Here is a 52146-nt window from a genome sequence, read left to right as displayed (position 1 = left end):
TGAAAACTAAAAACAACCGCCTGATCCATGACTTTAAACCCTTCGTTCTTCCACCTAAGCAGCTTTCTAAAATGCTGCGGCACACCACCTGTTTCCGTATCTAGTTCCGATTAACACGCTGCCGACCCAAGCAGAACCAGTGTTGGGTTAGCACTGATTCAAACTTAATTCGTATCCTACCGCATCCTCAGCAACACTTTACAAAACTGAAATTTTAAGCTAGCGCTAGCATGTGTACCTGTCCGTTGCTCTGATGCCCCATACGAAGATCCTTTCCTTTCTTGTGGAGCTCCACACAGCAGCCGTTTCTCTTAGCATCCCTCTGCCATTCTTCAGGTCCCAGTTTTGGCGCCAAACTGTTGCAGCCCGCCCGTAGTCCACAACACGAATGGTTCAACTGAGAATGGCAGTTCGAGCTGAAAAGAGAGGAAGCTAGACGGGGCGGAAGAAAGAATGGGGCCAAGACGATTCCATGTTCAAGGCCCACCTTTACTAATTTCAACATTCAGTTATAAAGGAAGGGGGAGGGATCCCAATTTCCCGCCAAGTAACTCGGGATCCAGTAGCAGGACTAACACGTGTGTGTGCCTCCAAGCAGCAAAGCCGACAGGGTCCAGCAGTGGGCGCGGCAGAACTAATGAGCAGGAAACTCCACCCTTGAGCAAGCAGGTTCAAGCAGGTGGGGGAAGGTAGACCACACTCTTCACCTAGATTTAGCTCTTGGTAACACTGTTTCCATCATGTGCCCCACCTACCCTATCCATATTCCTGTGAAATCATTGTGCCTAGGCATGCACAGTTATGCAGACTTCCCCCTGAACCAGATGACAAATCATTGTAAATATGCCCCTCTACCTCCCAGAACTTCAGTGTATAGTTATGAAGAGCAAAGACATGCTTTTACAATCTTTGTATGATAACCAAGCTGTACACTCGGGCTAGATGCCTACCACATAAGGCAGCGTGTCCTCTGGTCGGTCCTCCCAGGAAGCACACAGCGATGCTTTTGTCCTTCACAGGTCATGCTAGTGCTTGTCAGAGTTTCTTCTCTAGGGAATTGTTTTCCCTTTGTCATTGTTGTGTAGCCTGTGGGAGACATTTGGGGAGAGTATACAAACCCTAGGCCTCATTACATTTTTTACTGCTAGCTCAGGCATGCTGTCATTGTGTATTTCTGGGGATAGATCCTTTCTCTTGTCTTTCCTGCCTTGACTTCTGAGTCCCCAGATACTGAGGGGGACCTGCCTGGTGAGTTTGCAGTGCTCATATGAATGTGTGTCACTTCTTGCTCCTCCTTTAGAGGGGCAGATGAGCTTGTTCTGTGCTCCCTTGTGGGAGTCTCTGACTCCCACCAAGCTACTTTTTCTTTTTTTTTTTCTTTTTTTTTNTATATATTTTTTATTACATCTTTTCTTCAATTACATTTCCAGTGCTATCCCAAAAGTCCCCCATACCCTCCCCACTACTTCCCTACCCACCCATTCCCAGTTTTTTGGCCCTGGTGTTCCCTGTACTGGGGCAGATAAAGTTTGCAAGTCCAATGGGCCTCTCTTTCCAGTGATGGCCGACTAGGCCATCTTTTGATACATATGCAGCTAGAGTCAAGAGCTCTGGGGTACTGGTTAGTTCATAATGTTATTCCATCTATAGGGTTGCAAATCCCTTTAGCTCCTTGGGTACTTTCTCTAGCTCCTCCACTGGGGGCCCTGTGATCCATCCAATACCTGAATGTGAGCATCCACTTCTGTGTTTGCCAGGCCCCGGCATAGTCTCACAAGAGACAGCTGACTCTTTTGTCTCTAGGCTACTCTCTGTGCTCAGGAACAGGACATGCACCTAGTGGTGACAGAGTATTGAGGAGCCTCTATGGAGGAGTATCAGAGCCTCCATCTCCTGCAGTCTGTGGTCACTCCCTGGACAAGTGAATCTCCAGAGCTCCCCCGGGATGTGAGAGGTGAGTGCTAGGGAATGAGTTTAATGAGGACCCTGGAAGGAGGCTGCTGAGAGACCAGGGTTGTCTCTGCCCTCAGGGTCTTCTTTCTTGTTTTGTTTTTTGTTTTGTTTTGTTTTGTTTTGTTTTGTTTTGTTTTGTTTTTGCATACCAAGTAATTAAGGTATTTATCCCGCCTCTTCTCTCTCTGTGTGTGTGTGTGTGTGTGTGTGTGTGTGTGTGTGTGTGTGTGTGTGTTTAAAATATGTAAGTGCTGAAGGGATGGCTCAGAGGGTAAACATGCTTGCCTCTCAGCCTGACAATCTAAGGAGGATCCCTAGGACCCACAAGATAGAAGAGAACCAACCTTTGCAAGTTGTTCTATGGCCTCTCTGTGCATGCCTGTATGCGTGTACACACACACACACACGTAAAAAATAAAACTGTTTAAAAACTTAAGCTATTTTTAAGATCTACTTAACAAATTTTGAATATGAAATTAGTGACACATGCCCATAGTCCCAGCTACTCAGGAGCTGGGAAAGATTGCTTGAGCCCAGGGTTTCTTTCTTTCTTGGTTGTTTTTTGTTTGTTTCTTTGTTTTGTTTTGTTTTTGTTGCTTGTTGTTGTTTGTTTGTTTGTTTGTTTTAAAGCAAATCACCTGTACATTAAAATTTCTGTCTACATTTGTTCATCGTGTGTGTGTGTGTGTGTGTGTGTGTGTGTGTGTGTGTGTGTGTGAGAGAGACAGAGACAGAGACAGAGACAGAGAGACAGAGACAGAGAGAGACAGAGAGAGAGCGCGAGCCTGCACACAAGTCACAACTCACTATTACTGTTGTTATTGTTTTGGTTGGGAGGGTGGGTTTTGTTTATTTGCTTGCTTTGTTTTTTGAGTCAGGGTCTCACTATGTGGCCATGACTGGCTTGGAACTCATGATGTAGACCAAGAAGGACTTAAACCAGAGATTCACCTACCTCTCGAGTGCTGGAATTAAAGATATACACTACCATGTTCGTGTGCTCACAGGAGCCATGGCCTGAGTGTGAAGATCAGAAGAAAACTTTCAGGATGCAAATTTCTCCTTCCACTATTTGAGTTCTGGGAATCCAATTCAGGTCCATGGGTTTGGCAGCACTGAGCCATCTTCCTGGCCCCTCTGTTATGTATTTTTTTAATACTCTGCTGGGAATCAAACCCATAGGCTTTATATATGCTAGACAGCACTCTACCAACTGAGCTATCTCCCCACCTTTGTGGGGGTAGGGGATCCAGTGAGATAGGGTCTCATGTAGCCCATGCCAGTCTCATGCTCACTATGTAGTTCAAGAATGACCTTGAACTCTTCCTTCTTCCGCCACTACCTCCTAAGTGCTGGGTTTGTGTCTACATACCACAAACACTAACCAGAACCCAGGACTTCAGGACCAGCCTGGGCAACATAGTGAGACATTGTCTCTATATAGTAATAATAATGTATGATATTCAAGCATACAATTTATTATTCATATTAGCTACCATGCTAGTCATTAAATATCTATTACTTACTCTTTTTATAAGTTTATGGTTTTGACCAACAGCAAACAGCAAATTCTGTGGTTTTGTCCATTCCCATATCTAAGCAATTGTTAAAAATTATACAAAATTACAAAACTGAATTCATTTGTATATACTTGAGGTGGGGCGTTTGTATACATGCCTTGGCAAGTGTGGATAGGTCAAAGGGAAGATTATGGGAGTCAGTTCTCACCTTCCATCATGTACATCCCAGGGATCAAAATCAGGTCCTGATACTTAGTACCAAGTTCTTCTAACCACTGAGCCATCTTGCCAACCCATATTTAGAACATGTTCTTACTCAACAACTAAAACTAATAGTTAGGAAAACCAAAATTTAGTTTAAATGGTTTGCCCAACACCAACAGATTGAGGGCTAGTTCAAAAATGTAGGTTCTGTGTACTCCATGTTTGGGTTATACCACGAGAACAGGTCTTGTGTGAGAACTGACCAAAGGCAGCATGCAGCAGCAGCAGCTTCTTCCTCCCTTCTCTCTTACCGGTGGTTTTAACTCATATCACATATGTGAGTAAAGTACACTACCAAGTCTCTCACTCCTGCTCAGTCTTGTGGGTGAGCAACAGCTGAGCTTCAGACTCATAGAAATGTTGCAGTGCTTTTAGCTCAGTCCATAAAATCTGTTTCTTGGAAGAGTGGATCCATACAGAGGGAACTTGAGGGAACTTCCCAAGGCAATTTTGTCTCAGGAAGGACTCTTGTCTTCTCTTTTTATAGGATGTGCTCCTCGAGGAGTAGCCTGTCTCCAGGAAGACAGTTCCAAAGACAGTGCTGTGGTGCCTGAGTCTAGCTCAGCTAGGTTCCAGGTGAGTTGCCATCCAGGTTTATGGAAACTTAGTGGTGATCCTCCCTTCCCTTGTTGCCTTTTTCTTGGCCCACTCTCTCAGTCCAAAAGCCTTTAAGGAGGTGCCTTCACGTTCACTTTGTCTCAGACTATCACAGACTGTGTATGTTCATCATGCAGAGAGCCTATGATGGTGGCTTCAGTTTTATTTTGTGCCATGTTTTGGAGGCACATTCAGATCTCAAGGTATCAGGGTAAAGAGGGTGGTATAAGACTGTCTATTCAGCCAGGCTTGGTAGTACACATCTATAATTTCTGCACTTGGGAAGCAGAGGAAGGAGGGTCACTTCGAATTCTAGAGCAGCATGTTTTACATGGTCATATCCTGTCTCAGAGATACAGAAACAGAAAGAGGCACAAACGGAGAGAGAGATGCATAGGACAGAGTGGTTCTTTCCCATGTAAGTCTTTTTCTCCATTTGTTCTCTCAAGGCACTGTCTTTATGATATTGCCTTCTCTGCTTTTCCATGACTTCCTGTTAATCACATCAGACCTCAGACCTCACGTTGTTATCAACATTTTATCTGTCTGTAAATGCAACCTATTTAAACATACTTTAAATAAAAACCCAATTGCTGTAAATGTAGTATAACATGGATACAAAGAAAACATATATATATATATATATATATATATATATACATATGTGTATGTACATACATATATATAGTATTTATTACAAGCTATAAAAGTCTTCAATATGATTATATATGAGGAAATGACAAAGAAAGTAGTTAGATGTTTGCACCAATGTATAATCAATGACTGAAAATTAAGAAGGAATAATATAGGAGTCCAAGAAAGTCAGAGGGTAGAGGTGTGTGTGCACAGAAGATGAAAGCTAATATTAAATCAAATTATAAAAGACCAAACAGACCAAAATTTAACTGAAGCTGAGCAAACATATGAGTTAAATTTTGTTCCCTCAAAAGGTATGGTAAGTCCTAATTGTAGGTACCCATGAAGATGGCCTGACTTGACAGTTATCTCTTTGGAGATGTAATGAGGTTAAGAGGATGTCCATACAGTGTTGAATGAGCCTAAACCCATTCTTTATGTGGAGGCCAGTGAAGGCAGAGATACACAGGGATACACTGATGGCACCTGATGATTCCTTGACTTTGACTTTAGGCTTCTAGGCTCCAGGACAGTGAGGGAATACATTTTGTTTGTTTGTTTGTTTTTGTTTTGTTTTTTGTTTTTGTTTTTGAGGCAGGATTTTTCTGTATAGCCCCTGGCTGCCCTAGAACTCACTCTGTAGACCAAACTGGCCTCAAACTCAGAAATCCGCCTGCCTCTGCTTCCCAAGTGCTGGGACTAAAGGTGTGCGCCACCACTGCCTGACATACATATTTTTTGTTTTGTTTTGTTTTGTTTTGTTTTGTTTTGTTTTGTTTGTTTGTTTTTTCAAGACAGGGTTTTTCTGTGTATCCCTGGTTGTCCTGGAACTCACTTTGTAGACCAGGCTGGCCTCGAACTCAGATATCCACCTGCCTCTGCCTCCCAAGTGCTGGGATTAAAGGTGTGTGCCACCACGCCCGGCTCTTCTTTTTTTTTTTTTTTTTTAAACTATCAAGTTTGGCCCTGTTAGAAGAGACTAGAGAAACCAATATAGCTTTCTAGGCAATCATGTTGATAAAGGGGAGGGAGATAATCGTAAAAAGAGGTATTACCACTTAAACAGGCTTTAATAAAAGGAAGGCTTTCCAATACCAAATAGGGTTGAAAAACATACATAAAAGTAGCATTATACAGACTAAGCAGGTTATATTTAAGGATGCATCAGTATCTAGATATATACATATATGCATGTGACAACAATTAATGAAAAACTAGTCCATGAATTTAAATGAGAGAAAGGAGGGATATATGAGACAATTTGGAGGAAGGAAAGGGACAGGGGATATGGTATGATTATAACATCTCAAAAGATCAGAGAAATAATTTCTAAAAAAAATAAGAGAGGAGCCTTATAGTATCAGAATAGTCTGTGTGCCCATTGGGATTGGGTAGTGACAAGGTAAACAGAAATGATCCAATCTTGAGAGCCACTAGACCTTTTGTTAGAGCCTACATCCAGTCTGGGAAGGACTGGATACTGTATCCTTTCCAGGCAATGGGAAAAGAGTGTAAATAAGAACATGAAACAAAAGTTAAGAGATTAATGAAAATATATGTGGTAGACTTTTGGAGACATTATCAAATAAAGACAAAGAACTATAAGCAACCACCAAAATAATTATTATAGCATATAATTTTTAAATATATAGATATGCAATATTTTAAATAATTTTCATTAATGAAATTTTTACAAGATCTCTACATTTACAGAGATCCAAATCTACTAAAAAGACCCTCAAAACTCCTTGTTACATCTTCGATGTTACATCCTCAACCACGGCAGGAAACGATACTGAACAGAACAGGTGAGTGAGTCCATGTTTGTAACAATGTCTTTATTCTGTGCAAGCTTTCTTCTAGGTAACATTCTTAAGTTGTTTTCCTTGCTTTGGTATTATTTCATAACAATCTCAGACATCTTATTATAGGCGCAGTAGACCTGTGTATTGGTGCAGTGTTAGTCTACCAGGGCACTCCAATGCCCTGTACCATGTGGGACAGCGTTGCTGTTGTGTGGTCATTGTCAGGTCATAGTCAGGTGTCCAGTGGCAGTGGATTGTGCTGGTGCTGAACATAAGTAGTACATCCCCAGAGTGACTGGCACCACAGGTTTACAGTGTTCAACATCTTTAATACCATCTGTTTTAGTCCCTGATTTTCTACATCTGGAACCACAGGTAGCAGGAAGAGAGAGATTCTGGAACTGGTTTGGGCTTTTGAAATTCTAAAGGTCACTCCAGTATCAAAAGATGGCCTAGTCGGCCATCACTAGAAAGAGAGGCCCATTGGACATGCAAACTTTATATGCCCCAGTACAGGGGAACGCCAGGGCCAAAAAACTGGGAATGGGTGGGTAGGGAAGTGGGGGGGAGGGTATGGGGGACTTTTGGGAAAGCATTGGAAATGTAATTGAGGAATAGATGTAATAAAAAAATATTAAAAAAATAAATAAATAAAGGTCATTCCAGTGACACACTTCCTCCAACAAGGCCACACAACAGGGACACATCTCCTAAGTAATGTCAATCTCTGATGACCAACCATTCAAATCTAAGAGCCTATCGGAGCTTCAAACCAACACATTCTCTCCCTGGCCCCTATAGACTTGTAGCCATAACATAATACAAAAACTCTAACTTCAAAAATCTACCCAGTCTATAATAGTCTCAATATTGTTTAAAAGTCAGAAGTTCAAACTTTCTTCTGAGACTCAAGACAATCTCTTATCTGTAACCCCTAGAAAACCAAAATTGAAAGTCAGATCATATACTTCCAACACACAATGGCACAGAATACACACCATTCCAACAGAGAGGAAAGGGAGCACAGTGAGGAAACACTGGACCAAAGCAGGACTGAAACCCAGCAGGGCCAACTCCCCACTGCATCTCCATGTCTGATGTCAAAGTGCTCCTTACATCTCCAACTCCTTTCAGCTTTGTTGACTACAACACCTTTCTCTCTCTCTCTCTCTCTCTCTCTCTCTCTCTCTCTCTCTCTCTCTCTCTCCCGCCCCTCTCTCTCTCTCTGGCTTGTTCCACACCTACTCTGAAGCTTTTCTTGACAGGTGTCCCTCAGCTCTGGCATCTCCAACATTTTGGGGTCTCTAATGAAATCCAGGCTTCACCTTCAGTTTCATACAATGGCCTTTGTGGGCATCAGTAGAAGGACACCCCTGACAAACACCTGGCCTCAACAGTTTTCCTTAGCCACAGAGGAAGATTTCCAAACCCTTTCTTGTATCCTTACTCTAACAGCAGAACCACGCGCTGAAGCTACCAAGTTCTTCTGCTTGCTGGGGCTGCAACCTGACCCCCTTGTTCAAATACCTGCATTTTGCTTCCCATGGTTTCCTGCTTACGCTTTTCTTTACTTCCTTTTCACCATTGGATGCTTTGCTGGGTGGGGTCTTGCCCTGAGGTCACCACTCCCTTTATTCCATATAGGATCAGGCTTTTCTTTAAACTTATTACCTCCTTGAGTACTGGGGTTAGCTCCATTACACTTTCTTTTCTCCTCAGAGTATGCATTCCGTTTGCTCCTTTTCATTACAGATCTGCACAAGAGTGATTGCTAATGACCATGCATCAGTCAACACTAGGCTGTCTTGAAATCTCTCTGCCAATGCCTCAGGCAGATTTTTTTTTTTTTTTTTTTGGACATGAGCAGAAAGCAGCCACATTCAAAATATTACAAGAAATATCAGTTACTTACTATTTTCTTCTCTGAAACTTCTTGAGCCGAATCATCATAACTTAAATTGCTCTTAGCACTACTGTCTTCCATGTTCCCAGTAATATGGCCCATTAAGCTAAGACAGAGCTAAGTTCCACTATAGGACAGGGTGTGGCCACTCACAGGAGCATGGGAATCTGCCATTTTGACTGCTGGGTATATGTCAGTCAGATGCCTGAAACCATGATTCATAGCACTGATTAGAATAAAAATGTTTTATTGTTTCATGTAGCAAACCTATGAGGTAGCTACAGTTTGTAAACCTGCTATGATTTCTGAGCTCCGGCCTATGGCAGACCCACGGTCCTCTTCCAGTCCCACATCCTAACCCTCTCTTTCACTTACCTTACTCTTCCCCATTTCTTACTCCCAGAGCCTGACCTCACCATATTGGTCTTAATGCACCACAGGTCTTGGAGTTTAGATCTCAGCATTAAAAGGTTTCATTGTCCTGATGGAAGTCATAGTATCATAAGTATTGCGCCAGGTGTGGTGACTCACACTTATTCCTAGGACTCAGAAGGCTGGGGCAAGAAAATAGGATTGCCTTATTTCAAACTCAGCCTAGGTGACAAAGTACCAGGCCCAGCTGGGCTACAGAGTGAGACTATGTGTCAAAAAAAATTTTTTTTTATTATTTAAAAAGCAACAGGGGCAGGAAAGATGATTCTGTAGTTAAGAGTTCTTGCTGCTCTTTCAAAGGATGCAAGTCCAGTTCCCAGCACCCACTGTGGGTGGCTTACAACTCCTTGTAACTCCAGCTCCAGGGGTTCTCTTATATCTGGCCTCCTTTGGCACCTGAGTTCTCATATACATTACACACACACACACACACACACACACACACACACACACACACGCACGCGCAATTCTAAAAATAAAATAAAAATCTTAACAACAGAAAGCCAGCAAGATGGTTCAGCAGCAGTTAAGAGTACTTGCCAGTCAGCTCTGAGTTTGTTTCATCCTGTGGTCCCATGATGGAAGGAGACACCCAACTCCCAAAAGTTGTCTTTAGACCACCATGCGTTCACCAGGCATTCATGTGCTTCCTCCTCCAGAGCACAGAATAACAAATGAAATGTCGAGCTGACTCAGTAGCAGGTAGAGTACAGCACTGAAGCCTGAGGGTTTGAGTTCAGTCTCCAGAACCCACGGGGAAGTGAAGGTAAAATGAGTTTGCTAAGTTATCTTTGACTTCCACACGAGCAGAATGGAACACTCACACAATAATAATAAATAACTTTAATTGTGTTGTAATTGTATAAGAATACTGAAATAATACTTTTCATCTTAATGTTACCTTGCTTCCTTGTAGATCCCACACAAACTAGTCCAACTGCAATAAATTTGAGTTTCTTATTTGTTTCTCCCCAAAGAAATTTATCTACCAGATGAATGTAAAGCTAAGGGGTGCTCAGTCCTTCCTTGCTCAGAAATCCTGAGAGTTGTGAGAGGACCCGGTAAATGATCAACTGACACAAGAGCACATCCAAGAGAGGACAAGGACACAAATGGGACAGATAGTTCTGCAAATCTCAAGATTGGCTGACAGAGCTAGCCTTAATAAGGAGCTTAAACACAGAGCCAACTAGGCTCAGAATAAAAAAGTGCCTCCCTCAGAGGCCTGTACAGCAAGACACAGGCCAAAAGCAGCATAGAAGGAGGGAGGGAGGGAGGGAGGGAGGGAGGGAGGGCAGGCCAGCTTCTCATGGGCATCTCCACCATTAGTTAGGACTTGAGGAGTAAGTGCAAGCTGGGGAGAAGTGAGAATGCTAAGTGCAGCAAGCCTTTCCCAGCGAAACCAGAGTGAAAAGTCCATCTCCTTTGTACTTACCCCGTGTAGAAGAAAGAGATTTGGGGTGTTTTCTTTTGTTTTGTTTGTAGCATATGTTCTTTTTTTCTTTCTCAGAGATTCTCCTTCCCCAACTGAAAAGGCAGTCTCCACTTTGAACACTGTCAGGAACTGCCACCCACCCCATGAGTCCTGGGCCAAGATGCACATTGAGTCCTTGCATTACATTACTCAGAAAGGGAGGGGAAAAGCCAAATCTAGAGTGAGCGAGCTGCTCTGAGGCCTTGCATTTTCTGATGAGTCAGAGACAGAGGAAAACAATGAGCCTGAGGTGCAGCCTGAGAGAAAGAAGATAAAGGCATCCAGCATCCCTGAGAAGAGCTGGACCAAACGAGACAGTAAGCCTAACTTTCCAAGCTGGTCAGCCCTGGATTCTGGACTTTTGAATCTTAAGAGTGAGAAGTTGAACCCAGTAGAGCTCTTTGAATTATTTTTTGATGATGAAACATTCGACTGTCAATGAAACCAATAATTATGCTTCTCAGAAAAATGTCAACCTAGAAGTCACAGTGCAGGAAATGAGGTGTGTGTTTGGTGCTCTGCTCTGCAGGGGATTTGTAAGGCATCCCAGAACAGGGATGTATTGGGAAATCTCTGATTCTGATCAGACCCTGGTTAGAAATGAAATTAGAAGGGATAGATTTGAATTAATTTTCTCATACCTGCATTTTGCAGATAATAGCCACCTCGATCAAAAAGATAAGTTTTTAAATTTGAGGCCTCTCATAAAGCAAATGAAAAAATATCCCCTTGTATGCCCCTCTTGAGGAATACTATTGTTTTGACAAGTCAATGTGTGAATGCTTTGATCGTGACCAATTTCTGAATGGGAAGCCTTGTCAAATTGGCTATAAAATTTGGTGTGGTACAACTAACTACACAAGGCTATCTGGTTTGGTTTGAGCCTTACCAAGAAGACTCGGCTCTGGAAACAGATAAGGAGCTGGACCTTGGGCTAGGTGGAAATCTAATAATGAGTTTTGCTGATGTTCTTCTGGGGAAAGGTCACTATCCCTATCACTTGTGTTTTGATAGCTTCTTTACAAGTGTTAAACTGATGTCAGCTTTGAAGAAGAAGGGAGTGAAGGCTACAGGATCGATTTGTAAAAACAAAACAGAAAAATGTCCACTTCTGAATGTGGAACATATGAAAAAGATGAACAGGGAGTATTTTGATTTCATAGTGGAAGAAAATGAGGAGATATTTTTATGCTGTTGGCATGGTGATGGCTTTAATAGTCTGTGTTCAAATGCTGTAGGCATAGAACCAGTCAGTGAAGCAAGCTGTGTAGCTGATGATAAAGAGTTCCTTCAGGTAACCATCCATTGTGAAATTATATGAGGAATGCAGGAAAGGTGTAGCTAAAAATGGATCAAATTATTTCCAAATACAGGGTGGGATTAAGAAGTAAGAAGCGGCTCTGGGTTTTGGTGAGTTACATGGTCGATGTAGCTATGAACAATGCGTGGCAGTTGCACAGAATCTGTAACCCAGGCTCCCCTTTAGCTCTCCCAGGTTTCCGGAAATGTGTGGCATGTTTTTACTTGGGACATGATGCTAATCTGTCTGATTAGGACACATAAAGTACACAGTAACAAGACACACACACAAATTATAAGTGTAATAAATCTACATTACCAAAGCAAATGTAATGGAGAAGGTACGATTATGTCACTGGTATTATTTACATTAAGGATTGTTACAGCAAACAATGCTTTAAAAAAAACATTCTGTGAGTGTTGGATTTGTGTTGCCTTTATGTCTAGTTTTGGGTCAGATATATGAAATGACTTATTTGTTAAATTATTTTATATATTAAAAGAGCAAAACCTACCATTTCCTCACTTTCAGTTTTGTTTTAGAGATTGACATTTTGAAAATGCAGGCAATATCACACTCTATAGAATGACACTGAATCCATAGTCCAGAATAGATACAAAACAGATATACAACTTAGGCGGGAGGATGTGCTAGCAGGATATAGGTATAAGGGAGTAAATATTTCAGCTGGATCACACTGTATGTATATAGTTGAGACAGGGCCAGACATGAAAATTGCTCTGTGTGTGTGTGTGTGTGTGTGTGTGTGTGTGTGTGTGTGTATGTGTGTGTAGCTGTGCCTTTGAATACTGAAGAAAATGTTATGAGTTGGGAGAAGTCAGAGAGAGGAAAGTAATGAAGCAATCTGTGTAACAGTTATCCTGAGAAGAAAGCAAGTATAAGGTGATTGGACATAAAACCCATGTTAAAGTCTCCTAAGATGCATGAGTCTAGATTGAGGTCATCAGTGGTTACTCATCCAGTGAGAGACATTTGGAGCAAGTGAACTATGACTCCATCATGCTGAAGATTTGTAGGGGTAGATTAAACTAAAGGCAAGGAGGATTCAACATCATTTCTGTGGTTATTATTTAATGATTTATATAAAAATAAGCAAACACATCTCATCAGTTCTAAATTTCCTAGTTTTTTTTCCATTGAAAAAACACTAAAATGATTAGTGTGTTTGTACATAGTGTATATGTATGAGCATGTGCACTACAGCATGCATGTGGAGGTCCGAGGACAACTTTGTGGGATCAGTAGTCTCTGTCAAGCTTGTGGGCCTCTGGACTGAGCTCAGGTCACCAGGCTTGGTGGCCAGCTCCGTTTACTGGATGAGCCACCTTGCTACCCCCACCCTGCTTTCATTTAGTAAGTAGTAAAATCATATGCATATGAGAGAACTGTTTTGATCTTGCATGGTTCTTAGATAAGGTGACAGTGTGGCCTAGGCTGGTCTTGCACCCACAGACTCAAGCAATGCTCTTACGTCAGCCTTCTGAGGACAGAGACTATAGGCACCCACCACAGGCACAGCATGGGAACCCACTCTAATCCGGACTTTGTCTACTTTGTCTAAATCTCTCTAGAGTTTAAAAAAAAAAAAACACTTTAGACCCATGAGAAATAATGTAGATCCTTAAAATATAAGTCTCTGGGTTTGAGGGTATGAAATGAAAGTTCCCTGGAAAAGCCACACCTGTGTTGTCTCCCATTCTCTACATCTCCGTGTCCCCAGTTCTTCACTCCCTTTTTGCTTCAGCTGACTCCAGAATCCTTGAACTTCCTCTCAATCCCCAATTGTCAGTCTGCACCCATCACATTGTTAAGGGAGACCATAGCAATGATTTACTGTGTAAAGATGGGTAATTCTTAACCTCAAAGCATGAAGTCCATGTGTGTCTTATAGAAAAATACCCAACTTTATATTATTTTTTTAAACTCACCCTATCTTTACAAAATGCATACAAATACTTATAGTTGTTCAATATTCAATATAATTAAGAACAACTTTTCTATTCAAATTTATTTCAAGATTTGGTATTTTAAGGGAAATCATTAGAGATGAACCAAAAAATTGAGAATAAGAAAGCTGACTGGAAGATCCAGAGACAGAAGATCCAAAAGACACAAATATCTGGTTTTTCGAGAACAACTCTTCCCAAAGCAAACAAGCAACAAGAACAACAACAACAAAATGGTAAGAATCAAGCCCTGACTCAATTAATGATACTCTGTTATGCTTGCAGACAGAAGCCTAGCATAACTGTCCTCTGAGAGGCTCCACCCAGCAGCTGACCAAAACAAATGCAGAGACCTACAGCCAAATATTAGATGGAGCTCAGGGAGTCTTGCGGAAGAGCTGGGGGAAGGACTGAGGGACTTGGAGGGATTAGGGACTCCACAAGATAACCAACAGAGTCAACTAACCTAGATCCTTGGGGGGACCTCCAGAGTCTGAACCATCAACTAAAGAGCATACATGGGCTGGACCTAGGCCCCAAGGCCCCAATACACACATGGAAGCAAATGTGCAGCTTGGTCTTCAAATGGGTCCTCCAACAACTGGAGTGGGAGGTGGGCTGTCCCTGAGTCTGTTGCCTGCCTGTGGATCCTGTTCCCCTAACTGGGCTGCGTTTGTCTGGCATCAGTGTGAGAGTCTGTACCTACTCCACCAGTGACTTGATGTGCCAGGGAGGGTTAGTACCCAGGCTTGGGCGTGGGGCTCTCCCTTCTCAGAGGAGAAGGGGGATGTAGGAGGGGTGAAATAGGGGTGGGCTGGGGCTGGAATCAGATGTTAAAATGAATAAATTAATTAATGGAAAAATTAGAACATAATAGATCACTTGAAATCTTATTTTCCAAAATGGCTCCATTTAGAGGATTGTCAGGTCCCTCCCCCTCCTCTCTCTTATCTACAGTAAAAATTTTAACCATTTAATCATGGAGTAGTCGTGGTGGCAGTTTTTTACTGAACCCCCTCACATCCAAAGATGACAAGTCTACAGAATTAATCCAATTCAGCAACTGTATGTGTTCTTTAAAAAAAAAAAAAAATCAGTGCTGACTGGAGGCTTTTCCACATTTGTCACACTTACAAAGTCTCTCTCTAATGTGGTTTCTCTGTGATTCATAAGGAGTGTCTGGCTACTAACGCTTTAACTACACTGGGAAGGTTTCTCACCAGGGTGGATGTGAAGATGCCAGGAAAGCCCTGCATTCAAAATATTCAGAAATGAGCATAAATTGTACTATAAGAGTTCAGAAAATTAGATAAATGCCAGTATTCCTCAGGAACTTGTGAAACCGGTTCCCATGTGCCAAAAGGAGTCATTCCCCTTATCTCTGGCAGAAGGGGCACAGGGCTCCCTGTGGTGCCTATCAGCATGACAAAGCCCATGCTGGCCTCCAGGCATCCTCAGTATCACAAGCAGCTGTTAACACAAGTCAGAGTCCAGGCTAGAATCCTGCCCTTCTCACCTCCTCCTCTAGCCTAACCCCATGGAGCTCAGGCTTCTCCTCTCCCGCTACTCATACTTCTAAGAATACTTTATCATACTCTCTCAGTGTTTTCTATCTCTGGTTACTCTCCCTTCTCTCATAGATAGCCCTGGCCATGTCCAGTCTGCTAACTGTGTTCAGTTTAGTTCTTTCTCTGCTCTGGACTCCTCCAGATGCCTCTGGCTATTCTCTCTCTCTCTCTCTCTCTCTCTCTCTCTCTCTCTCTCTCTCTCTCACACACACACACACACACACACACACACACACACCCCTACAGTAAAAATTTTAGCCTTGAATGCCTTTAATCCCAGCACTCGGGAGGCAGAGGCAGGCAGATTTCTGAGTTTGATTGAGGCCAGCCTGGTCTACAAAGTGAGTTCCAGGACAGCCAGGGCTACACAGAGAAACCCTGTGTCGAAAAACAAACAAACAACAAAAAAAAATTTAACCATATCATACAGTAGTCATGTTGGCAGTTTCTTTCTTTCTTTCTTTCTTTTTTTTTAAATACACACCCTTTATTAGAGCTGTGATTTGCAAACATTTTCTCCCTTTCTCTGGCTTGTTTTTTCATTATTATAATGGTAAGTCTGGAAGCATAAAATGTATTGAAATTTGATGAGGTTCAATCTATTAATTTTTTATACTATGGAAAAATCAAGCTTTTTATTGTCATAGCTAACATATGCCCAATCTCTTAACGATTTCCCCCTATATTTTCTTTTATTTTAGCCTGATTCTTTTCTTTCTTTTTTTTTTTTGTATTTTTTATTAGATATTTTCTTTATTTACATTTCAAATGCTATGAAAGTTTCCTATACCCCCCCCCTGCCCTGCTCCCCTACCCACCCAATCCCACTTGGCAGTTTCTTTACTGAACCCCCTCACATCCAAAGACGACAAGTCCACAGACTTAATCTAATTCAGCAACTGTATGTGTTGTCAAAAAAAATCAGTGCTGACTGAAGGCTTTTCCACATTTGTCACACTTACAAAGTCTCTCTCTAATGTGGTTTCTCTGTGATTCATAAGGAGTGTCTGGCTACTAACGCTTTTATTGCACTGACTACACTGGGAAGGTTTCTCACCAGTGTGGCTATGACGATGCCTGGAACGCCTTGCATTCTGAATAAAGGCTTTGCAACACTCATTACACTGGTAGTGCTTCTCTCTGCTATGTATTCGCTGATGCTAGACAAGGTGTGAGCAAAGGCCGAAAGGCTTACCACATGATTTACATCTATATGGCAGGCACTGGAGGCTTTCCCACACTCCTAACTTTGATGCGGTTTCTCTCCAATGTGGCTCCACTGATGTTCATTCAAGCCTGATTTCTGGTTAAAGCCTTCCCACAGTCCTCCTCACAGTCATAATGGCTTCTCCCCAGTGTGGATTCTCTGGTGTTGAATGAGGACTGAGCTCTGAGTGGAGTTCTTCCCACACTCATTGCGCCTGCATCATCTCTCTCCAGCTGGGTGCTGATGCTGCCTTTGCATCCTCTTATGTTTACAAGTTTCTCTGTTCTAGCATCCAGAGGAGCATCTCTTTGGAGTCCAATAGCCCCAAATACTCTGATTCCTTTAAGACTTCTTACTTTACAGATATAGTTTCACCACCTCGAACAATGGCCAGAAAAAAAACAATAAATGGATCCACCTCAGAAAGATGCATCCTTAGAATGCAAAACTTGAAGTTTACATAATGTAAGGATGGGTTAAATAGAGATATCAGAGAAATGTTTACCACATTTCTACAGCTGAATTGGCTGAAGAAAAATCAAGACAAAAAAAGAGAATATATACAAGCAGATATACCCTACAGAATATTCACCCCATGAAAGGCACTATTCTAAGTGGTCCATGCTTGGTAAATCTTCAGATAACTCTTTACCTAAGATACTTAGATTTTTCTATGTCAGAGATGCAAAAGCTTAAGGACAGGAAGGTTGTCTACTTGTCTACTTAGTAGCAGTGTGTAATCCACCCATGTAATGTGGCCTCAGAACCACAGCCTTCAGTAAGCCCTATTGAAAGCCACCAGAATTTAGTTGAATGGACACGTACAATGCTTATCTTGTTCTTGCAATTGGGGGATGCCAAAGGATTCATGTTTGAGCTGTGTCACCTTGGACTGGTTGGCTGCTGACTTCTGCTTGGCCTTCAAAGGCACCACATCTTCTGAGTGCGTGTCAGAATGCCCACACTTCTGATCTAGAGCCTATGGGTTTATAAGAGATCCAGCAGAGCCTGAGTTAATGATTGATGCTAGGGATTATATGCAGCCATATTTTTTTTGAAAAATGAAAAAAAAAACTTTGTAGAAAGATGGTTCAATAGAACCAAAGTCCTATATCCCACCAAGAACAGAAAAGAGAGATCAAAAATGAGCCAACAGGGCGTGGTGATTTTAAATAGGTCAAGTTATTAGCTACATCTCCCTTTAAACAGTGAAATCTAGTGGAGATCAGGTACAGGCCTGAAATATATTACAGAAAGGCTGAGTAAGAACTCAGATTCAAAGCAACCTGGAGAATGTAGTGAGACTTTTGTCTTCAGATAAAACGGGATGCGGATATAGTGCAGCTGACATTCACTTGCTTAGCTTCTACAAGGCTAAGGGTCAGTCCTTGGCACCAGAAAGAACAGGAAGGGGTCGAGAGTTGGGGGAGTCTAATTTCCCTGTCTTTAAGTGCTCATGGCTCATTTCTACCGAAATATGACAGAAGTTATGACACGAAGCTTCTGTATGACAGTAATTTTTAAAAACTTTGTAGCTTTTCCCTCTTGCTTTGTCTCCACTGGAGAAACTAGCTGACATGCCATGATAACAAGCAATCCCATTGCAATATACCTTATTACATATAATTTACCTTAGTAAATTGCTATATGCTGTTTGAGCTAAAAAAAAAAAAAAAAGCTGGTTTGGAGGAGGGCTTAGCTCCTCCACTTCAGGCCCAAGTATGTTTGTCTAGAAGTATCCTTCAAGACCTCTTGTCTGGGGAAGGATAGGCTGCCCCATCCCTGTCCCTGAGGCAAGAGGAAAAGACAACAGATTGCTTAAGAGTTAAGCTACCATGTCCTTGGGAGCCTGGTTTGGTTTCTAGCACACATGTGGGTAGCTCATAACCACATAACTACAGTTCCAGGGGATGGAACCCCTTTCTGACCTCTGTGGACAATTGGCATACACATGGTACACAGAAGTGCAGGCAAAACACGTGTGCACATAAAATAAATCTAAAATAAAAATTTAAGAAACAAATATATGTGATTTTTTTTTTTAGATGCCAGTGGTGGGAAGTCTCACTACAGGAAGAAATTCTGCCTGTGACCTTATTTGTTGACCAGAGGCTCCAACCAGCCACGTGTGACTACACATCTCAGTCTTTTCTTATCTGCTGCGTTCTGCTCTGATGTTCTAGTCATCTGCTTGTGGTTTTCTTCTCTTCTGCTTGCTTATGTTTAATAATCTCGCTCTCATTTTGAAACCAAAAGCATAGCCATGCTGGATCATTCGCCATGCTGAAAATAATTGGAGAAGCTGTCAGAATCTACAAAATGCCATTACTGTTTCTAAGCAGGAAACAGCCCAGTGTAGCTGAGGAAATCAGGAGCTGGGATTTTGCATGGTGGCTCGGGAACAAGCCGAGCTGTTTTTCGTGAGCAGTCAGTGGTCCAACAAGCTTAAAGATTTTAAGCTACACCCTGTAGCTGGGGCTTTGCAAATGGTTACAGGGAGAAATGATATGACCTTTCCAGCCAGATGGGAAACTATTGAGGGACAAAATTGAATAAAACAGTAAAAAGTTCAATTAGAAAAGGAGATTGTCAGCATGTTAGCATTCCCACTAGGCTGTCCCCGATAGTTACCTAGCAACAGTCAGGTAGGCCTGGCATGCTATAAAAGAGACTTAGCTCTGCTATCTCTGCCTCTTTTCCCTCTCTAAGCCCTTTCTCCCTCTCTCTCCTTCCCTGTCCCTGAACACCCCCCCAAGTGTTGCCATGCCTCCTCTCTCCTCCTCTTTCTTGCTCTCTCGCTCACTTGCTCTCGCTCTCTCTCCTTCTCTGTCCCCCTCTCTTTCTCCATCTCTACTCCCTTCTCCACCCCCCTTCCCAGGCCCCTGAATAATCTCTATCCTACACTACACCCGTCTTATGTCTGGTACCTCTGGGGAGAAGGATGACTCAACATGGTCCGGCTGAGGCACCCCCTCCCACCACACCATACCTTGATCTACAAAACATAACCTTGGCCCTTACAAAAAATATCAGAGATGATGTACTTGTAGTCACGTTGCTGAGAAACATGTGTTACAGACACAGGAAAAGGTAGGGGATGGTATCTGCAAGAAAAGTTCATTTTGAAAGTGGCTGTGAGGTGGGGGAGGGGTGCAAGGAGCAAAGACCTGACTGGTAACTCATGGCCCTCACCTAGTCACCTATGGTACGCCTTAAAAACTGTGCAAACAAGTTAAGGAACCGGTGAAGTGTTTACTGGGGCGGGGTGGGATGGGAGTGGCTGATAATTTAAAGGCAAGGATCTGGATCAGGATTAGTAAAGCTGCTCCTCTTGTCAATAAGCAAGTTACCACGACTCTGGTAGTGAATGAGGCAAGTAATCCAACCAGCCAAGGGATTAAAAAAAATACAACTGGGGGATCTGGGCAACTCCAAGCCACACCCCGAGTGACAGCACAATGAGAGCTCTGAATGACACCTATGACATCCTGAGGACTGTGGAAGATTCTTAATGGGAATAAACTGAGTTTCAAGAGGGCTCAGAGGGTGAAGGCAATTGCCATGCAAGCTTGATAATCTGGGTTTGATCCCACTGATGTAGATAGGAACTGGGCATGGAATTGTCCAGAAGTTTACAGGCCGACTAGCATGGAGTACACAAAAAATAGAAGCAACAAGAATGACCATGGCTCAACAAGATGGAAGGTGTGAAATGGCTCCCAAAACATTGCCCTTTACTTACACACACATACCATAGCACGCGTGTTGTGGATGGGCCTGGTGCTGTTTGTATTTTGACAAACAGCTCTCCTGGGAGTGGTTGCAGACACGTACTCAGGTGACTTCTTATGAACCAATCCCCTAATGAATAAAGGAGCCAATCAGTGGACAAGTAGGTGGGGCTTCTGGGTTGGCTGGAGGAAGAGGGGAAGCAGGAGAGAGTTAGGTCCTTTTGGACAGGGTTATTTATCGTGAGGACAGGATGTAGCTACCAGTGTCTCCTGGTCTCAATGGCAGATCCATCAGGATTCGCCACCAGAGGATTTAGAATTAATAAGGCTTATAAGATCATGATTTTAGTTGCTACGCCCAACGATTGAGTTACCGTCTTTTCTGAACTAAGTTTGTGTTACATTTTCCTTCAGGCGGTGGCTCATCCAGGTTCAAGAGAGAAAGGTATGGCAGCAAAGCATAGGTTTGCCTGAAGTGTACCACATAGGCAGTGAGGGTTGGCGTGGTAACAATCCACCAGGGGGAACTTAGCGAGTTGCGTGGAGACGTTTCAGGAGCTCCGAGCCAGAGAGTCTCCATGTAAAACAGGTTGGACATTGCCTGAGAGTGCATGGCTAGCCAGGCCACCCCGGGGCAGAGAGTTGCTGGCACAAGCACAGGAACACGCTGGTTCCTTTTTTAATATTTCCCGAAACGCACATCTTAATTCATAAACACACACATAATACACATGGACAATAATAAATATTTTTTTAAAAACAAAGGATAGAGACGCTAACCAATGATTGCCCAGCCATTTCTGCTGGGTGGTGTGTCTTGGCATTCTCTGATTATCTGCTGCTTATTGTTTTGCTCCCTTGGTTCTGCTTGCTAAGTATTTAATAAACTCATTCATTCAAATGGAAACGTTATCGTGGATCATTCTCTGTGTGGAAGATCTGGGGATGAGTTAGTGTGGCAAAGAACTAAAACTTCCTGCTGATGGACAGAGAGAACCTGAAGTTACCAACAACACACAGCGGGGTTGTTCCAGAAGAATCTGTCACCCTTCTTTACACTATCAGATGGCTAAACTAGTCTTGACTGACATCTTCATTCAAAATCTCATGACATTCTTGTAAGCAGCAGCCAGATTATCAATTCACACAAACTCAAACACTTGTGGTTTTTTTTTTTAAGATTTATTTATTATTTATGTTATGTATATGAAGTACACTTGCTATCTTCAAACACACCAGAAGAGGGCATTGGATTCCATTGCAGATAGTTGTGATCCACCATGTGGTTGTTGGGAATTGAACTCAGGACTTCTGGAAGAGCAGTCAGTGCTCTTAACCTCTGAGCCATCTCTCCAGTCCCAAACACTTGTTTTTATAAGCTATTAACATTCAGGGGGTGATTGTTTACACAGAAACAGGGAGCTCGGGCTTGTAACCAAAGCCAAGCAAACCCTGCCCTTCGTTCAGTATTAAGTGTCTAGAACCCCAATCCTCATCTCACCTCCTTTCTGAAGGGCTTGCAAAGGTCTTCAAGACTAACCACTGCCTCCTTCCTGCTGTCTAGGTGCTGCTGCTACAGCCAGGCCTGCAGCTCCTCAGGTAGGATGGTCAGGAACTGCTCCAGCACTAGCAGCTCCAGGATCTGCTCCTTGCTGTGGGTCTGCAGAGTTCCCACAACTGGCTCAGAGCTTTCCGAGGTTCAGGTGTCTCTTGGTAACAAGAATCCCTAAAATGTCGTGAAGCCTCTTGGCCAGAAAAGCTGTTCACTGGAAAATAGCTTTGTTGGTCCTGGAGAGGACCTTCCTGGATCTTCACACTCTTAAGGACATCCTGTCCCTGTGGTGAAACCATTCCGGGATTAATTTTGAGGGTTCACAGCAGTGAATTGAAAGAAAAAATATGATTAAAGACTCTTTGATTCAATCTTCCTATGGAGCATGAACCTGACAATATAATACTATGTCAATGGCAAATAAAAGTAGTGATAAAATACAGAGAATGGAAACAATGTATAAAATTTATATTAATTAAAAGTGGCCAGGTGCAATGGCACAAGCCTTTAATCCTGGCTTCATTTGGGAAGCAGAGGAAGCTAGATCTCTGAGATTTGGAGGCCAACCTAATCTACATATTGAGTCGCAGGCTAGCCAGAGCTATATAGTGAGAGCCTGTCTGAAAATAAAAATAATTTTTAAGTATAAATAGGTATTACTTGCATATGTTTGGGGAAAGCATATGGTAAAAGGCAGATTAATAGTCTTAAGTCTAGATCCTTCCCTATAGTCTTGTATTTGTAATACCTTCCATCCTTGAGTTGTGACTCTGAGCTCAACCATATGACTTAACTTGGCTTATGTGTTATTGGTAAGCCAGAGACTTGAAAGGCACTTGTGTAACTGTCTTTGGCTTACTTTTTCCCCTATAACATAAGGTTATACTCAGGAATATACCCTTCTTGATCTGAGACGCAAGAAGAGTTAAGTTACCCCACTAATAATGAGACCATCCTAGACCAGCTAAAAATGGAGATGTCGACAGACATATGGGTATGCCTAACTTAAGACCTCTAGGATTATGTGGTCATTCTACAACTGACAGCAAACATACATATATGCCCTGCCCACCACTGGCCAGCTGTGGCCCAAGGCCCAGTGATGTTACACTATTCTGTCAGAGCAACAGAGAACTGAAATACAGGAGTGAGGAGGTGAACAAATGGGGAAAATGAGTATACTTTTGATTGTGTAGTTTGTATACTTGTATACCTGATTATTGTTAAAATTTGGAATAAAATATGTATTCCAAGGAGAGAGTGAGAACACAAAGTGTAATGATTCAAATATCTGGCAATATATAGTAGCTGAAGGTAATGAAGGCTATAAAAAGGACAAAAAGGGAGCTTAAAAAAACCTCACTGGGCCTGAAACATTGAAAACTATGGATTAGAAGCAAGTACTGAATGCAGTGCAGTAGGATTAGTTTAAAATAATGGGATTGCCTGGTGAGAAAAGACAAATGAGGATACAATATCACAGACCACACAAATGACATGAAGAGAAGTCACTCAAGGTTACACATCATGTTGCTAATGATAGCCAGGGGTTCTGGTGGCTTAGCTATGAAACGTAAGTATGGACGAATAAGAAAATGTGTGATACAGGACGTTGAAAAGATTCCTAAGAAGGCCAGCAAATGCCACCAATGCCTCACAACTGAATTAGTACTGAGAAATAGCCAATTCCTGAAAGTCTGGTCTCCACAGGAGCACCAGAGTATGTGCACACAAATGCATAAAGATTCATTAGAATGAAATAAAAAGCTAAAAAGTTTAGACTCTGTTTCATTGAAAATTGCAGTGGGGGAGGAAGGCTTGGGGATCAATTAAGTTCAATTCTTAAGTGCAAAAGAAGTGACCTGCACATTGGGCTGAGGACAGGAAGAACACTGGAGCCTGCTCAAAGCCATAGGCCAAAGGAATGAAAGGACGCTAGAACGTCTCTGGCCATGGGAGGAGAGGAAAGTGACAAAGCAGTAGGCTGGGAAGACATTAAAAACACGGGAGCTTGGATTTTATAAATGATCAGGGAAATTCTAAAGGCTTTTAAAAAAAAAGTGCAAGACTGGATTTGTGTATTGAGAAGTTCTGCTACTGCGTGGAAACAATGAGAACAAAAGTGAGAGTGGAAGCAAGCCGGAAAGAGTTGAGAGAAAGTAAGAACCTAAGCTATAGCAATTCATCCAGAAAGACTTCCACTTAAGTAAAGCGACTAAAAGATACAGTTTTGAAAAACTGATACAACTGAAGGAAGAAACAAATGCAGTGCCCTCATTCAATAGATGTTTCTGGAACTGGGACTAGCTTACGACTCCTGGATACAATTCTAATGCACTGAAGGAAATGTTGTAGCTTAGAAGGTGTTTTCAAGGTCTATTCATGTAAAAACTAGAAAGGTCCTTCCTACATTTAACATCCAGTTTCTATGGATTACCTGTAATCCACAAAGAAACCATTTCATAAGTATTTACTAAGTGCCCACTGTGTGTCAGGCAGCAAAACAACTGCAGTTTAATGTGTTCCCATAGTCTTCCCAGAGTGAACTACAACCATAAAAGTGTAAGAACATTTTCTCATTAGCTTTGTTGTACTTAGCAATAATGGAAAAACAATAATGTCAATCACCTATATTGCAACACAATCCCCAAAGTATACTTGGTCACAATTACAAGGAAATAGAGGAATAACTTAAATACCCTGAAGGAAGACTCAAAGCAAATCTATTAAGATGATAATATACAGACAAGCCAATGGCTCTTCCACAAGCTGATGGAGTGGGAAGAATGGGGATAGGTGTGGAGTTATAAGTGAAAGAGATTTTAAAACTACATGCAAGTGGCCTACAATTGCATCCGAATTGGAATAAATTAATTGTAAAAAGAAATCTGACAGAGGGAATTGGAATGTAAACTAGGTATCAGATAGTATTAGGGAATGCTCCTGCTCCTAATTGTGTCTGCTAATAATATGATGAATGTAGGGAAATGTCCGTAGACATGCATTAAAGTCTGGAGAGCTTGCTCAGTGGTACTTGCAGAAGACTCCATGCTCAGCACCCATGTGGCTGCTTACAAAATGTCTGTAACACTAGTTTCAGTGTACCGTACACTTTCTGGCCTCCGTGGGCACCAGGCAGCACACAGTGCACAGATGAAAAAACTCAAGCACATAAAGAAAAATTAATAATTCTTTCAAAAATATACTGGGGGATGACATGTCATGATACTTGTAGTTTATTTTACAATAAAGAAAATTATATGAAACAAATGCTGCCTCGTGTTTCTGTTTATGAGAAAAGAGTGATAGTATGGCTAAAGATCTAGCTCACTGGTAGAACGGTCTCACTGTTAGAAAAGTGCTTAGCATGTCTCTGGTTTCAATACCCAACATCATAAAATAGAAATAAGGGCTGGAGATCCGGTTTGGCGGTAGAATGCTTGCCTACTCTAAGAAGATGCCCTGGGTTCCACTCTCAGCACAATCAATTAATCATCAAGGACTATAACTGTCTCAGGTATCTCAGGACTGGGTTTGAGCCAGGAAGATCCAGCATCCTCCGGATTTCACCCAGTCTCGGAGCGCAGAATCAGGGTTGGATCGCGCCGCTGCAATTGTTCCCCCACCTCTTTCCAAATAAGGACTTTAAGTCTCCTGGAAAGCGGTGAGTCCTCAAAGCTCGCCGGACTCAACTTCCCAGCTCCCGAGCAGCTGTCAGCTTCAAATACAGGAAGTGCGTCATCGGTCCTGAGGCCAGGCGCCAAATTAAGCCTTCCTTTCCTCTTTCTAAAAGCAGCTTTTCTCAGGGAATTACGAAATAACTGAGCTTCGACGACTCAAGGCTGTCAAGCTTAGGCCCAAATCGCTGCTCCACCGTTGGAGGCTGAGTTTATAGGGGGCGCTGGTAGATGCATGAAAACAAAAACGGTGGGACTGGAAGTGACTGCTAGTTCTCAGCCTGTATTCCTCCTCATGTCAGATCTGTTCCCAACCTTGACTCTAAATTGACAGTGTAAAGAGAGAAGAGAGGCGGCGAAAACGTAAATTTGTTCCTTTTTTGGGCATTGTTTTTGCCTTCCCTCCTAGAGCCTCCTGTATTTCTCTTCTGGAATCATACTATAGAACATGGATTCTCAACCCGTGGGCTGCAACACTTTTGGAGAGCCAACGACCTTTTCACTGGGGTCCCCTATCACATAGCCTGCATATCGGTTATTTACATTACGATTCATCACAGTAGCAAACTTAAAATGATGAAATATCGACAAAATAACTTTATGGTTGGGGGAGAGGGGTCACCACAGCATGAGGAACTTTATTAAAGGGTCCCAGCATTAGGAGGAAGCTCTGGAAGAAGACAAGTATGTGAGCAAGCAATTGCAGTGTGAAATGAATTAAAACAAACTTGTGATTTAGCTAGAATAGTAAATCCTGTGTGTGCCTGGCAGGTGACTTAGCAACTGCCTTGCTGAGAAGTAGGCTCCACCTGGACCCACACAGAAACTAAATCAACGGGAAAACCTGCTATTTCTGCCTTCCTTTTGTATGTCTCTAAAGCAGGTTCCTGCTCAGCTCTGCATACAGGTATGTTAACTATTTAACTGGTTTCTGACTAAAACTTGATGATACTCATCCCCCGTCAAGGTTAAAGCCACAAAGGTGAGAGTAAGAGAAATACTTACGAGCAGCTTTTGCTAACTTCCTATCCCAGATCCTGAAATGGCACCCGGAAGTCCTCCGTTATGATCCTACAACATGGACAGCAGAGGAAGAGGACCCTACAAACAGATAATCCCACGCTTGAGATTGCTAGGATGCTTGAGAGGATGTTAGGATGTTGCCTGATTGACCGGAAACAGTAAGCTGAACAGCCTGCTTAAGAGCTAGAATGACGCAAAGGTGTTTGTACCCATCAGGGCTGTTTTTGATTCAAAAACTATTTTCTCCGATTACAGTACAGTTCTTTTTTTTTTAATTTCCAAGGCAGGGTTTCTCTGTGTAGCCCTGGCTGTCCTGGAACTCTCTTTGTAGACCAGGCTGGCCTCGAACTCAGAAATCCGCCTGCCTCTGCCTCCCGAGTGCTGGGATTAAAGGCGTGCGCCACCACGCCCGGCTTTACAGTGCAGTTCTTTTGTTGGGTCACCAGACAAAGCATTTTCCCTCTGGCCTGTGTGGAAATGGATCCCAGAGTTCACTAAAGCATGTGGTACTTAGAACGTCCTTGCACAAACAGAAACGTTGTGATTGGGAGTGTGCCTTCTGAGCGAGCAGCTGCAGTTGACATGTAGCTTCCTGAAGACATTCTTGAAGTGCTTAAGGCAGATAGACCTGACATTAGCTCAGACCAATGGGCTGTGGCTAACAGGCCTTGCTCAGGGCAGCTAGGACCAAGTAAAACAGCTATTAATAAGTGAGTTAAATAGTCCCAGCTCTCAATATGATTGGAAATATTAAAAGAAGTGGTAACAATAAAGCCCTACCATTAATTTTAATGGTGCTTTAACAGTATTAAAAGTGCTTTAACAATACTTCAAATGCTTAAGCAAATATTATTTGGGAAAGTTGTCTGCCAGATTGTGTTGAGATACTTGATGCATCTAAAAAACTGAGCAATTCTGACTGACTAGAAAGTAGAGTGTGCAGCAAAGAGCACCAACACTTACTTTTCCTGTGTCCCCCAGAGAGGAATCTAGGTAACATGATTAAATTCCCACCCAGAAATGTTATTGTAGCAGCTTTTTGGAAAACAGACTCTAAGGAAGTAAGAATAGGAGCAGGGGGATCAGTAAAAAACTGCAATGAAGTCCTTAATGAAAACAGTGTAAGCGGGGATCAAGGTAGTAACCACAGAACTAGAGAAGAGAGCGGACAACACACGGCAGAAGCTTACGCTGATGTCTTTGTGCCTTTGAAACAGACTGTCATATAGTTCAGACTGACCTCAAACTCACTATTCAGCCCAAGATGGCCTTGAACTCCTGATGCCCCTGCCTCTGCTTCCCAAATTTGGAAATTACAAGTTTATGCTATTAGTTGATTTTTAAATTTTATTAATTATTCAAAGTCTGTTTAATACAGTCTTGTGCTAAAGGTTTGCTCTTGGACTGTATATAATAGTTATGAACACAAGTCTCTCATTCTCATAAATTTTATAATATAAAATAAAATACTATTTTTGAAACCATATCTAAGAAAAACAAATCAAAATTATAAACATAGGTACCAAATGCATATTTAGTCTGGAAAAATCATGACATGTGTTACAAATTTTAAAGCCTTTCAGGCATCACAAGCAAAAATTTAAAAAGTAACAGTTTTTAATTATGTAAATTCCTGATATACATCTACAATAAAATATTGTAGATGTATATACATTATTTCTTGGACCTTATGACCTTGAACTACTTATTTTTATGAATTTCTTCTTGATATCCTAGGCTGACCTCAAACTCAATATGTAGCTAAAGATGACCTTAAATTTCTGCATTATCTCCCAAGTACTGGGATTACAAGCAATATCATCATACGCTGTGGAATTGAGGACTGAAATCAGTGCTCTGCACACATTAAGGATGAACTCTACCAGCGGAACCACATCTTAAGCCTCTGTGTTTATTGGTTAATTTTTTCTAGTAATAGGGAATGGAGAGATGACTCAAGAGCTCAGAGGGTTTGCCACTCTTGCCTAAGCCCTGGGTTTGATTCTCAGCACCTACATAGCAGCTCACAGCCACCTGTAACTCCAGTTCCAGGAGATCCAGTATTCCTTTCTGGCTTTCTCCAGTGCCACACGTTCATATGGTGGACAGATGTTGATGCAGGCAAAATACTCGTACGCGTAAAAAATATAGTGAAAGTAAAAAAGAAGTCTAATTTACAGTGAGCTTTTGCCATTCAGGTGCTCATCATTTTTTCCTAATGAGCTGTTTTCAGTGTGATGTGTGTGTGATCTCAGTACTGCATATGGAAGAGAATGAAAACAGATCCTTATTCTGATCCTGTACAAAAGCCAACCCTGAATGAATCAGACCTTATTGGAAGATCTTTAACGCTGAAACTCTTAGAAGGAAAAGTAGGAGAAAAGCTTCAGAAGCAAGATGACTGTGAGGATGACGCCAGTCTTCCAGGAAATACATGCCAACTGCTAACAAATGCTGTCTAAAGAAATTAAGAACACTGACTGCTTTTCCAGAGGTCCTGAGTTCAAGTCTCTGCATTCACATGGTGGCCCACAACCATCTGTAATGGGATCTGATGCCCTCTTCTGGTGTGTCTGAGGACTGCCATGGTGTGTGTGTGTGTGTGTGTGTGTGTGTGTGTGTAATAAATCTTTTTTTTTTTAAAGGAGGAAAGGAAGAAATTAAAATGTGTCTGTATAGCAAAGGAAATAATTGAGGAGAAAGACAGCCTAGAATGAGAGAAAATCTTCATTAGCTGGACCATATGATCCAGTTATACCACTGCTGAATATTATCCAAATGACTCCAGGTAAACATAACACAGTGGTAATTACATATCAATGTTTATTACATCACTATTCACAATAGCTAAGTTCTTGGACTAAACTAGCCATCCATTCAACAGAGAAAATAGGTTTAAAATGTGATAGATAGATAGATAGAATTTTTCAGCTGTAAAGAAAAAGTTATATCAAGTTATAGGAAATGAATATAATTGGTGATAATCATATTAAGCAAATGAATTCACATTCAGAAAGACAAATATTGCATGCTTTCATTTGTAGTTCCTAGATTTCATATAGATAAATAAGACCACGTGTACTTATGACACAAAAATAGAAGCAATGCTGTCTAGAGTAGTGGCTTTCAGCCTGTGGGTCGTGACTTCTTTGGGACCTCTTTCACCAAGTTCACATATCAGATATACTACATATCAGATATTTATATTATGATTCATAACATCTAAGTTACAGCTATGAAGTAGCAATGAGAATAATTCTGTGGCTGGGATCACCACAACACGATGTCTCTGTGTGTGTGTGAACCACTGGGTTTAGTTGTGTTTGCTTGCATGACCATGAGTGGGCCTGTTTTGTTTTGTGAGGATGGAGCTCACCGTGTAATCCAGAACTCCAAGCTTGGAGCTGGAACTTGAGGTGATTTTCCTTCTCAGCTTCCCACATGCTGGGATCATAGGAATGAGCCAACGTCTCCGGCTTTCAACTGTCTACCCTTAATAAATAAAGCCTTCTGTTTCTGCTGAGGTCTCTTTTATATTGTCTTGCTACTGTAATGATTATCTTTTAAGGTGATGTTTTCTTATTTGTGTTTGTTATAAAAATGTAACTATCAATATCAATTTTGAAATTTTAGTAGCTTTGCTAAATTTGCTAATTATAAGTTGAAGATTAAATTATCTTGGCTTATTCTATAAAGGGCATTCAGAATGGTCCTTAAAGCTGTTATATATTGCCAGGTGTGGTGGCGCACGCCTATAATCCCAGCACTTGGGAGGCAGAGGCAGGCGGATGAGTTAGAGACCAGCCTGGTCTACAAAGTGAGTTCCAGGACAGCCAGGGCTACACAGAGAAACCCTGTCTCGAAAAAACAAACAAACAAACAACCCCCCCCAAAAAAACCCCTGCTATATATTTATAATTAATAGTTTAATTTCCCCTCACTCTTATTTTCCCTTTTCATCCAATTTCTAAACAAACATTTTCTTATGCATTTCCCTAGGGCATTTTTTTGACGATACAGAACATATAATTTTCCTTTTTCTTGACATCACAGAGATTTCAGGAAGGCTATAGAGGAGCTCATTCTTTTGCTATCTTCCCTTAGTTGTCCTTGGAAAAACCAAATTTTGAAAGTCTCTTGGTGCTAGAGTCATCTTTCCTGGATAATGTAGCTACCACCTGTGATCCAAGATGCTTTTCTTTACAACAAATAGAGACCATCACTAAACACCCAGTTGGATACAGAACAACGATTGACAGATCATGGTGGTCCCAACCCCAACAGATATACCCCACATCATGTCTCCTGCATCTATGACTCAGAGGACATGGAGGAAGAGGAGGCAAAAAAAAGTAAGAATTCTAGGATGTCAGCTGTGAAACAGCCTCCAAGAAATGGCTGCATACACAAGACTGAAACAATTGCAGTATCAATAGACAATATCAATATCAATGGAAGCGGGTAAAATTTCACAGAGTGCCACCCCAAACCAAAGAATTACTGGCAACTATTGACTGCTGGGAAATGGAGAATTAGTCTCTCCCTGAGATGAGTCCTCTTATTATCTGTCCAAGGTTTCAAGACCTTGAAAACCTTGAAATCATATACACACAAATAACATAAAAAAAAAAACCTTAGCCAGTAGAATATGTACATATATAGATACAGATACAGATATCTCTATATCTGTAGAGATAGATATATACTTGTTCATGCACATACATATATACAACATATATACATATACATATACACAAACACACACACACACACACACATGAATGTAGCAATAACAAAGAAAAGAGGCTATCAGCTTGAGAGTGAGAGGGTAGGAAAAAGACTGGGGGAGGAAGGGGAGGAAGGAAAGTGATGTAATTCTACTTAAGTTAAAATTTTTTTCTTTTTACGAAGCAACCACAAAGAGGACGGAAAAGACTGGAGGAAGTAAAGGGAGGAGAGAAAATGTTGCATTGCTACTTCAGCTAAGAGAATTTCTTTTTAAAAGTCTTTTTACGAAGCAACCACCAAGAGGAGGGAGAAAGGGGGTGGGGGGGTGGGGCGGAGGAATCATAGAGTGTCGCTGGTGCCTAGAGAAGCCGGAAGTGCTCTGTGCCCCGCCCCCCGGGGTCGGACTTTCGACACTTTTGTGACTGCGGGGTGCTACGAGGTGCTGCGTTCGCGGGTGGGTTTGGGTCCCCTCCTGTTACCGTCCTCCCGCGGGGGCCGGCTGCTTGTGGGCGGTGGGGGTGGGACAAAACATCTTCCTCCGCGGCCTAGTGGCGCCGGGAAGATAAACTCGGTGGCCACTTAGGCCGAGCGCCCGACAGGGCCTCGGGCGCCTCGCCTCAGGCCGGTTCCGGGTGTCTGGTCAGTCTCAGGGCGTTTGGCGATGGGATTCTCGGGTCTTGTACTTAAGCTTTGAAAATGGGAGACGTCACAGTTTTGCTTTTCCTGGAGACAAGGTCAGTTCCAAGGTCTTTATTCTGGGGTCCTGGAAGAGAGCCAGAACTTTGGAATCGGGTTGCCTGGTCGAATCTGGCCTCAGCTCCTTTGTGATTTCTCCCCCAAGTCCCTTAACCTTTCTGTGTTTTGCTATTTTAGGGGATAATGATGTCGCCTAACTTACTGAATTGTTGTGAGGAGTAAATGGCTTCATTTGTGCAAAGGTGCTTAAAATAGTACCAGGCACGGGGTAATCTGCACAGTGTAAAGATAGCTGTTATTATTCCTGTTGCTTTTCCTAACTAGGACAGCACTTTCTCTTCATCGATTAGCCTTGGTACTGGCTGTTGTCTTTTGAATGTTAGTGCTATTTACCAGTTCTCTTTATAATGAATGACTTATGTATTTTAGGAGGGAAAATAGAACATTCTGGAAAAGAGCCTATCCCACAGCAAAGAGTAAAAGTGGTTTGTGTAGTGTCTTGTAGTGGTCAGGCTCACAGAGGTTTAAAATCCTGGGGATGCCTTTTTTTTTTTGGTGGGAGGAGGAGCTTGAGAAACAGGAGGAGCGTCTAACCGTGAAGAAGGATTAGGACCCTGGTGTAAGCAGTCATTGCTGCGGACCTGCCAGCTTTCTGACCCTCAGGGAGATTCCTCTCCAGTGTGAGAACCACAGGGATGGCTGATAGATGGAAGTGATGATAGGTAGATTGGCGATAGATTAGAGATAAGACGATCTGATCCTAAGTTCCCACTAACACCCTTTGTTCTTTTTGCAGGTTTTTAAAGCTAATATTGACCATATACAGTTTGCCATGGTCATTGAGTTGATGCCTCTTGTGGTCTTTGAAAGTCCTTTCATCTTCCTTCTTTTTCTTAAGGAATTTGGATCTTTAACCTCCTGAGGGTATACAGGGATCCCTGTAGCATTCTTTTCTCTATTTGTAACTTAACAAAAAACAAAAACAAAAACAAAACCCTTGTCTTTGGTTTACTTATTTGGCAAACGCTTGTGTTGGTAAACAGTCTTCTGGTCCGGTACCTTTGTACTCTGCCCAGTTGGTGAGACTCCAGATAGGAAAGCTGACAAAACGGGACTGTGTGAAATGATTATTAAGATTGTATCAGTGTTCATTTTTCCAGCCTCAGCTCTACTCTTACCTTCCTTGATCCCAACAAAATGCTTTGGACTGTACTCAGGAAAGAAAGAAGATAAGATTTTGTTTACTATTTAAAATTACATTAGTAAAGATTTGAATGTGAGTCAGAGAGAACTCCAACTCACCTGCAATAGTAGGCCCACCATTCAGCCATAAATCTTGTAATCCTCTTCAGCCATGCTTTTCCTGCCTTTCCCCTGGTCTTCCCCTTTCCTTCATCTGTCCTTACCTGCCTCCCTTTTCCTTCCTTTTCCTGCTTTCCTACCCCTTTCTTCCTTTCATTCTTTTTACAGCTAACTAGAGGCCAAGACAACAGATCCCTTCATCTGCAGGTACAGCAATGTGCTATAAAGTAGGAACTTTAATTTAGACATACTATCATGAACAGAATTGATAGTAATTCCTTAATATTGCATTCATGCTTTCCTGATTGACCCATAAGTGTCTTTTTACAGTTAAAGCATACTATATTTAAACTACATAGTATGTATAGAATTGCTGTCCCTTGTAGTCTATGATAGTCCACCTTCCTTTTGCTTCCTCTTTAAAAGTAACATTTATTTGTGGGAGAACTTGGGTTTTCAATATTCTCACATCAGTTGCTTTATTCTACTGATACTTGGGGGGGGGGCGGGGATCTTCTCTTTAGCTTCTTAGTTCTCAAACTTGGCTGTACTTTGGATCACGCACTAAGTTCTCAGGTACTGAGGCCTGTGACCCACCCCCAGAGGCTACTTCAATTCACCTTGACTGTCCAACTATTAGGAGGCTTTCAAAGCTTCCCAGTGGTTCTCTTACATAGTATAACTTTAATACTTTTAATTTGTTCTTGTGTTTTTTTCCTGTACATGAGTTCATGGACATAGAGGCTTGATTAAATTTAGGTTTACTTATTTGAATAAAATTATATTATTTCAGCTCTCTTGTGGCAGCTAATTAGGAAGTATTTTCTGATTCTTTGTAAGAGTGTCCGTCCCACCCCCTGTGTGATGGTTCACAGCAGGACTGTCCGCTCTTGGGAGCTGAGGCAAGAAGATTGCCGAGAGTAAAAAGAAAAAAACGAATGAGTTGAGGTTACCGAACTCCTGTCACCCGAGTTATCTCATAAATCGTAGGAAATTGGAGTGAGAAATAGAAATTCAGGTGGGCACAGACTTGGAACTGTCTTTTCCCTTAGTAATTCTAGCTTACCTGTTCTGATCTCATTTCACTGAGTAAAGAGGGATGAACTGCCGTCTCAGTGTGCCTACAGAACTTTGCAGTCAGTCCTAGTTTAAAATCTAGTTTGAATCCTGATTCAAAGGAATTGGGTCTTCTGTCCCTTTTAGGTTGCCTACGTCTCACAGCTTCTGGGAAGCTGTGAAAAACTGAGGCATTGACTACTTAAGATGTGACATTTCCAAGGTCATACTTCTGATAGAGATAGGGAAAGAGCATTTGTATGTAAATGTTGTCTTATTACAGCGGCTATGTTCTACCTCGGGTGGGATTCTCAGCCAGCCTTCTCTGTCATGGACTATGCCAACTTTGGCTGCCTTGTGAAGCACATTGGGCAGCTACTGAATGCCCATTTAACACTTACAGCTTTTATGGTTACACAGTGAAAGAAAGGGAGGGTGCTTCCTTTACTCGTTCTGTATGGGTCAGAGAACTCCAGTACATCTGCCCATCCATCTGCTGTCCGTTGTCCAACCATGGAAATAAGCTTGCCTGCCTGTGTACTCTGGAGGCAGCCTTTGTCCTTACCTTCTTACCAGGTAACTCCCTTCTCTGGTTTAAGTTTTCTATAAGCTTTTATCACCAAGATATATCAGCCTGTTTTCCAGTTTTGAAGTTTACATTTTTGTGAGTTGTATGTTTGTGTTCCAATGTTTGTGCATGTGTCTATACTGGTACATGCACACATGTGTGAACATGGAAGCCAGAGATCTGTATTAAATGTCTTCTATTGCTTTCCACCTTTATTTTTATTTAATTATCTATGTTTTTGAGATAGGGTCTCTCACTCTACCTAGAGCTCACCAGTTGGGTAAGAGTTGGCCAACAACTCTAGGGCTCCTCTCATCTCTACATCCCCAGTGCTGGAATGGCAGATGCTTGCCACCCTGTGGTGGTTTGCATGGTTGCTGAGGATCTGAACTCAGGTTCTCAACCGTGTGTCACAGGTACTTTATTGACTAAGCTGTATTCCTAGCCCCTATATTTGGACTCTCCCAATAGTGGATTATAGTTCCCAAGGTGACATTTAGCAACTCTGGAGGTGCTATTGTCATCTAGTGGGCAGAGACCAGGAGTGCTGCTAACTATTCTAATAGCTATCAGGTAGTCCCATCTTTTTTATACCATAGAGGTAACCTCATTTAAAATGTCTGAACTTGAGAAAAATAGCCTTGGAATGAGTTTTAGAAAAAGAAAAAAAAAAAGGCATTTGTGTTTATTTAGTCTTTTCTCTTACACAGTAATTCTGTTTCTGCTATATATTAATATCTGAGAAATAGAAAAACAAGGTGAGGATATTTGTTTTCAAGAAACTCACAATCCAGTGGGCTAGACAATCTATTTATTTAGAAAGATAGTTTTAGTATATACCCTGAATTGCCCTAGATTTCACTATGTAGACCAGGCTGGCATTAAACATGCAGCTCTCCTCCTGTCTCTGTCTGATGAGTGCTGGGATTACAAGTATCCTCCATCAAGCCTGGCTGACAGGTTTTATTTGGCATTCCCAAAGTTCTAGCAGGGGGTTGTAGAAACTGATACTAGCTTGAATGAAAACATATATGCCCTGGTTAGGAATTTTAGATCACTGTCTGTTCGAAGCTTGGGAGAATAGGGTAGGAAAGCATGTGTTCGTGTTCATTAGGCTGGGAATGATAATGCTAAATAGCTGTGCGGCTAGAGACACAGCAGATCTGAGAGACATTCTAGGGTAGAACAGATTGGAGTAGATGATTTATGTTGAAGCTGAGAAGAGGCAGTTACAGGAGTATGAGGATGCCTATGGGTAGAGCTGCAACATGTAGAGAATGCTGCAATGGGAAAGTGGGAGAAAGCAAGAGACTTAGCTTTGCTTGAAGCATGTTGACTTAGGTTTGTTTGTAAAATTTCCACTTAGAACTATCAGGGCAGCAACTCAAGATAGGGACCAAGAGTCTTTATCTAAGAAATAGGAGCTCAATAAAATCTTGCAAGGGACTCAAGAATGTGGGGCAGGGGGGTCAAGAACAGACGCCATAGCCCATTCTTACTTAGAAGGAGAAAGGCCAGTAAACTGTTTTGTAATGCACTATACTTTATTAGTTGGCAGTGATATCTACTCACCACATGCTAGCCACTATTCACAGTGCTCACATTTCTATCTGTTGTCCCTAACCTGTTAACATATGAGGAAATCAAGGCACAGAGATGAGTGATTTACCAAAGTTACCCATTTGGCTTGAGCCAAACCAGAATTGAGATCAGGAATCTTAGCTTTGGGGTCTACATACCTAATCAGACTGAAGGAGGGCATTAAAGAGACAATAAAGAGGCAACAGAAGAAAAAAGGTCCCATAACCCAGGGACAAGAGAATTTCTAGACACAAACAGTAACTTCAGCCTGGTTACCTGAGCAGCCGTGGAACACAGGAACTGAAAGAAGCTTTTTTGGGTACAAAGGCGTATGATCTATATCTATGTTGAGACCTTGGCAGAAAGAAAACTAGAGTTGGAGTATGGGGGTCTTTGGTCCTGAAGGATAGCAGGCTGGATAGGTGGGATCTTGCCCTCATGGAGCTTTTCCTATTTTCTAGATGTAAAACACAAGATTTCTCTTTTTGATGCTAGCTTGACAATTACACAAGCTTAAGTCTGCATTCACCTCATTGTTAACCTTACACTAGTACACAATCTTTTCCTAAGCAAACCACATTTTTCATATACTTTTGGTCTCTCCCTATGGATTTGAATAAGAGCCGTGAACACTAGTCATGTGTGGCACAGCCTGAATGCTATCCTGTTTGAAATTTCTTCTGCTAAATTACTCCATTGTTTTTTAATTCACTCTCAAGTTCTCTTAGCAAGGACAGAATGCAGCTACTTTGCCAGAATGTAAACATAAACAAATTTTACTAGCTAGGCCTCCTCTGCTCACATATTTCTGGCATTCTGGAATTCCAAACTCCCACCTGGTAAGCTTTACTTATATACATAGGGGCTTACCCTACAGCTGCGAACTGTTCTCTCCACAAACCAGTCCACAGTTGTAAGGAACACATGGTCAAGTTTATCACAGCAGTGGCTGCTGCTCCGGACTTGTTACGTTAGTTACTTTCTTGTTGCGATGACAAAATACCAACAGAAGCAAACAAAGTTTAGTTTGGTTGACAGTTTGAGGGTACAATCCATCAAGGGAACAGCTACTCACATTCTGACTAGTGAGGATTCGGAGAGGTACGCTGGTTCCCCATTTGCTATCACCTTGACTGTGCCCCGAGCCCATGGAATCACACCACCCACAGTCATGGTGGATCTTCTGACTTACATTCAATCTCTCCAGAACACCCTCACAGACATTTATGATTCTAAATCCCACAAGATGGCACAGAGACATTTGAACGTGGGGATCTCCTTAGCTGCTCCTTGGCATTTCCCTGGAGTCCTGAGCCTAGGAGGAGGGGAACATTTGCAACTATAGTGGCTTATGGTTCTCTCCACCTCTCAGTAGTCTTTTACAGAACTACAACTCACAGCTACAGTGAAACGGGACAACTGCTTGGTTCGGGATGGCTAGAGAATCAAGGGAAAGCACAACCCTGGACTCACACTCTGCAGAAGACCAGATGGAGCTACTGGTCATAAAGGTGGAACAAGAAGAGGCCTCCCCCTTGGCAGAGGAGACCAGTTGGCTGGGCAGTCCTGGGCCTGACCGCTCCCGCCAGCGCTTCCGTGCTTTCCGCTACCCAGAGGCAGCCGGGCCCCGGCAGGCGCTGAGCCGGCTCCGCGAGCTCTGCAGACAGTGGCTGCGGCCAGACATGCACAGCAAGGAGCAGATCCTGGAGCTGCTGGTGCTGGAGCAGTTCCTGACCATCCTGCCAGGGGAGCTGCAGGCCTGGGTGCGCGAGCAGCACCCCGACAGCGGGGAGGAGGTGGTGGCGCTGCTGGAGTACTTGGACAGGCAGCTGGATGACACACCTCCACAGGTAGAAGGAACAGGTTTAGTTAGACCCATGCCCTGTGCCTGTCAGAAACCAAACAAGAGCCAAGGAAGGCATTGCTTAGAGCCCGCAAAGTCTGTCTATGCTGGAAACCTGAGGCAACCAGCGAACTGACCTGGGCCCCTCAGGATAATTAATCGCATAAAGGAAAATAAAAGGATTGTGGAAGAACTCAGTCCTAGTGAGGCTGGGGTAGAATGTGTCGAGCAGAGCAGTGAAAGGTTACATAGGTACTTCTTACTCGTGTGTTGAGTAAGACACAAGGACAGGTTTGAGCAGTGGAATAGGCACAAATGACTTTGTAGGTGTTTTATTGGCTTGTCACATGAAACAACATCTGCAGTGGCTTGCTGGCAGTAATATGGTGCTTATGCCATGTCCCTTGGTAGTTCTGGTTGACAGTGGAGGGGAATTCTATGGTTTTCTTAGATCCTAGAATCTAAAAAGGTTATTTTGGGGCTTGCGGTTTTGTTTTTTTCCTATCCAGATTTATGGGTTCCTTGTTTAAACCTCTGGTAGAAAACAGGCCAGGTTTAACTTCCACCTCTGGCGTGTTTTAGCAGACAATTTCCTCTTTCATTCCTAGTGTTTTTGTACTGGAGAACTCATGGCCTTCTAACCAAAGACCAAGGCCAAGGTTCTGCACTTGGGAGTTATTTCCTGACTTTTGTAACAGTGAGAAGTCGCCACAATTCTCTGAACTTTATCCTGTATTAAAGATGTGGAAAGGCTGAGCAGCAGAAGAGAACGGCTTGGAAACTGACTTAGTGATCTAGAAGCAAACCTGCATCTGGCAGGACAGGACAGGCCTTAATGGGTGGTTTCATGTAGCTTACTGCTTTCACTCACTCTGTAGACTAAACTAGAATTACCATCCTCAGTTTTCTGATAAGAAATTTGCAGGTGACGGGTTTGTATCACCATTTTCCTAAAGTGGTTCATAAATCTGTATGTGTATAATAAGCATTGATCGGACTGTGGAAATACTTGCCTAACTTCCCATCTTAGCTTTGCCATTTAGTAGCATGATTTTGGATAAGTTGTGCCCTTATGAAGGAATTGTTTCTATTAAATGAGTACATATTTGTAGAATTTGGATACAATGCCAAGCTGATAGGAAATGTCTTTGGAAATGTCTAATAAATAGATAGAAAATAAAAATGAATGAATGACTTCCAGGTTCCAGATGATGACGATGGGCAGGAACTCCTTTGCTCCAAGGCAGTACTGCTGACATCAGCTCAGGGCTCAGAAAGTAGCCAGATGGAGCCCATGGAGCCTCTGCTTAAGCAGGAGTCCTTGGGATCCCTGCCCTCAGAAGTTAGAGGTTAGTATTACTAGGCTTTATGGGTATTTTGGTTTTGGGTTCCCCCCTCCCTTCTTAAAACATTTTATAAACTTGTATTTGCATAAATTTATTAGTCAAGATTTTAAACCTGGGTTTTACAATGCAAGAAGGCTGATGCTAGAGTGAGTCTCACCCAGAGCTTCTTTTTGTCATAGTCACCCACGTGGGGCACTGTGGAGAAGATGGAGTGACAGCTACTAGGCTCACATCGGAATTACAGGTGAATTAGAGCTGTTTTCCCTCCTCAACATTCTTTACTAGTAGTGTGCTTCTCCACACTCATCTCCATCCCTAGCCTCAATTCTCCACCCAGTTCCTAGTTGGGATGTGAATTTCCTTGTCCATTTCAAGGTTTGTTTACTGTTTAACTTTGAATAGCATTTTTAAAAATTTATTTAATCTTATTTTATGTGCATTGGTATGAGGGTGTCAGATACCTTGGAACTACAGTTACAGACAGTTGTGAACTGCCATGTGGATACTGGAAATTGAACCCAGGTCCTCTGAAAGAATAGATAGTGCCCTTAACCACTGAGCCCCTCACACAACATTCTTGAGGTCTCACCATTTGGGGATGGGATAGAAAGGTTGTGAGCTTGCAACCCAGATATTTACCTATTCCATCTCTTTGGTGGAATTTTACTCTTTTAGGGGTTGCTGAAAATGGAAGATGTAGCCCCAGTCCTTTCCCCCAGATGGACAGAGCAGGATTCATCTCAGATGAACCTCTACAAAGATGGAATGCAGGAGAACTCTGGCAGCCTGGTTTCCCTGGGTAAGACTGATGAGTACCAATTTCTAATCAGGCTTCTTGCTATCTTTTATATAGTAGAACCTACTTCCCCATGAGGCTGTTAAAAGCTGTTGAGTTCATTATGTTTGAAACACTGTTATTGACTAGCTCCTTCCTGCTTATAACTGTGGTTCTTTATCCTTTGTCTTAGTTAGGGTTTCTATTGCTATGACAAAACACTATAACCAAAAGCAACTTGGAGAAGAAAGGATTTATTTCAACTTACAGTTCCACATCATAGTCCACCATCAAAGGAAGTCAAGACAGGAACTCAAAGCAGGAGCCTGGAGGTAGAAACAACAGCTGCAGAAGAGTACTGCTTACTGGCTTGCTCCTCATGGCCTAATCAGTCTGTTTTCTTGTGTACTTCAGGGACACTTGCTCAGGACTGGCACTGCCACAATGAGCTAGGTCTTCCCACATTGACAGTTAATCGAGGAAATGTCCCCACAAACTTGCCTACAGGCCAGTCTAATAGAGGAATCTTCTCAATTAAGATTCCTTCTTCCCAGGTAAGTCTAGGTTTGTGTCAAGTTGACAAGAACCAGTAGCATACACAATGTTGCAGTGACAGCGAATGGGATAAAGCATAGAATCCCCTGTACTGTTCTGGCTGAGAGGACATGCTCAGGGAATACTTAGTGCTGAAGGGTGCACATCTTACAGGGACAGCACTCTTGCTGAGCATGCATGAAATCATGGCTTCAAAGAACTGCAAAAAAAAATCTTTTCCTTTCCCTTCCTGTTCCTATCCATGACTAGCAAAAAGACTGAGGAGCCTCTCCACAAGACATGGGTTATGGAATCAATGGTTAGAAGCAACATTAAACACCAGCCATAGGCCCTAACACCTAAAGCAAGGACACAGTAGGTTACAAGATTTGTCAAATGTCACATGCTTGGTAGCATGGTAGGGCCTTCAGTTTTTCGCAGAGAATTGATGATCTCTTCTGGTGTGCCTGCCACTGCCAGGTCACAGTTTACCAGAACTACTTTTGTCTTTGTCCCAGTTGAGTTTCTATTCCTGCAACAAAACACCATGACCAAAAAGCACATTAGGAGGAAAGGGTCTAATCAGCTTACATATCTACATTGCTGTTCATCACTGAAGGAAGTCAGGACAGGAACTCAAATAGAGCAAGACCCTGGAGGCAGGAACTTGTGCAGAAGCCATGGAGGGTGGGGGTCAGGGGATCCTGCTTACTGACTTGCTTTCCATGGCTTACTCAGCCTGCTTTCTTATAGAACTCCGGACTGCCAGCTCAGGGGTGGCACCACCCACAATGGGCTGGGCAGTCCCCCAACAATCACAAATTGGGAAAATGCCTTATAGCTGGATCTCATGGAGGCATTTCCTCAACTTAGGCTTCTTCCTCTCTGATGACACACAAACACATCACTATTAAGCTACAACCCTTCCTTTCTTATTCATTCCCAAGATATAACATTAAAATCTTTGTCTTGGTTAGGGTTTTACTACTTTGAACAGACACCATGACCAAAACAACTCTAATAAGGACAACATTAATTGGGGCTGGCTTACAGCTTCAGAGGTTCAGTCCATTAACATCAAGGTGGGAGCATGGCAACATCCAGGCAGTCATGGTGCAGGAAAAGCTGAGAGTTTTACCTTGTCATCTGAAGACTGCTAGGAGAAGACTGGCTCCCACAAGGTTAGCAGGAGGTCTCAAAGCTCACACCCACAGTGACATACTTCCTCCCAAAAGACCACATCTACTCCAACAACGCCACACCTCCAAATAGTGCCATTCCTGGACAAACCATATTTAAACCTCCACATTCATGAATAACTTTAAAAATTGCAGTCTTTACAAATTCAAACACATTAAATTAAAAGTCCAGGGGACTAGAGAGAGAGATGGCTCAGCAGTTAAGACCACTGACAGCTTTTCCAGAGGTCCTGAGTTCAATTCCCAGCAACCACATGGTGGCTCACAACCATCTATAATGGGATCTGATGCCCTTTTCTGGAATGAAGCTGTACATGCAGGTAGACCACTCATATACAAAAATAAATCTTTAAAAAATAAAATTAAAAGTCCAAAGTCTTAGATGTGAGCACCAATAAAAATCAAAATTAAATGAAATTCCTCCAAGAGGGAAGACAGGGGACAGAAACCATTTGCACCAGGTAAAACCAAACCAGCAGTATAAATAACTCAACATCCAATTATCTGGGATTCACTCAGTCTTCTGGGATCCCCCAAAGGGCTTGAATCAGTTCTGTGGCTCTACCCTTTGCATCGCTCAAAACTTATCTTCTAGGCTCTAGCTGGCTCCATTCTACTGCTGCTGCTTTCTTGGTGATCATTCCATGATACTGACATCTCCAAAATGTTCTTCTGTTGCAACTAGGCTGCACCTTCTCAAATAGCCTCTCATAGACTCTCTTCATGGTGCCAAGCTTCAAATTCTTTGCATGATCCCCTGGACCTTCAATTGCTACCAAGGCTGCACCTTCACCAATGGCCTTTCCTGGCCTCTCACAGTGCCAAGCCTCAGCTGTTCTCGTGACCCCTTCATGCCTTCAAAACCAGTACCAGCTGGGTGACCCTTACACATTACCAAGTCCCGCTGCTAGCAATAAGTACAACCTTAACCACCTCTGGAACATACCTTCTAAGTGCTGATTCTTAGACAACACTTCCCAGAAGATGCCACCTCAGTGATGCTGGTCTCTTCTTAANCACTGCTAATTCCTTAGTTCCAGCTAGCCAGCATCAATTGTCCCAGGAAAGCAAAGGTTTCACTTCAGCCGTGCTGGTCTTAATTGTGGCTGACTCTTAAACCCCAGATGACCAGAATGGCAGAATCTTAATTCAAAATAACAAAATGGCCCATCACACTAAGCTCTCAACACTCAGTGGCTTTTCTAACTCAAAATTCTTCCACAATCCTCCCAAAAACATGGTCAGGTCTGTCATAGCAATACCCCAAATCCTACTACCAATTTGCCTTATTTTCTTTCTATTGCTGCAATAAAACGCCATGACCAAAAAGCAAGTTGGGGAGGAAAGGGTGTACTCATCTTACATACTCATCTTACAGTTCCACATTGCTGTTCATCACTGAAGGAAGTCAGGACAGGAACTCAAACAGCATAAGATCCTGGAGGCAGGAGCTGATACAGAAGCCATGGACAAAAGTAGCTTACTCAGGCTTGCTTCCCCTGGCTTGCTCAGCTTGCTCAACCTATGTTCTTATAGAACCCAGGACTGACAGTCCGTGGATAGAACCAGGCACAGTGGGCTGGGCCCTCCCCAGTTGATCACTAATTGAGAAAATGTCATATAGGTGGACCTCCTAGAGGCATTTCCTTAACTGAGGCTGTTCCTCTCATGACTTTAGCTTGTGTCAAGTTGCCACAAAACCAACCAATACAATCTTTATCACAAACAGATGTGAACACTGCAGAATTCCTTTCAGAATTGCCCTGTTTTCTGTTGCTTCCTGTGTTCAGTCTTTCTTACATCTGTTCTAGTTTCTTTTCTGTTGCTATAATAAATGCTATGACTCCTTGAGGGAGTAAAGGGTTTATTTTTATCCCATAGTCTTTGATTGAAGGAAGTCCTTGCATGAACTCATACAGGAACCTGAGGGCACAGACTGAAGCAGAGACCACTGAGAAATGCTAACTGGCCTACTTCCTGGGATGGTTTGTATATGCTCGGCCCAGGGAGTGGCACTATTAGAAGGTTGAAGTAGGTGTGTCACTGGGGTGGGGGGTGGGGGTGCTTTCAGACCCTTATCCTAGCTCCCTGGAAGCCAGTATTCTGCTAGCAGCCTTCAGATGAACATGTAGAACTCCAGCTCCTCCTACACCATGCCTGCCTGGATGCTGCCATGTTCCCAACTTCATAATGGACTGAACCTCTGAACCAGTAAGCTAGCCCCAATTAAATGTTGTCCTTATAGGAGCTGCCTTGGTCATGGTGTCTGTTCACAGCAGTAAAACCCTAAGACACTACCTGACTTTCTTCTACAATCAGGACTACCTCACCAGGGATGGCACCACTGATAATATGCTGGGTACTTCCACATCAGTGATTAAACAAGAAAATGCCCCCACAGACTTGCCACAGACCTACCAAATGGAAAGGATTCCTCATTTGAGATACCCTTATAGTTTGTGTCAAATTGACAAAAAGTCACTAGCATAAGTTAGTTGACTCTTGTCAAATACATCCATTATTAAAGCATAACCTTTCCTTTCTTGTTTATACCCAAGGCCTTGTTAATATTCCAACCTAAAACAGCATAATTTGATAAATCTCAAAGTCTTTAAAAAAAAAAAAACTCAACATTTTAAAATTTAGAATCTCTTTAACTTTTGGTTCCTGTGAAATTAAGACCAAGTCAAGGGCTAGAGAGATGGCTCAGAAGTCAAGCACACTGGCCCCTCTTATAAAGGTCCTGACTTCAATTCCCAGCAACCACATGGTGGCTTATAATCATCTGTAATGAGGTCTGGTGTTCTCTTCTGCCCAGCAGGCATATGTGCAGGCAGAATACTGTATACATAATAAATAAATAAATAAATCTTAAAAAAGAAAAAGAACAAGTCAAAAGATTTACTCCAAAAGGAAAGCACTGGGGCATAAAACCAATCACATTTAAGCAAAGCCAAAGTCCAGCAGTATAGCTTCAAATCTTGTAATTCAGTATTCAAGATCTATGACTCACTAATGACATTCTGGCCTCTGAAGGGCTTAGCTCTATTTCTTTCCAGAAGAGAAAGTGAAGTATTTAATCTTAGGTACATGTCTTTGCTGCCTTCCTATTAGTACACCTTCGGGGTTCCTCTACAACCTCCACTGTGTATCTGCAGGAATCCTTAGTTCTCACCAACCACTTTCTCTCCACTCCCACTATTCCTGGTTATGCCCTTCTTCCAACAACCCCATTCCTGCCTTCATGCCTCAGTAGCTCTTCTGTTATCCTCCTTTTTGTTCCATCCTGATTTCTGCACTTAAATGCTTAATAACCTTGCTGAACACATAGACCTTTATGATTATTGTCTCTATGCTATTCATTACAGTGTTCCTGTGCAAAGCATAATTAACAATTATTGGCATTTGTGTTTCAGATCAGGACATGCAGACTAAGGTTAGGGACTTGCCTCGAGCTGAAGAATACAGGGAACAAAAGCCTGAGCAGACAGTGTGCTTCCTGGGTGAAGACACTGTCCCGATTCCTACAGGTGCAGAAGCCAGTGAGCAGGAAAGCAAGTTACAGACAACACAGAAGAGTGCCACAGGAACCAGGCGGTTCTATTGCCGTGAATGTGGGAAGAGCTTTGCTCAGAGTTCAGGCCTAAGTAAACACAAAAGAATCCACACTGGATTGAAACCCTATGAATGTGAGGAGTGTGGCAAAGCCTTCATTGGAAGCTCAGCTCTCATTATTCATCAGAGAGTTCACACTGGTGAGAAGCCATATGAGTGTGAAGAATGTGGTAAGGCCTTCAGTCACAGCTCAGATCTCATCAAACACCAGAGAACCCACACTGGGGAAAAGCCCTACGAGTGTGATGACTGTGGGAAAACCTTCACTCAGAGCTGCAGCCTTCTTGAACATCACAGAATTCACACTGGGGAGAAGCCATACCAGTGCAACATGTGTCCCAAAGCCTTTAGGCGTAGCTCACATCTTCTGAGACATCAGAGGACCCATACTGGGGATAAAGATTTTTTTGTTCCAGAACCTTACTGGGAAAGTCAGAGTAGGGTGGAAAGCCATTGGGAAAATATTGAAACTCCTGTATCTTATCAATGTAATGATTGTGAGAGAAGTTTCAGTAGGATTACAAGCCTTATTGAACACCAAAAAGTACACACTGGTGAGAAGCCCTTTGAGTGCCAAACCTGTGGAAAAGGCTTCACCCGACCTTCATACCTTATTCAACATCAGAGAAGACACACGGGGAAGAAAACTTCTGTCACAGTGACCCCTGCTGTACATTCCGAAGTTGGTGTTCAACTGTCATTGAACTGAAGCCACTCTGTAGTTCTTAATGACTGCAGAAGTCATAGGCTGGGGCTCTATTTGATAATGTACATTCTCAGATATTAGGAATCTGGCTAAGACTTATCTTCTACATTCTAGAAGGTGACTAGGAAAAAAAAAACTAATTTCATAGAAGAGTTGTCTACAAGTTCTCACCCATTGGAACTAAATGGGCTTCCTGACTGTCAAATTGCCTTCCCTTGTCCTGCACTTCATATCTCTTGAGGGAATGGTTATGCTTTGGGGGTGTTGCTCTGATCCTTCATTAGGCCATTGGGCCCTTCACATGTGGTCAGACTTGGAACTCTTATGTCCTGCTTTGTGCCTTGTATACAGGTGCTAATAAACATTTATTAAATATACAGGTGAGATTTCCTACATAGCTCTGAAAACCCATTATCTGGAAATTCTCACCAAGACCATTTGTATATCTTTAAAAATGATGTTTTAGATTGAATCAATGTAGAACTGCTTTGTTTTTGTTTTTTGCCAAGTACCCCAACTTGGCAGGGCAGAGGTGAAGGTGAGGTTACTATGCTAAAATCCTTTAATCCTTTACCTAATTTAGGAATTCTGTGAGAGTGCCTTAAACAGCTTTCTTAGCATTAAATCATTGTGAATGTGCCACCCATGGAATTCCACTAATATTTTTTTCCTGTTAATTTTGTTACTCTTGAGAGAACAAAAAGAAAAAAAAAAAACTTTCCTACTCATGTAGTGTAAAAATCAGTTTCAGAATAAAGTGATCAATGTCTAAGGCTCAACCTGTTGGTTCTTACTTGGGTGGTTATCTTGGGTCTAACCAAGAGTTCCTGCATCCTCATATCTCATAAGCACTGTGCTAAGACAGTCCATATGATACAGCAGAGTTACTAAAGGATCTGGTATGTGTGGGACAAGAGTTGGCAGGAGCTTCCCTACTGAGTAAGCAGCAGTTGGTCTCTTGATGTGCTGTGTTCCACACTGCTTAGTATAGGGAGGGGGGTTTCATAAGTTACACTCCATAAGCGGTGACATTGCTTGCTTGCTGTGTCCTTGTATGACGAGATTACTAAGGAAGAACGATCTATCAGCAGATGTTTGCCTATCTCCTACCATACTGCTGGGGAATTAACTATGTAAACACTCTGGCTTGACTCTCAGTCTTTTATCGAAGAGTATGTTAGTAGTCTCACTTTGTTGCAGCACTTGAGAAGCAGAGGCAGGCAGATTTCTGAGTTTGAGGTTCACCTGGTCTACAGAGCAAGTTCCAGGAGATTCATAGATACAGAGAAACCCTGTCTGAAAACAAAAAAGAAAAAACATTTCAGTGGAGTGCTGGGGAGATGGCTCACAAGTTAAAAGTGCTTGTTCTTGGAGATAAAACATGTTCAATTCTCACTACCCACACAGTGCCCTGAAACCATCTGTAACCCAGCTCCAGGGGATCCAACACCTTCCGACCTTAGAGGGCACCACACACACTTGGTGCACAGACATACATAGGAGCAAAACAAACACTCAAATACATCTAAGCATCTTTTAAAAAAGTTTTAAGAACATGGCATTTAATGTTCTACTTTTCTCAAAGGTTCACCTATAACACATACTGATAATAAGCTGCACAAAGCTTATTCCCCACTAAGTCCACACTTTGGCATGCCAATGAATTCACAAAACAATATTTAAAATAAAAATTGCTTGCTTTCGATTCCAGAATGTTGACTGTATCACCTAAAACCAATGCCATTACACATGGTAACTATGTTCACGTCCAGTGACTCCCCTTAGACACTCTGCAGAGCATTTTTTTTTTTTTTTAATGTAGGACTTTTTTTTAAGATTGCTTTATTTTATGTATGTGAGTACACTGTTGTCCTCAGACCCACCAGAAGAGGACACCAGGTCCTATTACAGATGGTTGTGAGCCACCATGTGGTTGCTGAGAATTGAATTCAGGACCTATGGAAGAGCAGTCAGTGCTCTTAATCACTGAGCCATCTCTCCAGCCCATCTTTTTTCTTTTTCTTAACTGGACATTTCAGTTTTGTCAATTGAAGTCAGTAATGTGAAAGTATTTATTATATATATTTCAAATGGAGTTGCTTCTACAGAGATATCAGGGATGCCTGCCTGCTTTCTTGCAAACTTCCATTAGCCTATCACTTGTTAGGATAGAAATACTTCCATTACTGTATCCATTCAAATTTCTCGACTGATTTCTGGTGTCAGCAGTCTTCCATGGTTATAATAGCAGTGTTGAGATTGTGGAATTCGGACAGAACAAATTTTGTAGCTTGATTCCACTATGATTTAGCTTATATGATATTTCTCTTGCTGTAAGACCCCGACCCTCTGTCAGTGGTACTTCGAGATGCCCCTGAGTGAGACAGCAAGACACAGATTGATGCAAAAGTAAGAGGTTTATTTTCTGGTGTGTTGGGGTCAACCTTCAAAGGCAAGTTTCTAAGAAGGTGACCCTGAATGGCTATTAAAAGGAGTCTTTATACTTTTTTAGGGGCACAGATTACACCAGCAAAGTTACAGTTCAAACGTATTGACTAAGCATATTGACCTTTAAATCTATTGGCTAGCAAGCAGGACACACATTTGAACTCTACCTGGGACTCTCCAGAGGTTCAGGTAACTATCTGTCAGTACATTCTGAGAATGTTTTACTCAAGAATGTTCCTGTGGGTTGAGAATGGAACTTGCCTAGCTTGATTCCAGGTGGGAGGGGGAAGCTGTAAGGAGGGTGTGGGACTGGAAAACACCTTAGGATCTCTCATCGCCAAATACATTTAAAAAAAAAAAAGCTAGGAATCAAGTTATTATCTAACTCCCTCATAGACTTATCTAGGGCTCTGTGTTTATGGGTTCCCTAGGTTTGGTACATCAAGGTTTTCAGAGACCTACAGTGACCAAGCCAGCTTAGTCAGTCAACAGGATCTTGAGGGAGGAAATGAGGATTTTAAAAAGAAAAAACAATTAGACAACATTATAACATGACCCCAGCCAATGCTGAAACAGGTTTAATTTCTCCCATTCTGCTTTTATATCATTCTGGGTACATGCAAAGAATAGGATCAGTTCTAAAGTATAAACAAAGGTCCCATGATCACTGTATTTAGGGGCTTAATGAGACAAGACATAAAGAACATATTCCCCAGGTTTATTCATCTTGAGTCTTGTCCTAGCCCAGTGTCAAATTCTTGTCTGAGCCTATTCTCTTGTCCTAGCCCAATGTAAATATTCTTGCTGATATCCTTGAAGCAGTACCAAGAGCTCTCCATACTACAGACCCATGTTTAACAAATCCTCATGTAAATGGTTTATAATTCAGTAATAAGCCACATTGTTATTTTGTGAGTTCTTAAATGTAAAAATGCATGGCATGATTTCTAAACTTCTGAACATGTATTAGGACCCTGCAGAAAATCAGAACAATGTATGGGTGTGTTGGAGGGGACCTATCTTTAAAGAATTGGGTGGTGTGCCTATAGAGGCTGCTTTCTAAAATCTGGAGACCAAGGGTGTGAGTTTCAGGTCAAAAGCTAAAAGGCTCCAGACTCAAGAAGGACAATGTTCAGTTTGCATCCAAGGACTGGGAAAGCCAATGTCCTATTCAAGACACTGGCAGGAATGGTGTCACTTTTCTAGGGACAGTTAGCTCTTTTGTTCTTTCAGGCCTTTAACTGATTGGATGAAGGACTAGATCTGGGGCAGTGTACTCACTGAATTACAGATTCAAATGGTACTCTTCAAAACTACCCTTACTACGCTCTCAGAGTGATGTCTGACCAAAATATGACCAAGGACACATGGAATTAACCCTCATGGTGCTGCAGTTTGCATTGTGCTGCCACACCTTTTTGGTGTGTATTTTGTATCCCAGACTGACCTCAACTTCTTTTTGTAGCCAAGGATGATCTTAAACTCCAGATCCTCCGGACTCCACCTTCCAGGTGCTGGGCTCACGGGTGTGTATTGCCACCTGTGGCTTGCTCCCACCTTTCCTGACTGGCCGAGCCAGGTTGTTTGTCACCGCCCTGCTTCTAGATCAGGGTAGAAATCACTGTGAGGCTGAGATATGATAAGTTACCAGAGGCCGAAGTATACCAGATTCTAAACAGAATTCACAAAATTGACTGCTTCTAGTCCCTCTTTGATAGAAAATTTCCAGGTATTTAATGCTTAAGACCAAACGGTTTCTTTTCTTGTTTTCAGAAATGAAAGTTACCTGTTTCCTAGCAAATTATATCTTTAAAGCCATTCTGAGGGAGCTGGAGAGATGGCTCAGTGGTTAGGAGCACTGGCTGCTCCTCTAGAGGTCTTGAGTTCAATTCCCAGCAACCACATGATGGCTCTCAACTATCTGTAGTGGGATCCAATGCCCTCTGCAGTGTGTCTGAAGAGAACACTAATGCACTTACATACATACATACATAAATTTAAAAAAAAAAAAACAACATTCTGAGACCTGCCTTGGGACAGGTTAAAAGGAATCAAAGATGGACAAGAGCATGAGAACTAAACTCTCTTCCTTGTAATCAATCCATGTGTATCTTCATTGTCTTGTCCATTTAAAGTAGAACTGACATGTATCATAGCTACCTGGCAACCAGCATTCCAGCAGGTGCCACACAGACTAGGCTTTGATGCAAGACGACCTAAACTCTATCTCCTACCCTCAACATAACTTCATTTTCTAAGCACCAAGACTACTTTCCACTCGGCTCCCTGCCTATTACAAGGCTTTTATTAGATATGTGCTCTCCTCTATCAAGGATTAATTCTCTCTACTTCACTTAAGGCAGAGCCACAAGTTTATGAAGACTGTTTATCTTCAGGGTGACAAGAACTTCTTAGCTGCAGAATGGCATGCCCTTGTGTAATCTGTTTTGATAACACCCTGCATGTGATAGTTGATCTTAGATGTTGAGTATACAAAGAGATGCCTCTAAGACTAAGACTAAATTGTCATTGCTGCCACTCCCATCTACTCCTGAGGAAAGAATACATACACACATAAAATAGAAATTAAAATCAGGGGGATGCGAAAGATATCTCTTATCTGTGTGTCTGTGAGGATTTTCCCAGATGTGAGTAACTTTATTATTTTTTTTGTTGCTGTGATAAAATACTATGACCAAAGGCACCATAAGGAAGAAAGAGGTTTTTTTTTTAATTCTTTTTAAAGTTATTTTCATACACTATATTCTGATTATGGTTCCCCTCCCCCATTCCTTCCAATTCCCTACCTTCGCTCCCATCTGGATCCATACTTTCTGTCTCTTGTTTAAAAAACAGGTGTCTAAAGAATAGTAAAATAAGATAAATTTAAAACAATCTAAATATGACTAAAAATTTAAAATCTAAATATGACTAAATAACCAAAGAATCAAAGAAAAGGCACAAATAAGTGCAAATAAATAAAAGACACGCCCGGCTCTTCTCTTCCCCTTGAGGTGGTGGCCAACCTTGCCGCCTCAGCTCCGTTTTTCCTCTCTTCGCTTTTTCCCTTTTCCCCCACCCCGGGGGGCCCAGAGCAGCCGGACTTCTCACTCCCTTCTCTACAGCGGCCTCCGAGCCCC

General features: G+C 42.2%; 2 protein-coding genes across 4 annotated transcripts in view; both read left to right on the top strand.

Annotated features, from left to right (window-relative positions):
• The window catches only part of LOC110308640 (piggyBac transposable element-derived protein 1), a 12244-nt gene extending 676 nt beyond the window's left edge, over positions 1-11568 (top strand). The window contains 6 exon segments of the mRNA XM_021181061.2: positions 1804-1939; positions 1942-1954; positions 6668-6778; positions 10621-11016; positions 11018-11327; positions 11329-11568. Coding sequence (XP_021036720.1) covers positions 1804-1939; positions 1942-1954; positions 6668-6778; positions 10621-11016; positions 11018-11327; positions 11329-11466 — 1104 coding nt within the window. The 3' untranslated portion in view covers positions 11467-11568.
• Positions 11569-31707: 20139 nt separating this feature from the next.
• LOC110308633 (zinc finger protein with KRAB and SCAN domains 3) lies at positions 31708-47337 on the top strand. Of its 3 annotated transcripts, none has more exons than XM_021181055.1 (6): positions 31708-31791; positions 37916-38390; positions 39585-39732; positions 39909-39973; positions 40405-40528; positions 45654-47337. In XM_021181055.1, exons 2-6 carry the CDS (start codon positions 37974-37976, stop codon positions 46559-46561), a joined length of 1662 nt encoding a protein of 553 aa, XP_021036714.1. In that variant the 5' UTR covers positions 31708-31791; positions 37916-37973; the 3' UTR covers positions 46562-47337. The 3 variants fall into 3 exon arrangements, with proteins under 3 accessions (XP_021036714.1, XP_021036713.1, XP_029324254.1); XM_021181054.1 differs by having other exon boundaries at positions 37913-38390; XM_029468394.1 differs by lacking the exon at positions 31708-31791 and adding an exon at positions 31812-32071 and having other exon boundaries at positions 37913-38390.
• The last annotated feature ends 4809 nt before the right edge of the window (positions 47338-52146 follow it).

The sequence above is a fragment of the Mus caroli genome, chromosome 13, assembly GCF_900094665.2.
Source record: "Mus caroli chromosome 13, CAROLI_EIJ_v1.1, whole genome shotgun sequence".
Lineage (NCBI taxonomy): Eukaryota > Metazoa > Chordata > Mammalia > Rodentia > Muridae > Mus > Mus caroli.
Note: the sequence above shows the minus strand (reverse complement) of the source record. Positions and strands in the feature narration are given on the sequence as shown.

Bases quoted from the DNA above. Each gene is read 5' to 3' on its own strand.
- LOC110308633 (XM_021181055.1), top strand. From the start codon at position 37,974: ATGGCTAGAGAATCAAGGGAAAGCACAACCCTGGACTCACACTCTGCA. The intron at 39,974-40,404 runs GTGAATTAGAGC...TTACTCTTTTAG, and splicing joins GGCTCACATCGGAATTACAG to GGGTTGCTGAAAATGGAAGA. The intron at 40,529-45,653 runs GTAAGACTGATG...TTTGTGTTTCAG, and splicing joins TGGCAGCCTGGTTTCCCTGG to ATCAGGACATGCAGACTAAG.